Source organism: Pristiophorus japonicus, chromosome 7, assembly GCF_044704955.1.
Source record: "Pristiophorus japonicus isolate sPriJap1 chromosome 7, sPriJap1.hap1, whole genome shotgun sequence".
Lineage (NCBI taxonomy): Eukaryota > Metazoa > Chordata > Chondrichthyes > Pristiophoridae > Pristiophorus > Pristiophorus japonicus.
The window spans coordinates 164,517,770-164,589,858 of record NC_091983.1 but is presented as its reverse complement, the minus strand read 5'-3'; the positions used below and the strand labels follow the sequence as shown (position 1 = coordinate 164,589,858).

Here is a 72,089-nt window from a genome sequence, read left to right as displayed (position 1 = left end):
ATGAACAATTGTTGTCCTTCTAGCTCAGCAAAATCAATATGTAGCCTTTGCCACACCCTGGGAGGCCATTTCCATGGCTGTAGTGGTACTTATGGTGGTTGCTTGCTTACCGATTGACATGTCGTACAATGACTTATGATGTACTCTATATCTTTATCTAGACCTGGCCACCATAAATAACTGCGTACAAAACTCTTGGTCAAGCACATTCCCAGGTGCTGGTCATGGAGGTCTCTTAATAATTTGACCTGAATTTATTTGGCATAACCACTCTTGCATCCCACTTGATACAATCTTTATCGACTGATAATTCATTCCTACGAATGAAGAATGGATGAATATCTTTGTCTGTTACCTGGTTTGACCATCCGTTTGCAAAATAATCATACACCTTTGATATAACTGGGTCACGTTTGGTTGCTCTACCAATCTCTTCAGCTGTGACTGGCAGTTCATTAATGTATGAAAAATAGAACACCTCTTCCCTATCGGGTGTAACTTGTGATGGGGAAGGCAATCTAGACATAGCATCAGCATTACTGTGATCAGCTGATCGTCTGTATTCAATATCATATGTATATGCTGTCAAAATCAAAGCCCATCTCTGCATTCGGGCTGCAGCCAATGTTGGAACTGGGGACTTTGGATGGAGGATTGCTGTCAGGGGCTTATGGTCTGTAACGATGGTAAACTTTCGACCATACAAGTATTTGTGGAACTGCTTGACCCCAAAAATGAATGCCAAAGCTTCCCTTTCGATTTGCGCATAATTACGCTCACTGGCACTGAGAGTGCGTGAAGCGAAAGCAATTGGTCTTTCCTCCTCATTACGTAATATATGAGAAATTACTGCCCCAACTCCATACGGAGAGGCATCACATGCTAGCTTGATCTCCTGAGATATGTCATAATGAACTAACATGGTGCTCTCTACTAAGTTGCTTTTACACTCCTTGAATGCTGTATCGCATTCTTTTGACCACTTTCAATGGACCTGTTTTTTCAATAGTTCATTCAGTGGATGTAATACTGTAGACAAATTTGGAAGGAACTTCCCATAATAGTTCAAAAGACCCAAAAATGATCGAAGTTCAGTGACATTCTTGGGAGTGGGTGCATTTCTGATTGCATCCAGTTTTTCCTTTTATGGATGTAAACCATCTTTGTCTACTCTGTACTCTAAGTACTCCACTGAGTTTTGAAATAACTCACACTTGCGAGAAGACACTCATACTTTGTGCTTCTCTAGTTATTTGAGGATTTAATTCAATATGTTGTTATGAATTTGCCTATTTGGTGCTGAAATTAGTATGTCATCGAAATAACATATTACCCTTTCAATATCTTGCAAAATCTGGTTCACTACCCCTTGGAATATGGCAGGGGCGGAAGACACTCCAAATGGTAGCCTATTAAATTGATATAGGCCTAGATGGGTACTTAGTCAAGCATGACTTGGACTCCTTATCTAGTTCAAGCTGTAAGAAAGCATTCATAAGATCCAATTTTGAGAAAATCTGACCCCCTGTCAGTGTTGTGAACAAATCTTCTATATTTGCCAATGTACTGGGGACATTACCTTCTAGAAGGGGATCAAGGGGTATGGCGAGAAAGCAGGAATGGGGTACTGAAGTTGCATGTTCAGCCATGAACTCATTGAATGGCGGTGCAGGCTAGAGGGGCCGAATGACCTACTCCTGCACCTATTTTCTATGTCTATGTCTATGTCTAGAACCTGGTTTACGGTTACTTTATAAATCTTACCTTACCATCGGACGTAGGTACAACAACAACGATGGGTGTAGCCCAGTTACATCGATCTATCTTAGAAATAATGGCCCCAAGTTCCACATGATTTGCGCCTGATTTTTAGGAGCAACTGGTGGAGAACGGACTATCTTAGAAATCGCAATTCTCCACATTTTTTTTTCTGCAGTTCTAGTCAGTTAGAACAGTTTCACTTTGGAACAGAATTTTTTCTTCAAAAGAGGGCGTGTCCGGCCACTGATGCCTGATTTCAAAGTTTCCACAGTGAAAACGTACTCCAAACTAACTTAGAATGGAGCAAATGAAGATTTTTGTAGAACTGAAAAAACCTTGTCTACACATTAAAAAATCAGGTGCAGGTTACAAATTAGGCGTCCAGAACGAGGTGGGGTGGGGAGGGGGGGAAGGGAAGTCATTAAATTCTATAATAAATCCTTATTTATACTTATACAAATATTATACAAATAAATCCAACCTGAATAAAAATTTATAAGCAAAGAAAAGATTAAATAAACCATGTTCCTACCTGTGTGAAAGTGTTTCAGGCAGGTTCAGTCAGCTCAGCGGTGTGGCGTCGTTCCCGCGAACGGGAGGCAGGGAGGAGGCAGCCGTTCCTGACGGCGGGCGGGGTGGGGGAGGGAGTGAGGGCCCGACCGACCGCAGCGGGGAGGGAGGCAGGGAGGAGGCAGCCATTCCAGATGGCAGGGGGGGAAGGAGGCAGTGAGAAGGCTGCAGGAAGCTTCAGAAGTTGAGGCAACCATTCCCGACGGCTTCTCACTGCTGCAAGAAGCCTCAGTGCTGATCATAGAAGGGCAATGTGCTTTTATTAAAAAATGTTAAAAAATTAAACAGCTACAAAGAACTACAAAAATGGCCGAGTGCCAATGTTTCCTTCACATTGCGCATGCGCGAATGCTCCAATGCGTACGCGCAGGGTTGCCGGCACGAAAAAAACTAATTAAAATGGTACCCGCCCCCTCCCACTTACAAAATCGGTGTGAGTGGTAGGCTCCGCCCCCTGGGCGCCGTGCCAAGCTGCCATGGAGCTGCAAGGCGCTCCAGAATCGCCCGTTTTTCTTGCGCCGTTTTCGGTGTGAAAAACGGGCGCCCAGCTCGGAGGGGCGCCCGTTTTGTAGTGTGTGGAAACTTGGGGCCGATGTGTTTTGAGTTCTTGCTCAACTTTCTCCTTGACTGCATATGGTACGGAACATGGCTTGCAGTAAACCAATCTAGTGTCCTTCTGTACCCTGACACTCGCCTTGAAGCCTTGAATTGGACTGCCAGTTTCGCAGAACACCTTCAGATAATTCTTGATAACATCATCCTTTGACTCAAATCTCGTTTCAACACAAAAAATCTCACTCCAATCCAGCTTCAGTGATTCCAACCAATTTCTTCCGAGTAAGGCAGGCTTGTCTCCTGCCACTACTATTAGAGGCAAGCTCTGAACTTGATCCTTGTATTTCACCGGTACGGTGATACGACCTACCACCGGAATGTTCTCTTCTGAGTAGCCTCGCAGCTCTATCTTGGCTTTCTCCAATGGGAAATCATGCAATTTGTCGAGGTATAGCGACTTCGGTACTACACTCACGGATGCACCAGTGTCGATTTCCATGGGTATCTTGAATCCCGCAACATCTATGTGGGTTATGATACTTTTCGAATCGCTGTTCGTTAACCTCGTGCTCCTAATGGCATTTAACTCTAGCATCTCCTCGTCCTGTTGTTCTTCCATTCTATGTAGTCTCTGGGGATTTCTACTCATAGCTTTGAAAGCTGGTTTACCCTTCAGTCGGCATGCCTTCGCAAGATGCCCAGTTTTCCTGCAGACAAAACACTCTGCCTTCATATATGGACAACTTTGAGCATCAATTGCTGTTTGCGGAAGAGAGTTCCAAACTAGTGTTTGAAGTGGCATTGATGGGCTCGATGATCACCTCCGCAGCACCAACAAGGTGTTACCTGCCTCGCATTAACGTTTGATGGCGGACTCTGGGTCATCTGAGGTCGTGCAGCTGTCGGCGTGTACATTCTGCTATATGCATTCCTGCCTGAAAACAACGTTAATTTGTGTACAGTATTTGCCGAAACCTCTTTATGCTGCGAAATTTGTTTGGTGTTATTGCTGGTGGACATAAATGACTGGGCTATCATCATGGCTTTGCTCAGGTTTGGTGTTTCAACAGTCAATAGTTTGCGAAGGATAACCTCATGGCCAATGCCAAGCACAAAAATGTCTCTTAGCATTTGCTCCAGGAATCCATTGAATTCACAATGTCCTGCAAGGCGCCTTAGTTCGGTAGCTCGTCACTTCGTGGTCTTCAGACCGTTGACGTGTGTAAAATCGATACCTTGCCATCAGAATGCTTTCCTTCGGATTTAGGTGCTCCCGGACCAGCGTACACCATTCTTCATATGATTTGGTTGTTAGTTTCACCGGAGCTAGAAGATTCTTCATGAGGCCAGAGGTTGTTGCCCGACAGACGTTGAGGAGGATTGCCCTTCGTTTGGCAGCGTTCTCGTCTCCTTCCAGCTCATTGGCCACGAAGTATTGGTCGAGTCGCTCCACAAAGGCCTCCCAATCGTTCGCTTCTGAGAATTTCTCCAGGATGCCAACAGTTCTCTGCATATTCGCATGATTGTTCGTTATCTCATCGCCAGTTGTTAAGCTCATAATAAAGTAATGTAACTGAGTACTGTAGACAATGAGTAAGTATGACCTTAGCTCCTTTATTCAAACTCCAGAGTGTTGCTACAGCATGGGTGGCTTGCTTATATACAATGCTCCCAAGGGATGTTGGGGTCCCTTGGGACTCCAACAGGTAAGCCCTCTGGTTGCGGCATGATACAGGTTGCCTAGGGTTGTATACATAACACTTTGTGTGTAGAAGTGTTTCTTAATTTCATTCCTGAAAGATTTTTAGACTATGCTGCTTAGTCCTTGACTCCCCAACTAACATGAATAGTTTTGCTCTATCTATCCTATCTGTTCCCTTTAATATCTTGAAAACGTCAATCAAATCATCCCTTAACCTTCTAAATTCCAATAAATGCAACCCTAATTTGTGTAAATTCTCCTGGTAATTTACCCCTTGAACTCTGAGTATCGTTCCGGTAAACCTACACTGCACTCCCTCCAAGGCCAATTTATCTTTCTTAAGGTGTGGTGCCCAGATCTGTCCACAGTACTCCAGCTGTGATCCAACCAGAGCTTTGTATAGCTGCAGCATAACTTCTACTTAGTGTCAGTGTGGCTCAGTGAGTAGCACACGCGCCCCTGAGTTAGAAGGAAGGTTGTGGGTTCATGTTCCACTCCAGGAACGTTGTCCCACTCCAGGAACTTGAGCACATAAATTTCAGCTGAGACTCCAGTGCTGAGGGAGCACTGCACTGTTGGATCATTCTTTCGGATGAGATATTAAACCGAGGCCCCATCTACCCTCTCAGATGGACGTAAATATCCCATGGCACTATTTCAAAGCAAGAACAGAGGAGTTATCCCTGGTGTCCTGGCCAATATTTATCCCTCAACAACAACAACTTTTATTTATATATGGCCTTTAATGCCTCAATCAACATCGCTAAATCAGATTATCTGGTCATTATCACATTGTTGTTTTTGGGAGCTTGCTGTGCGCAAATTGGCTGCAACGTTTCCCACACTCCAAAAGTACTTAATTGGCTTTGAGGTGTCTGGTGATCGTGAATGTCACTATATAATGCAAGTATTTCTTTCTTACCCCCTTGTATTCTAGTCCTCTAGATATAAAGGCCAGTATTCCAATGGCCTTTTTGATGATTTTCTGTACCTGTTCATGACATTTTAATGATCTATTTACTTGGATCCCCCAGTCTCTTTGGACCCCCACTGTTTTTAGCTTTTTGCCATTTAGAAAGTGCCCTGTTCTATCCTTTTTAGGTCCAAAGTGGATGACCTCACATTTGTCTACATTGAAATCCATTTGCCAAAGTTTTGCCTATTCACTTAATCTATCAATATTCCTTTGTAATTTTATGCTTTCATCTAAACTGCCTACAATGCCACCTATCTTTGTGTCATCGGCAGATTTGGATATATGGCTTTCTATGCCATCATCTAAGTCATTAATAAATATTGTAAATAGTTGTGGCCTCAACACAGATTCCTGCGGGACACCACTAGTAACCTCCTGCCAATTAGAGTACCTGCCCATTATCCCTACTCTCTGACTCCGACCAATACTGACCGATGTATCTGCGACAGGTAGATTGTAACGATTATGTCCCAACCTACTCTCTCACCGACCTTACCGCCCAGCTTGCCGAGGGAGGGCTAACCTTACCAGTCTCCTCCCCGTCCAACTCATCCCTCCAAGCAATGACCGTGTGTGTTCTGGCAGTAGTTCAGCCATCACGGATCTCAAAATCTCCTTGCAGAATGTCCGTTCACTTTCAAACAAGGCCCTTGTCATCCATGACCTTATCGTGGATGACTGCATTGACATCATGACACTAACAGAAACTTGGCTGAGGGATAATTACCTTTAATCGAAGCCTCCCCTCCCGGCTATACCTTCCACCACTTGCCCCGCCCAGACCGCTGTGGTGGCGGTATGGCTCTCCTCACTAAATCATACCTTGGTCTGTCCCTCTACTCCTCCGGCACTTTCTTATTTTTTGAACATCTCAGCTTATTCCAACAAGTGTGAGGAGCTCATGGGCTTCAATGCTGGCGATGTTGGCCTGAGCGAGAACACTGACTTTGATGCGTCTATCCTCCCAGTGGATTTGCAGGATCTTGTGGAGGCAGTGATGGTGGTACTTCTCAAGTGCTTTGAGATGTTTGCTGTATATAGTCCACACCTCTGAGCCATATAGGAGGGCGGGTATCACTACTGCCCTGTAGACCATAAGCTTGGTGCCAGATTTGAGGTCCTGGTCTTCAAACACTTTCTTCCTCAGCCGACCAAAGGCTGCACTGGCACACTGGAGGCGGTGTTGGACCTCGTCATTGATGTCTTCCCTTGCTGATAGTAGGCTCCCGAGGTATGGAAAATGATTCACGTTGTCCAAGTCCGTGCCGTGGATTTTGATGACCGGGGGGCAGTGCTATGTGGCGGGGTCAGGTTGGTGGTGGACCTTTGTCTTATGGATGTTTAGTGTAAGGCCCATGCTTTCATATGCCTCGGTGGAGGGATTGACAATGGCTTGGAGTTTGGCCTCTGAGCGTACACAGACACATCGTTCACGTACTGTTGTTCGATGACAGAGGATGGGACAACTTTGGATCTAGCCTGGAGGTGGTTAAGGTTGAACAGGTTTCCATTGGTTCTATAGTTTAGTTCCACTACAGCGGGGAGCTTGTTGAGAGTGAGATGAAGCATTGCAGCAAGGAAGATGAAGAAGAGCATTGGTGCGATATTGCAGCTCTACTTGACCCCGGTCCGGATGTGGATTGGGTCTGTGGTGGATCCGTTGGTCAGGCTCATGGATTGCATGTCATCGTGGAGTAGGTGGAGGATGCTGACAAACTTTCGGGGGCAGCCGGAACGCAGGAGGCCGCTTCATACTCCCTCGTGATTGACAGTGTCAAAGGCCTTTGTGAGGTCAAAGAAGGCCATGTACAAGGGTTGGTGCTGTTCCCTGCATTTCTTTTGTAGTTGTCACGCAGTGAAGACCATGTCCGTTGTAACCCTTAGTAGACGGAATCCGCATTACGACTCTGGAAGGAGCTCTTCAGCCACAGGGAGAAGACGATTGAGGAGGATTTTTGCAATGACTTTCCCAGTGGCCGACAGCAGGGAGATTCCTTTCGAGTTACCGCAGCCGGACTTGTCCTCTTTTTTGAAGATGATCACGATTACGGCATTTCTGAGATCACCTGGCATGCTCTGCTCCTTCCAGATAAGAGAGATGAGATCATGCATTCATGCCAATAGTGCTTCTCTGCCATACTTTAGTGCCTCGGCGGAGATTCCATCTGCTTCTGATGCCTTGTTGTTCTTGAGCTGACGGATGGCCTTTTCTACCTCGTGCCGGGCTGGGGTTGTGCTGAGATGGTGGTGGGTGGCATGCTGCAGGATGGAGTCGAGGACACTCGCGTCGAAGGCAGAGTCTCGGTTAAGGAGATCTTCAAAGTGCTCCTTCCAGTGGGCACTGACTGCCTCGGTGTCCTTAACTCAGTTTCCACATGTACGCTGACGACATCCAACTCTACCTCTGCACCACTTCTTTCGACCCCTGCTTGGTATCTAAATTGTCAGACTGCTTGTCCGACATCCAGTACTGAATGAGCAGAAATTTTCTCCAATTAAATATTGGGAAGACCGAAGCCATTATCTTTGGTCCCTGCCACAACTGCGTTCCCTAACCACTGACTCCATCTTTCTCCCTACATCAATCTGAGGGTGAACAAGACTGTTCGCAACCTAGGTGTCATTTTTGACCCTGAAATGAGTTTCCAGTCACATATCTGCTGCATAACTAAAACCGCCTTTTTCCACATTGCCCACCTCTGTCCCTGTCTCAGCTCTTCTGCTGCTGAAATCTTCATTCATGCCTTTCTTACCTGTAGACTTGACCACTCTAACTTACTCCTGGCTGGCCTTCCACAGACTACACTATGTAAACTTGAGGTCATCCAAAACTCAGCAGCCTGTGTACTAATTCGCACCAAGTCACGGTCACCCATCACCCCTGTGCTTTCTGACCTACATTGGCTCCCGGTTAAACAATGCCTTAATTTCAAAATTCTCATCCTTGTTTACAAATCACTCCATGGCCTTGCCCCTCCCTATCTCTGTAATCTTTTTCAGCCTCACAACCCCATAAGATATCTGTGCTCCTCAAATTCTGGCCTCTTGAACATCCCTCATTATAACTGCTCAACCATCGGTGGCCGTGCCTTCAGCTGTTTGGGCCCTAAGCTCTGGAACTCCCTTCCTAAACCCCTCTGCCTCTCTACCTGTCTTTCCTCCTTTAAGACACTCCTTAAAACCTACCTCTTTAAACAAGCTTTTGGTCATTTGCCGTAATTTCTTCTTTTGTGGCTCGGTGTCAGTAACACTGTTGTGAAGCGCCTTGGGGCGTTTTACTACGTTAAAGGCGCTCTATAAATAAAAGTTGTTATTATTATTTGCTGTTACATCAAGTAGGTTTTCCCTCATGTTGATTCTCTCGCCATTTGCTACAAGCCGAATCTGCTAACTCTGTCCTTCAGGATTTGGCCAGCTCGGTGCTACCGACATTGATGTCCCCCCACCCAGGGTATATTCCTGTGCCGAGTGGTAAATAAGGTTGGTGCGCTGCAGGCACAAATAGCCACAGGGAATATGATGTTGTGGTGATAACTAAGACCTGGCTCAAAAAAGGGCAGGATTGGATACTAAATATTCCTGGATATAAGGTGTTCAGGAAAGAAAGGGAAGGAAAGGAAGGAGGTGGGGTGGCAGCAATGACTAAGGAGAATATTACAATGCTGGAGAGAGAGGATGTCCTGGAGGGATCAAGGACAGAATCTATTTGGTTCGAGTTGAGAAACAATAGCGGTGCCATTACACTACTAGGTGTATTCTATAGGCCGTCAACAACTGGGAAGGATGGCGAGGAGCAAATTTGAAGGTAAATTACAGAGAGGTGCAAGAAATATAGAGTAGTGATAATGGGGGACTTCAACTATTCTAATATAGATTGGAATAGTAATGGTGTATCAGTACGTTTCCGGCCCAACGGAGAAGGAGGCTTTGCTGGATCTGGTTCTGAGGAATGAGATGAGTCAAGTAGAGCAAGTGTCAGTAGGGGAACATTTTGGGAACAGTGATCACAGTATCATAAGGTTTAGGTTAGCTATGGAAAAAGACAGGGAGCAAGCTTGAGTAAAAATACTTAATTGGCAGACAAAACTGTAATCGAACAATGGGCTGCCTTTAAAGAAGAGATGGTTCGGGTACAATCGAGGTACATTCCCATGAGGGGGAAAGGTAGGTCAACCAAAGCCAGAGCTCCTTGGATGATGAAAGAGATAGAGTGTAAGATGAAGCAGAAAAAGAGGGCTTATGACAGATGTCAGGTTGAGAATATAAGTGAGAACCAGGCTGAATATAGAGGGGAAGTGAAAAAGGAAATAAGAGGGCCAAGAGAGAGTATGAGAATAGATTGGCAGCTAACATAAAAGGGAATCCAAAGTCTTCTATAGGCATATAAATACTAACTGGGTAGTAATGGAAGGAGTGGGGCCGGTTAGGGACCAAAATGGAGACCTACACATGGAGGCAGGGGACATGGTTTAGGTACTAAATGAGTACTTTGCATCTGTCTTTACCAAGGAAGAAAATGCTGCCAAAGTCATAACGAAGGAGGAGGTAATTGAGATATTAGATGGGATAAAAATTGATAAGGAGGAGGTACTAGAAAGGCTGGTTGTACTTAAAGTAGATAAGTCACCAGGACCGGATGGGATGAATCCTCGGATGCTGAGGGAAGTAAATATGGAAATTGCGGAGGTACTGGCGGTAATCTTCCAATCCTCCTTGGATACGGGGCTGGTGCAAGAGGACTGGAGAATTGCAAATGTTATACCTTTGTTCAAAAAAGAGTGTAAGGATAAACTCAGCAACTACAGGCCAGTCAGTTTAACCTCGGTAGTGAGGAAGCTTTTAGAAACAATAATCGGGGAAAAAATTAATAGTCACTTGGTCAAGTATGGATTAATTAACGAAAGCTAGCACGATTTCTTGAAGGCAAATCACGTGTAACTTGATTGATTTTTTTTGATGAGGTAACAGAGAGGTTTGATGAGGGCAACGCGGTTGATGTGGTGTCCATGGATTTCCAAAAGGCATTTGATAAAGTGCCACATAATAGGCTTGCCAGCAAATTTGAAGCCCATGGAATAAAAGAGACAGTGGCAGCATGGACATGAAATTGGCTAAGTGACAGGAAACAGAGAGTAGTGGTGAACGATTGTTTTTTGGACTGGAGGAAGGTATACAGTGCCGTTCCCCAGGGGTCGGTCAGTACTAGCACTACTGCTTTTCTTGATATATCTAAATGACTTAGACAGGGCACAATTTCAAAATTTTCAGATGACACAAAACTTGGAAGTATAGTGAACAGTGAGGAGGAGAGCGATAGACTTCAGGAAGACATAGACAGGCTAGTGAAATGGGCGGATATGTGGCAGATGAAATTTAACACAGAAAAGTGCAAAGTGATACATTTTGGTCGGAAGTACGAGGAGAGGCAATATAAACTAAAGGGAAGAAAAGGGGATGCATGAACAGAGAGACCTGGGGGTATATATGCACAAATCATTGAAGGTGGCAGGGCAGGTTGAGAAAGCGGCTATAAAAAACCATACTGGATCCTGGGCTTCATAAATAAAGGCATAGAATACAAAAGCAAGGAAGTCATGATGAACCTTTATAAAACACTGGTTCGGCCTCAACTGGAGTATTGTGTCCAATTCTGGGCACCACACCTTAGGAAGGATGTCAAGGCCTTAGAGAGGGTGGAGAAAAGATTTACAAGAATGGTTCCAGAGATGAGGGACTTCAGTTGCGTGGATAGACAAGAGAAGCTGGGATTGTTCTCCTTGGAACAGAAAAGGTTGAGAGGAGATTTAATAGAAGTGTTCAAAATCATGAGGGGTCTAGACAGAGTAGATAGAGAGAAACTGTTCCCAAGAAGGGTCAAGAACCAGAGGATACAGATTTAAGGTGATTGTCTTTGTTTCTTTTGCCAATGTAAAAAAAAAACCTTTTAAAGGCAGTGAGTGGTTGGTGTTCTGGAATGCACTGCCTGAAAGGGTGGTGGAGGCAGACTCAATCTTATCTTTCAAAAGCGAATTGGATAAATATCTGAAGGGAAAAAAAATCAGGGCTATAGGGAAAGGGTGGCGAGTGGGACAAGCAGAGAGCCGGCATGGGCTCAATGGGCCGAATGGCCTTTTTCCGTGCTGTAACCATTCAGATTCTATAACAAAGGCATGCTCAGCCCAGTCGACCCTGCAAAGTCCTCCTCACAAACATCTGGGAACTTGTGCCAAAATTGGGAGAGCTGTCCCACAGACTAATCAAGCAACAGCCTGACAGAGTCATACTCACATAATCATACCATTCAGCCAACATCCCAGACTCCTCCACCACCATCCCTGGATATGCTCATTGAATCATAGAAATTTACAGCACAGAAGGAGGCCACTTTGGCCCATCATTTCTGTGCTGGCCAACAAGGAGCTACCCAGCCTAATCCCACTTTCCAGCTCTAGGTCCATAGCCCTGCCTCTGCCACCTTGTTTCTACCTCTATCAGGCAATGCCCCCACAACCCTCTGGGTGAAGAAATTTCCCTTCAAAATCCCTCTAAACCTTCTACCAGTTACTATAAATTTATGCCCTCTGGTTGTTGAATCTTCTGCTAAGGGAAATAGGTCCTTTCTATCCACTCTATCTAGGCCCCTCATAATTTTATACACCTCAGTGAGGTCTCCCCTCAGCCTTCTCTGTTCCAAATAAAATAAACACAGCCTATCCAATCTGTCCTGATAGCTAAGATTCTCCACTCCCAGCAACCTCGTATATCTCCTCTGTACCCTCTCCAATATAATCACATCCTTTCAGTAATGCGATGACCAGAACTGCATGCAGTACTCTAGCTTTGGTCTAACCAGTGTTTTATGCAGTTCAAGCATAAGCCCCCTGCTCTTATATTCTATGCCTTGGCTTAACCACCTTATCTACCTGGTTTGCTATCTTCAGGGATCTGTGGACATGCACTCCAAGATTCCTTTGTTCCTCTACACTTCTGAGTGTCTTACCATTTAATGTGTATTCCCTTTCCTTGTTAGCCCTCTCCAAATGCATTACCTCACACTTCTTCAGATTAAATTCCATTTGCCACTTCTGCCCACCTGACCAGTTGATTGATATCTTCCTGCAGTCTACAGCTTTCTTCATCATTATCAACCACACAGCTGATTTTTGTATCATCTACAAACTTCTTAATCATATCCACTACATTCAACTCTAGATCATTGATGTATACCACAAAAAGCAAGGGACCCAGTACTGAGCCCTGTGGAACCCCACTGGAAACACCCTGCCAGTCACAAAAACACCCATCAACCATTACCTTTTGCTTCCTGCCTTTGAGCCAATTTTGGATCCAACTTGCCACTTTGCCCTGGATCCCATGGGCTTTTACTTTCGTGACCAGTCTGCCATGTTGGACCTGATCAAAAGCTTTGCTGAAATCCATATACACAATATCAAATGCACTACCCTCATCGACCCTCCTTATTACCTCCTCTAAAAATTCAATCAAGTTAGTCAGTCATGATCTTCCCTTAACAAATCCATGTCTTTCTAAATGAAGATTTATCCTGTCCTTAAGAATTTTTTCCAAAAATTTTCCCACCACCGAGGTTAGGCTGAGTAGCCTGCATTATTCGGTCTATCCCTTTCTTCCTTCTTAAAGATGCCACATTAGCAATCCTCCAGTCCTCTGGTACCACACCCGAAACCAGGGGAAACGTTCTGTCCCACCATCAGGACTGACCCACCAGAGATGGAAGCACAGTGGTGTATCATCATAGGCAGCCCCTCAAATGAGGATGACTTGCTTCCATGAGTTCACAGGTGTTTCGATGAAGGACCCGATGCTCCAGTCCTGAACTTCAATTGAGGGGGTGGAAGATGCCTGTGCGTGAATTTTTTTAACGTGTGGTGACCGTTGCACGTCAGCCACTGCATGGGCTTGATAGAGCTAGGTCTTGGTCCAGTGGCAAGGATTAACCAAGATGACTGGAGACCTGCTCTATAGACAATAGGGAGTGGCCCTGGGAGTCCTCAAAATTGACTCTGAAATTTCATGCCATCATGGGTAAGGAAACCGCCTGCTGATTGCCATCTAACGCAACTGATGAATCAGGGCTCTTGCATGTTGAAAGAATCATAGAATCATAGAATCATTACAGCACAGAAGGAGGCCTTCTGGCTCATCGAGCCTGTGGCGACTCTCTGCAAGAGCACTTCAGCTAGTTTCCCCGTCCTTTCCCCGTAGCCCTGCAAAAAAATTGATTTCAGGTACTTATCCAATTCCCTTTTGAAAGCCACAATTGAATCTGTCTCCACCACCCATTCCAGATCCTAACCACTCGCTGCGTAAAAAAGATTTTCCTCATTTTGCCTTTGGTTCTTCTGCTAATCACCTTAAATCTGGTTGCAAACCGGTCCTGAAGCCCCAGGAATCTGAAGCACCATCTCTCCAGCCACACATTCATCTGCTCTATCCTTCTATTTCTATAATCACTAGCCCATGGCACCGGGAGTAATCCAGAGATTACTAGCTTTGAGGTCCTACTTTTGAATCTCCTTCCTAGCTCCCTCTTTCCGATATGGACCATGACGTCTGGCTGTTCACCCTCCCCCCACAAAGTTCTGTAGCCGCTCAGAGACATCCTTAACACTGGCAGCAGGGAGGCAACATACCATCCTGGAGTCATGTCTGCGGCTGCAGAAACGCCTGTCTGCTCCAGTAACTATAGAATCCCCTTCCACTATTGATCTTTCACTCTTCTTCCTCTCCTCCTGTACAGCTGAGCCACTCATGGTGCTATGGATGTGGCTCTGGCTGTACGTCCCAGAGGAAGCATCATCCTCACCATATTCAGAACAGAATAATGATTGGAGAGCAAGATGCACTCAGGAGTCTCCTGTCCTTCTTTAGATGGTATAATTCTTTATTAAGATGGAGAGTGACACAGTTAATTCAAAGACTCGGGTCCTGAACATAAGGAAAGGTAACTTCGATGGTATGAGACGTGAATTGGCTAGAATAGATTGGCAAATGATACTTAAAGGGTTGACGGCGGATAGGCAATGGCAAACATTTAAAGATCACATGGATGAACTTCAACAATTGTACATCCCTGTCTGGAGTAAAAATAAAACGGGGAAGGTGGCTCAACCGTGGCTAACAAGGCAAATTAAGGATAGTGTTAAATCCAAGGAGAAGTGTGAGGCATATAAATTGGCCAGAAAAAGCAGCAAACCTGAGGACTGGGAGAAATTTAGAATTCAGCAGAGGAGGACAAAGGGTTTAATTAGGAGGGGGAAAATAAAGTATGAGAGGAAGCTTGCTGGGAACATAAAAACTGACTGCAAAAGCTTCTATAAACATGTGAAGAGAAAAAGATTAGTGAAAACAAACGTAGGTCCCTTGCAGTCAGATTCAGGTGAATTTATAATGGGGAACAAAAAAATGGCAGACCAATTGAACCAATACTTTGGATCTGTCTTCACGAAGGAAGACACAAATAACCTTCCGGAAGTACTAGGGAACCAAGAGTCTCGTGAAAAGGAGGAACTGAAGGATATCCTTATTAGGCGGGAAATTGTGTTAGGGAAATTGATGGGATTGAAGGCCGATAAATCCCCGGGGCCTGATAGTCTGCATCCCAGAGTACTTAAGGAAGTGGCCCTAGAAATAGTGGATGCATTGGTGATCATTTTCCAACAGTCTATCGACTCTGGATCAGTTCCAATGGACTGGAGGGTAGCTAATGTAACACCACTTTTTAAAAAAGAAGGGAGAGAGAAAATGGGTAATAATAGACCGGTTAGCCTGACATCAGTAGTGGGGAAAATGTTGGAATCAATTATTAACGATGAAATAACAGCACATTTGGAAAGCAGTGACAGGATCGGTCCAATTCAAACTGGATTTATGAAAGGGAAATCATGCTTGACAAATCTTCTGGAATGTTTTGAGGATGTAACTAGTAGAGTGGACAAGGGAGAACCAGTGGATGTGGTGTATTTGGACTTTCAAAAGGCCTTTGACAAGGTCCCACACAAGAGATTGGTGTGCAAAATTAAAGCACATGGATTTGGGGGTAATATACTGACGTGGATAGAGAACTGGTTGGCAGGCAGGAGGCAAAGAGTCGGGATAAATGGGTCCTTTTCAGAATGGCAGGCAGTGACTAGTGGGGTGCTGCAGGGCTCAGTGCTGGGACCCCAGCTATTTACAATATACATTAAGGAATTGAATGTAATATCTCCAAGTTTTCAGATGACACGAAACTGGGTGGCGGTGTGAGCTGTGAGGAGGATGCTAAGAGGCTGCAGGGTGACTTGGACAGGTTATGTGAGTAGGCAAAAGCATGGCAGATGCAATATAATGTGGATAAATGTGAGGTTATCCACTTTGGTGGCAAAAACTTGAAGGCAGAATATTATCTGAATGGCAGCAGATTAGGAAAAGGGGAGGTGCAACGAGACCTGGGTGTCATGGTACATCAGTCATTGAAAGCTGGCATGCAGGTACAGCAGGCAGTGAAGAAGGCAAATGGTATGTTGGCCTTCATAGCTTGGGGTTTTGAGTATAGGAGCAGGGAGGTCTTAGTGGTACAGGGCCTTGTTGAGGTCTCACCTAGAATATTGTGTTCAGTTTTGGTCTGCTAATCTGAGGAAGGATGTTCTTGCTATTGAGGAAGTGCAGCGAAGGTTCACCAGGCTGATTCCCGGGATGGCTGGACTGACATATGAGGAGAGACTGGATCAACTGGGCCTGTATTCACTGGAGTTTAGAAGGATGAGAGGGGATCTCATAGAAATATATAAAATTCTGACGGGACTGGACAGGTTAGATGCAGGAAGAATATTCCCGATGCTGGGAAAGTCTAGAACCAGAGGACACAGTCTAAGGATAAGGGGTAAGCCATTTAGGACTGAGAAGAGGAGAAACTTCTTGACTCAGAGAGTTGTTAACCTGTGGAATTCCCTACCATAGAGAGTTGTTGATGTCAGTTCATTGGATATATTCAAGAGGGAGTTAGATATGGCCCTTACGGCTAAAGGGATCAAGGGGTATGGAGAGAAAGTAGGAAAGTGAATGATCTGTCATGATCTTATTGAATGGTGGTGCAGGCTCGAAGGGCCGAATGGCCTACTCCTGCACCTATTTTCTATGTTTCTGTGTTTCTATGTCGTACCTGCCTAGTTCTCCTCTTCTATCTGGTGGTCATCCATACCTTCTCTACCTGCACACTCTTAAGCTGCTGGGAGACCACCTCCTGAAATGTGCTATCCATGAAGCTCTTAGCCTCATGGATGCACTGCAGTAACTCAAGCTCCAAAACCAGGAGCTCCAGCTCTTCCAGCTGACAACACTTCCTGCACGTGTGGTTGTCCAGGACATGGGAAGCATCCTGAAGTTCCCACATGGCACAGGATGCACTCTCCACGGGACTGAGCTGCCCTGTCATGCCTCTATTTAATAGACTAAGAACTAACTTAGAAGAAAGTGGTGGGGTGGGCGAGGTTGGTGTGGGGGGGGATGGGGGCTGAGGGGGGTTGGTGGGGGCAGGGGGCGGTTGATGGAGGGATGGGGGGGGTTGTTGGGGTTGGTGAGAGAGGGGGGATGGGGGGGTTGGTGTGGGGGTGGGGTGGGTGTGTTGATGAGGGGAGTGGGAGGGGTGGGGGGAGATCAGCTTTCCGATCCGGGGGGAGGTTGTTGGATGGGGGGACATGTCCAATAGCCGGGGGACTTTGGTGGTGGAGTGGGTCCGATGGTAGGAAAGAAGGTAGCCTACAGGCAATGCTATAAAGGCACTTACCTTTTCACAAAGCAGTCCTCGCCTCCCTTGAGCTGATAGGTTAAACCTTTAAGACAAGTTAGATGTGAGGCTGCCAGACTCGTGATAATATTTAAGTGGCCAACCCATCTCTTGGGAGCAGGTTGGCTGCCTGCCCCCGTCCCGCCTCCGTTAAACTCAGAAGTAGGCGGGTTAGGGTTGGGCCTGAGATTTAAAATTGTTTTACATCTCACCCTACTCCAACCCATCCATTTTTGGGAGTTAAAATTACCTCCAGAGTATCTTTGGGGTTGAAGTACTGGTGATGGAAGATGGGAACCAAGTCAACCCTCTGTGAGTCAGGCAAGCCTGCAGTAATGCAGGGCAATGACCAGCTTCATTTATGGCACCTACAAGCGTATTCCTGTTGCTAGTGCTGGGATTCTTTGTATATGGTTCTAGATAATCCCGCAAGTTAATTGCTGGTATTTGCAAGGGGTCAGCAGGTGCGATCGGTGGCAGGTCAGGTGGGAAAGTGTTTTATTTTTGATAACAAGTCGGAAACCCACTGTCAACCCACCACATCGCACCTTTCCCAATGTCGCGTCTGTCAGCGCTGAGCAGACCCGACCGCCAGCGGCGGGGTACCGAATTAAATTACCTGACAAATTTTTAATAGCTTTTTTCACTTACCTTTTCTCTTTAACTTCATGACCACTGGATCCCCGCTGTGTCCGGACCAGGGCTGTCAAGCTGAGGCATAAGTTCAGTGGCCATTGCTCCAGCTGATTACGTGGCAGCATCAAATGTACAGTAAAAGCTCCCATCTGACTGATAGGCACTTTCCTCAGGCAGAAGCTTTTTCTCATTCCGTTTCCAGCACACATTCTGCAGGCTTTCCACTTTCCACTCTCCAACCACTCTCACCCCATTGGAAGAACTCTCTCATCATTGACAGAATGCTTCTGTCATCTCTGCTTCACCTGCCATCTATTGCATCAACATGGGTACCCTTTATACTGTCTCACCTTGGTCCTCAGAATCCGACCACGATCAGCCCTAACACCAGCAGCACCAACAGCACCAACCTTCTCTGCAATCACCTGTTGCTCCATAGGATACAGGGCATCAGTTCCTGAGCATATTGCTGCCCGGGAGGCCAGGGATGACCTCACCATGGCCAGATTTACATCAGTTGATGCTGTACACCTTGGCTGCCACATGATGTGCCAGGTTGGCAGCACCCCACACCACCACCATAAAGCATCCATACAATGTCCAAGCCATTCATTTCTTTCTCACCACCATTGCGGTGGGTACGATTATGTCTCATCATTCACTGCAACTCAGTAAGCCACTTTCAAAGGTGCACACAAATCTGTCGAAGAACGCAAAATGTTGAAAATAATGGTTTCTATGTTTGACACCACATTAACAGAAACTTTACGTGAACATTGTATAAAACATCCAAGTTGCTACCCTTGTGTGTTGTTAGTTGGTATGATTCCACAAGAAAGAAAGAAAGACCTGCATTTTTATAGCTCCTTTCACAACCACTGGATGTCTCAAAGTGATTTACAGATGATGAAGTACTTTTGGAGTGTAATCACTGTTGTAATGTGGCAGCCAATTTTGTGCACAGCAAGCTCCCACAAACAGCAATGTGATAATGACCAGATAATGTGTTTTTGTTATGTTGATTGAGGGATAAATATTGGTCAGGACATCGGGGATAACTCCCCTGCTCTTCTTCGAAATAGTGTCATGGAATCTTTCACATCAACCTCGGTTTAACGTTTCATCCAAAAGCCGGCAGCTCCAACAGTGCAGCACTCTCTCAGCACTGCATTGGAGCATCAGCCTAGATTTATGTACTCATAGAGTGACACTTGAACCCAAAACCTTCTGATTCAGAGGTGAGTGTGCTACCCACTGAGCCACAGCTGACACTAGAAGAGGGTAAGTGTGAGGGGTGGCTAGTGAGATGGGGATGTGATAAATTAGATAGCGAGAAAGGGATGGGTGGAAGTGCAAGGTACGTTGGTGCGAGTAAGAATGTGCAGGGGTAGGCTCGGGAAGGCAGAGTGATGGGGATATGATGAGAGGTGCAGCAGGATGGCTTTGTTTCGCGATCTAATGAAATCATTGGCAGGTTTGCGGCACTGCACCCAGGTCCTCCTGATGACATCCCTGCTTGTGACCTCTGTGCAATATGCAGCCAGGCTGTCTTGATCTCCTGCGGTTGTCTCTCGGCCCATGGAAAGGGCAAAGTGGGGAGTCATGGAAGAACCTGGGTGCAGCCCTACACCTCTGTGCAGTGATTGTCAGTGTTTGCAGCACTTCAATGCTGTAGAATACATACTTTTATTTCAAAATAAAATTGGACATGGTCGGAGCCGAGCAGGTCAGGAGCAGCGAGGCCCATAAAAGGGACCCAGCAGTCGGGAGAAGCAGCGGAGGTCGGAGCGGAGCAGGGCGGGAGCAGCGAGGCCCATAAAAGGGACCCAGTAGTCGGGAGAAGCAGCGGAGGTCGGAGCGGAGCAGGCCGGGAGCAACAAGGCCCATAAAAGGGACCCAGTAGTCAGGAGAAGCTAGCTGGTGCAGGGTCAAAAAGCAAAAAGCAAAATAGAAGTAAAAAGAAATTGAAGTGTGACATCACAGCTAAGCGGGTAAGTGATTGACTGGTTGATCGGTGAGAATTTTTCTTTTTCTTTTTCTTTTCTTATCTGTAGGAAACCTTTTGGCATTGTTGCCAAATTAAGTTCATCTAAGGGTTAAGTCATGGCAGGAGAGCCCAGAGCCATGTCATGCTCCTCCTGTGCTATGTGGTAAGTCAAGGACACGGCTACTATGTGTGCGGGAAGTGTGTCCAGCTGCAGTTACTGTCAGACCGCATTGCGGCACTGGAGCTGTGCATGGATTCACTCTGGAGCATCCGCGATGCTAAGGACGTCGTGGATAGCATGTTTAGTGAGTTGGTCACACCTCAGGTAAAAGTTACGCAGGCAGATAGTGAATGGATGACCATCAGGAAGAGCAGCGGAAGGAAGGAAGTGCAGGGGTCCCCTGCGGTCACCTACCTCCAAAACAGATATACCGTTTTGGATACTGTTGAGGGAGGTGGCTCATCAGGGGAAGGCAGCAGCAGCCAGATTCATGGCACCATGGGTGACTCTGCTGGACAGAAGGGCAGGAAAAAGAGTGGGAGAGCTATAGTGATAGGGGATTCTATTGTAAGGGGAATAGATAGGCATTTCTGCGGCCACAAATGTGATTCCAGGATGGTATGTTGCCTCGCTGGTATAAGGGTCAAGGATGTCTCGGAGCAGCTACAGGGCATTCTGGAGGAGGAGGGTGAACAGCCAGCTGTCGTGGTGCATATAGGTACCAACGATATAGGTAAAAAATGGATGAGATCCCACAAGCTGAATTTAGGAAGCTAGTAGTTAAATTAAAAAGAAGGACCTCAAAGGTAGTAATCTCACGATTGCTACAAGTGCCCTGTGCTAGTCAAAGTAGGAATAGCAGGATAGTTCAGATGATTACGTGGCTTGAGGAATGGTGCAAGGGGGAGGGATTCAAATTCCTGGGACATTGGAACTGGTTCTGGGGGAGGTGGGACCAGTACAAACCAGACGGTCTGCATCTGGGCAAGACCAGAACCGATGTCCTTGGCGGAATGTTTGCTAGTGCTGTTGGGGAGGGTTTAAACTAATATAGCAGGGGGATGGGAATCTATGCAGGGAGGCAGAGGGAAGTAAAAAGAGGGCAGAAGCAAACGGTAGGAAGGAGAAAAAGTAAGAGTGGAGGGCAGAGAAATCAAGGGCAAAAATCTAAAAGGGCCACATTACAACATAATTCTAAAAGGACAAAGAGTGTTAAAAAAAACAAGTCTGAAGGCTCTGAGTCTCAATGCGAGGAGCATTCGTAATAAGGTGGATGAATCAACTGCGCAGATAGCTGTTAATGGATTTGATGTAATTGGGATTACGGAGACATGGCTCCAGGTTATCCAAGACTGGGAACTCAACATCCAGGGGTATTCAATATACAGGAAGGATAGACAGAAAGGAAAAGGAGATGGTTAAAGAGGAGATTAATGCAATAGTAAGGAAGGACATTAGCTTGGATGATGTGGAATCTATATGGGTAGAGCAGCGAAAAATCAAAGGGCAGAAAACATTAGTGGGAGTTGTATACAGACCATCAAACAGTAGTAGTGAGGTTGGGGATGACATCAAACAGGAAATTAGGGATGCGTGCAATAAAGGTACAACAGCTATCATGGGTGACTTTAATCTACATATAGATTGGGCTAACCAAACTGGTAGCAATACAGTGGAGGAGGATTTCCTGGAGTGTATAAGGGATGGTTTTCTAGACCAACATGTCGAGGAACCAACGAGAGAGCAGGCCATCCTAGACTGGGTCTTGTGTAATGAGAGAGGACTAATTAGCAATCTTGTTGTGCGAGGCCCCTTGGGGAAGAGTGACCATAATATGGTAGAATTCTTCATTAAGATGAAGAGTGACACAGTTAATTCAGGGACTAGGGTCCTGAACTTAAAGAAAGTTTTGATGGTATGAAACGTGAATTGACTAGGATAGACTGCCGAACGATACTTAAAGGGTTGACGGTAGATAGGCAATGGCAGACATTTAAAGATCACATGGATGAACTACAACAATTGTACATCCCTGTCTGGCGTAAAAATAAAATGGAGAAGGTGGCTCAACCGTGCCTAACAAGGGAAATTAGGGATAGTGTTAAATCCAAGGAAGAGGCATATAAATTGGCCAGAAAAAGCAGCAAACCTGAGTACTGGGAGAAATTTAGAATTCAGCAGAGGAGGACAAAGGGTTTAATTAGGAGGGGGAAAATAGAGTATGAGAGTAAGTTGCAGGGAACATAAAAACTGACTGAAAAAGCTTCTATAGATATGTGAAGAGAAAAAGATTAGTGAAGACTAATGTAGGTCTCTTGCAGTCAGAATCAGGTGAATTCATAATGGGGAACAAGGAAATGGCAGACCAATTGAAAAAATACTTTGGTTCTGTCTTCACTAAGGAAGGCACGAATAACCTCCCGAAAATACTAGGGGACCGAGGGTCCAGCGAGAAGGAGAAACTGAGGGAACTGAGGGAAATCCTTATTCATCAGGAAATGGTGCTAGGGAAATTGATGGGATTGAAGGCCGATAAATCCTCAGGACCTGATAGTCTGCATCCCAGAGTACTTAAAGAAGCGGCCCTAGAAATAGTAGATGCATTGTTGGTCATTTTCCAACATTCCATGGACTGTAGATCAGTTCCTATGAATTGGAGGGTAGCTAATGTAACCCCACTTTTTAAAAAAGGAGGGAGAGAGAAAACAGAGAATTATAGACCGGTTAGCCTGACATCGGTAGTGCGAAAAATGTTGGAATCAATTATTAAAGATGTAATAGCAGCGCATTTGGAATGCAGTGACAGGATCGGTCCAAGTCAGCATGGATTTATGAAAGGGAAAGCATGCATGACAAATCTTCTAGAATTTTTTGAGGATGTAACTAGTAGAGTGGATAAGGGAGAACCAGTGGATGTGGTGTATTTAGACTTTCAAAAGGCTTTTGACAAGATCCCACACAAGAGATTAGTGTGCAAAATTAAGGCACATGGGATTGGGGGTAATGTATTGATGTGGATAGAGAATTGTTTGGCAGACAGGAAGCAAAGAGTGGGAATAAATGGGTCCTTTTCAGAATGGCAGGCAGTGACTAATGGGGTACCGCAAGGTTCAGTGCTGTGACCCCAGCTATTTACAATATATATTAATGATTTAGACGAAGGAATTGAATGTAATATCTCCAAGTTTGCAGATGACACTAAGCTGGGTGGTAGTGTGAGCAGTGAGAAGGATACAAAGAGGCTGCAGGGTGACTTGGACAGGTTAGGTGAGTGGGCAAATGCATGGCTGATGCAGTATAATGTGGATAAATGGAAGGTTATCCACTTTGGTGGCAAAAATAGGAAGGCAGATTATTATCTGAATGGTGACAGATTAGTAAAAGGGGAGGTGCAACGACACCTGGCTGTCACGGTACATCAGTCATTGAAAGTAGGCATGCAGGTACAGCAGGCAGTAACGAAAGCAAATGGCATGTTGGCCTTCATAGCGAGAGGATTTGAGTATAGGAGCAGGGAGATCTTGCTGCAGTTGTACAGGGCCTTGGTGAGACCACACCTTAAGTATTATGTGCAGTTTTGGTCTCTAATCTGAGGAAGGACATTCTTGCTATTGAGAGAGTGCAGCGAAGGTTTACCAGACTGATACCTGGGATGGCAGGACTGACATATGAAGAAAGACTGGATCGACTAGGCTTATATTCACTAGAATTTAGAAGAATGAGAGGGAATTTCGTAGAAGCATATAAAATTCTGACGGGTTTGGACAGGTTAGATGCAGGAAGAATGTTGCCAATTTTGGGGAAGTCCTGAAGCAAGGGTCACAATCTAAGGATAAGGGGTAAACCATCTAGGACTGAGATGAGGAGAAATGTTTTCACCCAGAGAATTGTGAACCTATGAAATTCTCTACCACAGAAAGTTGTTGAGTCCAATTCATTCGATATATTCAAAAGGGAGTTAGATGTGGCCCTGATGGCTAAAGGGGTCAGCGGGTATGGAGAGAAGGCAGGAGTGAGGTACTGAAGTTGCATGATCAGCCACGATCATATTGAATGGTAGTGCAGGCTCGAAGGGCCGAATGGCCTGCTCCTGCACCTATTTTCTATGTTTCTATGTTTCTATGTCCCTTTAGGAAATCAGCTGATGACACATCATCAAATGACATCACCAGACTCGCTTCTTCTAATTGGGTGGGAAGCGTGCTGGGCGGGCTAAACAGGCACTATTAATGTAAAGTAATTTTCCAATGCGAGATAGAGCCAACAGCAGGGTTGGGACCCGCCACCGACGTTGTCCGCCATGGACCCACCGAAGTGAGCAAAATCTCGGCCATTGTTCTAATGGGCAGGCAGGTCCTGGCAGGACAGGCAGGAATTGGTGCACTACAGTGATAAACCATATTGTTTTAGAAGGTTAAACTCCAGCAGTATCCTACACCCTTATAGGTGACTCTAAGTTTTTGACCCTTGCCAACCTGCGCCTGAGCTCTCTGGACTCTGGTAAATGAAATGTGCCCCTACCAGAGAGTATGTGCACTCCTTATCAGACATGTAGAAACTCTACTCATGTGGGTAGTTTGCTTTGGAGTCTTTTAAGCATGGTGATGGGTATTTGTGCATGGCAACACCTTAAAAAAAATCATGCGCCAATAAATATCATTAACCAATATTTGTAGACTGTGCATGTGAAGAAGTTAGAATCAATAACATATTTGAATTAAAGCAAAATTTGTAGAAAATCAGTGTAACATCACTTCCAAATAATTAGTTACATTGTTTTGGTGTACAAATTACAAAGTGCTGTCAACAAAAGGATTTTCGAAGCCACGTGTGTGGTATTGCATATCAGTGGCCCAGATGGAGTGCTCACCATCTTTCCGTTTCCGAAGTTGTCCTGGGATCAATCTCTTTACATGTTCAGTTGTACAGCAAGTTGCAGTTGTGTTGTACCTGGAAGATTGTTCACATTTCATGCTGGTTAGAATTCAACTTAGTATTTGACTTTTCAACCACAAATCTATTTCTTTAGTTATATTAGTAAGTATTCTGGGCTGCAAGCTAAGTCAAAAAGTTTAAAAAAAATGTTCTTAAAATTAAATCAGACTGAAAGTATGTCATCATGAACCCATTCTCAGCTGACAATGGGCATAGACAAACCGACGTGTACTAGAGAAATACGTTGTTGAATGCGATTGCAATTTTTCTAATGAGTATACAGCTTGTTAAAATTCTCTATTCAATCACTTGTCATTTGGCTGTGAAAACCATGCACAAAGTTTCATTTCAGATGCCATGAGGATAGAAATACAACAATCTGAGGTCATTCTATTCAATCAGTCAAGGAGTGGCACTGGTGGCAGCTAGTTGATGTTTCAGGTCAGTTGACTTCCCACCTGAGAAATTGTGTACTGGTAGAGTGAACAAATAATATGTCGCTGGTGGGACAAATTGTTCACCATAATGGTTACTAACACTAATCTTCAAGATGCTAGAGTTACATCTGGGGGACCTGCCTTCTCTAGAATTTTGATTTAAGTTCTTTTTCTTTCCACTATTTGAGACGTATTTATGATCTTTCTCAGAAATGTGAGTAATGAGACGCCAATAAACTTGGCTACAAATAACACTGCAAGCCAGTGCTCTAAATTAGTAGGATGGTCCTAGCTGGACGAACAGTAGGAAGCTTACCAGCACACTGTACTGGTAAGCTGTGATGTATTAGCTGGTTAAACTCTGTCAATGCCCCTGCACACTTTTGAGGACCCTTAAGCCTTGGGTCTGCCAAGCTGAACCTCTGGACATAGATATTTGAGATGCCGTTATGGAGAGGGGGTGTGCACTCTGTATCAGGCAAGCAGAAATTCTAGATGCGGATTTCCCAGTGGCTTGGTGCAAAAGTTCAAACACAGAGCTGGGCTTCCATGTGTTCAGACCTGGCTGACCAAAGCACACAAAAAAAGACATTACCTGACTTCATTTATAAGCAAGCCGGCAGCATCTGCAAGTATACAAATTGCACACAATTGTACTTCTGTCACTACCACCAACTTGAAGTCTATTGCTATACATTCTAACTCTGTGTAACATCAAGTCCTGGATGAGCCATAGGCTTGGAATTTCTTCAGAGCTGCTGCTGTCGTGACTTTGCCCAAACTGTGCATAAACAGGGCTTCCACCACACTTCTGGTAAAGTTACGGCAGCTGAATGGAAATAGTTCTGAGAAAATTCCCAGCATAACGCCCATTGGCACAAAGCTCGGAAAACCAAAACCATCCTTTGTTGGCTCCCAGGACGTGTTTGTGATAGAGAGGATACGGTGTTGATTATGCCCTCTAATCCTCGGCTCCTCAACCACCGGAAACAGTTTCTCTCTACTCTATCTGTTCACCTTAATATATTGAAGCCGTCAATCAGATCACCCCTTAACCTTCGAAGTTCTAGGAAATATAACCATAATTAGTACCTTGAGGATTGATTTCTCATACCCGTTCTTTGTGGTGTCCTTGCCCTTACCCTTCAGAAACTTTAGATATTCCAAAATTTCACTGCTTATGTCCTCTTCTATACAAAATCCCATATAATCATCACTCTCATTCTTACTGAGCTCCATTAGTTCCCTGTGCCCATCAAATTAATTTTCATAGAATCATAGAAATTTACAGCACAGAAGGAGGACATTCGCCCCATTGTGTCCGTGCTATCCAGCCTAATCCCACTTTCCAGCTCTTGGTCCGCAGCCTCATAGCTTACGGCACTTCAAGTGCATATCCAAGTACATTTTAAATGTTATGAGGGTTTCTGCCTCTACCACTCTTTCAGGCAGTGAGTTCCAGACCCCCACTGGATGAAAAGGTTTCTCCTCAAATCTTCTCTAAACCTCCTACCACTTACTTTAAATCTATGCTCCCCTGGTTATTGACCCCTCTGCTAAGGGGAATAGGTCCTTCCTATCTATTCTATCTAGGCCCCTCATAATTTTATATACCTCAATAAGGTCTCCCCCTCAGCCTCCCCTGTTCCAAAGAAAACAGACCCAGCCAATTCAATCTTTCCTCATAACTAAAATTCTCCAGTCCAGGCAACATCCTCATAAATCTCCTCTGTACCCTCTCTAGTGCAATCACATCTTTCCTGTAATGTGGTGACCAGAACTGCATTCAGTACTCTAGCTGTGGCCTAACTAGTATTTTATACAGTTCAAGCATAACCTCCCTGCTCTTGTATTCTATGCCTCGGCTAATAAAGATAAGTATCCCATATGCCTTCTTAACCACCTTATCTATCTGTCCTGAAATCTTCATCCTCATCTTCATAACCCTCCACAGCCTTGTTCTACCCTGTGTGATTTCCCCAACTATTCCTGCATTTCTGATTCAGAATTATATCATGTTACATGCTCGTTCTGTTTTTTAAAATTTATTCATCATGCGATGTGGTGTCGCCGGCAAGGCCAGCATTCATTGCCCATCCCTAATTGCCCTTGGTGGCATTTGGGGACCAGGAGCTATTGCCGGTCAACAAGGACAGTGGTGATAGCTGAGTGAAACTTGGTGCAAGATAGGAGTTAGCAGAGTTTTCGATGAGATGAAGGTTATGGAGGGATAGGAAGCCGGCCAATGGAGCATTTGAATAGTCAAGTCTGGACAGAGGTATGAATGCGAGTCTTTAATGCCAATTTTTCCTCTCATCTCTTTCTATCCTGAAGACATCAACGTTTTTGGGGGATAAGGTTTCATAAGTAATGGACACCAGCAGGGATCAAGAGACAGTGATCAGGAATAAGAAACCTGGCTAAATTTTATTCTCTGTAACCTAAGGGAACAGAGGCCAGTTGTATCACACATGCTCCGGCTGATATCAAATATCTAAGCACAGATGAAGATCAAATCTAGGACCTAAATAAAAATGTCCAGCTTCTCCAATGGCCCACGAAAGTGGTTCACATTAGTGGACCACCTTATAATGGAACAAACGACTTACGCAGCACTCTCTTCACATAGTGACTGTTGCTAATAGGTCTTGAAGAGAAAGCTCCGGTAAAGAAAATCAAAAGTAACTTAGTAATAGACCTAGCTATTTTTTTATTTGTCTCTTTTTTATCCTTCCATTTACAAGTAAACTGGGACTTGCATAAGTAAAATCTAATCGTTGATTAGCTGGTTTTCAGAGATGAAGTTTTAGGTAAGGAAAAAACCGAACATCGCAGTTTGACTTTGTTGCATCATTTCAGTAGCCAGGACAAACTATGAGGCCTTTTTCATGACAACATTCAATGTCCTGAAGTGGCTAGAACAGCCAATAATATTAAGTCAGCGGTGGCAAATGGAGCTAAAAACTGCCAAAATGAGTTATCTCACCGGTAGTACCCAAAAGGCCTAATTTGACACAAAATACAAGATTCAATTTTTAGCCTGCTACAAAAGGCTGGCCAGTGTTGAATTTAGTTGGCTGGCATGATACACTTACCAAACCGAGCACTGGATTTTACATCAACTTACCCTTGGCTTAGCTGTTCAGATATCTCCTCTAGTGACTGACCTTTTGTCTCAGGTACAACGAAAATGACAAAAATCAGTCCGGCAAAACTCAGAATTGCATATATTAGAAGTACCCACATCAGGCCAATTGATTCTGGAACCAGCAAATAATAATACATGTCAAACACTTAAAAAAAAAATGACAATAGATTTATGATATATATACTCAACAAATTTGTTACAGAAACAAAGTCAAAATCACCACACAAAGGTTACAGTTATAATGTGAATGCACCCTTAGGTCATCAATTCATTGCATGTTTCAGCCAGTTTTGAGATCTAATTTTATAACTGCAGAAAAATTTGGACAGAGAGGATCATGTGTATTTTGAAAAATATTTCATTAATGTCTACTACTAATGATTTTTTCATAGCTAGGAACATACAAATATGAGTAGGCCATTCAGCCCCTCGAGTCTGTTCCACCATCCAATTAGATCATGGCTGATCTGTACCTCAACTCCATTTACCTGCCAATGTATCCCTTGATGCCCTTACGCAACAAAAATCTATTGATCTCCTCCTTGAACATTTCAATTGATTCAGCATCCACAGCCTTTTGAGGGAGTTAAGTTCAATCTTAATGAATATATATTACATGCTCATTGAATGGTTGAGTAACTCGGACTCAGATTCCTATCGACTGCAACTGAGCTGATATAGATGTGACCTTTTTAAATGCAGAGGTTAGGAATCTGGGTTTAATAGTGCCTTATCATGGTTAAATACCTCGAAGCACTCCAAATAATGAATTACTTTTTGAAGTGCAAAGACAAATATTCTCCAGCGAGAAGCCAATAGTCTCCAGTCACCGAATTTTCATAAAATAACTAATCGTATGAAGTAGTTGGAGATATTTCAATGTGATAAGAATTTGCCTTGCCTTCCCAGCTCCTTTTATTTGGGTTAAATCCAGCAGATCATGATCTCTGCTCATCACAAAGATTCACTCTGAGCTCCGCCCAGGCCTCGGGGTCACTTAAATGCATGATGTGAAAAAGAAAAAAATAAATATTTGGCTTTGTAGAGCACCTTTCATGACCTCAGGACATTCCAAAGCATTTTACAGTCAATGAAGTACTTTTGAAGTTTAGTCACTCTTGGAGTGTAGAAAATGTGGCAGCCAATTTGCGCACAGCAAGAACCCATAACGTTGGCTCCACAGCCTCCAAAGTGTCCTGCCAAAGTGTGGGCAGAGTTTTGCTGCTGTAAGCTTTGGTAGCCTGCCACAACATAGGGGTGCAGGCAGCTCTGAACTGCTGGTAAAATAATAATGAAAAAAATAAAGTTTTGCTCATTCCTCCTTGGGCCTTTGTAAGACAACACTTTGAGGATTGAATTTAAATGTTCTTTCTAAACACACACCCAGATGTAGGCAGAAGCATTCTGTGTCATCAGGTCTGGGCACTGGGAAATGGAGGGAAGGCGCAAAGAGATGATGGAGTGCGTCTCCGAATAATGTTCCATCATCACCCGTTCCAGAACCACTTTTGAGAGGCATTAGCAGAAAATCTCAATGCAAGTATTATTGTAGGAAACTCTAGTCTAAGTCCCAGCTTATCTAACATTTGTAATTGGCTTTACACTTGGAAGAAAAAATGTTTTGGCTGTCTCAGCCAAGATCTGATTTGGTAACAGGAGCTGGATGGGAAAATTGTAAGTTCCATGCCACAGGTCTTGAGATTTGGCACTGGCATGTAAATGGAGTAAGGGTGATTTATCATAGTACACTGTGTTCTGGATCTGTAAAACAGCAAAATATTAATCTGTTACTATGAACCATGAATGCTCAAAATATTTGCATGCTACTTTTTCCGTGACATTAGACATTAATTGCTACCCGTTTGACAAATATTAAAAATAGTCACTCAGCCACCAAGCTGAATATTTAGTAGGATTTACATAGTCAGAAGAATTAGTTAAGTGGGAGATTAAGCTTGTGGTAGAAACCTGGATTTTGCGAAGAATGGATTAAAATAAAAAAACATTCAATTATTTTAGTGACTACATTATGCAACAGATTGAAGTTAATTTACAAGAGCAATTTTGGATCAATAATTATTAATATATATTTCATTTGTTTGAGACAGAAAATTAGATTTGAAACTTATGTTACAGTTAGCTAAGACAGAACATTGGAAACAATTTACAATGTTTTACGGCTTAGTTAGAATTTCCACTACATGTGCAGTTTACTCCCAAATAGTTACAAACAAATACAAATCTCACCTGAAGTGCTATTTAGGAAAGGTTCAAAAGGCATTTCAACACATTGCCAGACTTTGCCAAGGCTGAATGGACACACAGCTAAGAAGTGACATGCAAAAAAATAATGGAAGGGCAAGCCAATCTGCAGGCAAGTGTTATGTGGATGGTAGTCCTGTTTGCCATTAGAACATATAAGAATTTGGAGCAGGAGTAGACCATGTGTCCCCTCGAGCTTGCTCCGCCATTTAATAAGATCATGGCTGATCCCCATAGATCGGCATTGCCGTATGTCTGGTCGGAAGTAGAGACAGGTTTGAGGCCTCAGCTGACCAGTACTTTCATTGGCCTTGCCAGCCTTATGCTGCATATTAGCTGCAGATAGCACAGCTCTGCATTTGGCTTTTTGCTGACCTGGACCCTGTGAAAACAATTGCCACACTCATTGCCAGGTAGATGTGACAATGTTTGTAGATACCTGGTTTGTGACATCTGGGTGGGTGTGGGCAATCAGGCTATGTTGTATGTTGATCACTCTGGTATACTATCTTTCATGCAATGGCATTACGTTCTATGATTGGGGTGCGTTTGACGAACCATCCAACATTACAATTAGCCAGACATTGATATTGTATTTGTGCCATCAGATTTGCTGCCACAGCCTATCTTAGAAACTGGAGCCTCTTCAGCTGAAGCAAGGGATTTGCACCACTGTCTGTGGTTGCAGGAGTGAGGGTATCAACAGATGGGCACAGAGCACAAAGCTTGACCTGCCTGGCAGTCCTCCATTGGCGATTCTTTTCGTCCTCCATAAAGCTGAAATAGGGGTAAATCAGACTGAGAAACCCACTGACTATAATCATGGAGCTGGAAAGCACTGAAATAAGCAGCAGAGTAATTGCCACAAACTTCTCTCAAACCTAAGTGGCAGCAGCAAAAAAAAAAAGAAAAAAATGAAAAGAAATAGTGTAGAAGTGGCCTTAAATTGTTTTCTTAAATTAATGTTCTTATTATGCCTTTTAAATGAACTTGGGTATGCAGCCTAGCAGGACTGAACGGCCATAGTTCATTGATGTAAGTATGACTGAGTGTCTTGCACGTCCAAACATCGGACAATTGCGTGCTAGACGTTCTACCCTAATTTTAATATTTAAATGAGGCTCTCGCCTTTGTCAGGCGACTGCTTACTGCCCTAATTCTCCCTGCACATGAAAGTGGCAGAGATCCTGCAAAATGGATCTTCAGCAATTTTTCCACTTGGGTTTAACTGATATCTTTAGTTTTCTCTTGCTCTTGTTCGTTTTAGTTGTACTTGCAAGCAAGCTGCCTGGGGTTCCCCAGCAGGTGTCCGCAGCTCACTGGTCTCCTTTAAATAAGATCCAAGGCCCAATATCAGGTGCACCTCAGGCCTATCCATTCAGGTGCAGGATATTTCTAGGCCATGTTCAGGAGGTATCTGCTCACAGAAATACCCTGATGCACATTGTGATATTTTCAGGGGCACACAGAAACGCACACACCTCCTTAAGATGGCAGAACATACTGGAACTCACCAGTCAGGTGACCTGTTCCCTTTATTATAAACAGCACTGGCTGCAGTGTCACAGGAGTCCAGAGGTGGAGCAATATATATTATACTTCTCCCTCTTTAATGAAGAAGTAATTATAACAAAATAATCATCATACATAATTTGCATGGTTAGACATAACAAAAGATATGGAGTTATTTTGCCATATTTACAAATCAAGCTGAACCACTTGTTTTCCGTTTCGAAGAGGATATCTTTGCTCTTGATCAGAACCTTCCAAACATAGTATCGAATTTAAACTCATTCGAGGCTGATCCTGAGGAAAGTTTTCCTCCAAGTGATGCCCTTGATTTCCATTTGAACTCTTCTCTTTCATTCTACCTCTATCAAAGTAACTGCATGCAAAGCTCTTGGTCAAGCACATTCCCAGGTGCTGGTCTTTGAGGTCTCGTAATAATTTGGACCTGAATTTATTTGGTATAACCACTCTTGCACCTCACATTATACAATCTTTATTGACTGATAATTCATTCCTACGAATGAAGAATAGATGAATATCTTTGTCTGTCACTTGGTTTGGCCAGCCATTTGCAATATAATCATACACCTTTGACATCACTGGGTCACGTTTGGTTGCTCTACCAATCTCTTCAGTTGTGACCTGCAATTCATTAAATTATGAAAAATAGAACACTTCTTCCCTATCGGGTGTAACTTGTGACGGGGAAGGCAATCTAGACATAGCATCAGCATTATTGTGATCAGCTGATCGTCTGTATTCAATATCATATGTATATGCTGACAAAATCAAAGCCCATCTCCGCATTCGGACTGCAGCTAATGTTGGAACTGGGGACTTTGGATGGAGGATTGCTGTCAGGGGCTTAGGGTCTGTAACAATGGTAAACTTATGACCATACAAGTATTTGTGGAACTTCTTGACCCCAAAAATTAATGCTAAAGCTTCCCTTTCGATTCACGCATAATTACGCTCACTGGCACTGAGAATGCGTGAAGCAAAAGCAATTGGTCTCTCCTCCCCACTACGTAACACATGAGAGATCACTGCCCCAACTCCATACAGAGGGGCATCACATGCTAGCTTGATCTCCTTAGATACGTCATTGTGAACTAATATGGTGCATTCCACCGATTTGCTTTTACACTGCTTGAATGTTGTATCGCATTCTTCTGACCACTTTTAATGGACCTGTTTTTTCAATTAGTTCATTCAGTGGATGTAATACTGTAGCCAAATTTGGTAGGAACTTTCCATAATAGTTCAAAAGACCCAAAAATGATCGAAGTTCAGTGACATTCTTGGGAGTGGGTGCATTTCTGATTACATCCAGCTTTCCTTTGGTTGGATGTAAACCATCTTTGTCTACTCTGTACTCTGTACTCTAAGTTATTATGAATATGCCTATTTGGTGCTGAAATTAGTTTGTCATCTAAATAACATACTACCCCTTCAATACCTTGCAAAATCTGGTTCATCACCCCTTGGAATATGGCAGGGGCAGAAGACACTCCAAATGGTAGCCTATTAAATTGATATAGGCCTAGATGAGTATTTATAGTCAAGCATGACTTGGACTCCTCATCTAGTTGAAGCTGTAAGTAAGCATTCGTAAGATCCAACTTTGAGAAGATCTGACCACCTGTCAATGTTATGAACAAATCTTCTACATTTGGCAATGTATTGGGGACATTACCCTTTAGAACCTGGTTTATGGTTACTTTATAATCACCACACAATCTTACCTTACCATCGGACTTAGGTACAACAACAATGGGTGTAGCCCAATTACATTGATCTATCTTAGAGATAATATTCTCAGTCTCTAGTCTTTTGAGTTCTTGCTCAACTTTCTCCTTGAATGCATATGGTATGGAACGTAGCTTGCGTTAAATCGATCTAGTGTCCTTCTGTACCCTGACACTCGCCTTGAAGCCTTGGATTGGACTGCCTGTTTCGCAGAACACCTTCAGATAATTCTTGATGACATCATCCTTTGTCGCAAATCTCGTTTCAACACGAAAAATCTCACTCCAATCCAGCTTCAGTGATCCCAACCAATTTCTTCTTAGTAAGGCAGGCTTGTCTCCTGTCACCACTAATAGAGGCAAGCTCTGAACTTGATCCTTGTATTTCACTGGTATGGTGATATGACCTACCACAGGAATGTTCTCACCCGAGTAGCCTCACAGCCCTATCTTGGATTTCTCCAATGGGAAATCACGCAATTTGTTGAGGTATAGCGACTCCGGTACTACACTCACAGATGCACCAATGTCAATTTCTTTGGGTATCTTGTTTCCTGCAACATCTATGTGGATTATGATACTTTTCAAATCGCTATTAGTTAACCTCGTGCTCCTGATGATGTTTAACTCTAAAATCTCCTCGTCCTGTTGTTTTTCTTCCATGCTATGTAGTCTCTGGGGATTTCCACTCATAACTTTGAAAGCTGGTTTACCCTTCGGTTGGCATGCCTCCGCAAGATGCCCAGTTTCCCTGCAGATGAAACACTCTGCATTCATATATGTACAACTTTGAGCAATGTGTTGTCCCAGGCACTGATAGCAGGACTTCAACGCTCTGTGAACAAATGCCAGTTTCTGAGACTTTGGGGCAAAACTGCCTTTTACTTTTAACCTGCAGGCGATTCACCTTGGTTGTCTGACGACTGAAAATGGTATGAAATTCTCGGGAATATTGGTTGGCCATGTCCATTGGCATAGCTGTCTGACACGCTAAATCAAAAGTCAATTTAGGCGTTGTCAATAACTTTCTTCTGATCACATCATTTTTCATCCCACAAACAAAGCGTTGCTCGGTCCTGAAAGTTTCCGAAATTACAGTGAATAGATATCTTTTTTAATGCTACAATGTACTCACTGATATTTTCTTCAGTTAACTGATCTCGTATTCCGAAACGATAACTTTCAGCAATTTCCAGGGGCTCAGGGCTGTAGTGCTGTTCTATCCTGCTTAAGAGTTGTGTCCTTTGGCTTGACAGGCACAAGCAAATTTCTCAGGGTTTCTACACCTCGGGCCTTGCTTCAGTTAAGAAAATCGCCCATTGTCTTTCCAACACCGCCCGGTTATGGTTTTCATTATTGGGGACTTTGATAATATTATTTGCGGTGAAAAACATTTCTAGCCGCTTCACATATGCTCCAAAACTTTCATGGTCGTGTTGAAACTCCCCCAAACAGCCAATTATTCCCATAGGCGCAGCCATCTAGACTCTGGCAGTTCAAACAAGTGTACTTGTAATTTACCTCAGGTTTGTAGCTGTTAATCAAAACAGAGAAGCTCTCAAAGTCTCTCCGTCGATTGGCTGGATCCTCCACCAACAAAAATGTCAGAATTTTTCCCCAATAAAACCATCTTCATCACAATTGTGGTATTTTCAGGGGCTCACAGAAACACACACACACAGCCTTAAGATGGCAGAACATACCGGAACTCACCAGTCAGGTGACCTATTCCCTTTATTATAAACAGCACTGCCTGCTGTGTCACAGGAGTCCACAGGTGGAGCTATATATATTACACACATTATAAGCTGAATTATTTGAGGTACAGTTGTGTAGTGGTAACGTTACTATAGTGTATGGAGAAAGAGTGACTGAACACTGTGAGCTCAAAATAAAGTGTGACCGTAGTCTTTTATTGCGGGTCTCCAGAGTGCCCCTCCAAATTGTGAAGCCTCCTTAAATACTTGTGCTCCCAGGGGATTATGGGATCCCTTGGGACTCCAGGGGATGAGCCCTCTGGTGGCTGTACATAGTAAATACAAGTTTACATATATAACAACACTCCCCCCGCAAAGTCAATAGTGTAACTATTTACAACGTGTGTCAATCTGGGGCCCTTCTTGCCCTAGTTGATTGGCTCCGTGTGAAAGCTGGTGTTTTTGAATCATTTGTTGGGCCCTCGCTGGGCTGCTGTGCAGCTGGCCTTGCTGGGCTGCCTGGTATGTTGGGTTCTGCTTCGTGGTCAACCGTGGTGCCGGTTGCCACTGGTGTGTATGTTGGGGGATCAAAAATGGTAGGGTCCAAGGTGGGTGCTCAGGATAGTCTGTGAATCTGAGTTTGATTTGGTCCAAGTGTTTCCGGTGAATGAGTCCATTTGAAAGTTTGACCTGAAACACCCTGCTCCCCTCTTTGGCCACGACAGTGCCGGGAAGCCACTTGGGACCTTTACCATAATTTAACACAAATACAGGATCATTGATTTCAATCGCGAGTGACACATTTGCGCTATCATGGTATGCGCTTTGTTGAAGCCGCCTGCTCTCTACCTGTTCATGTAGATCAGGGTGAACCTTGTCTTAAGTGATCTTTTCAATGGCAGTTCATGAAAAGGTGGGATCCCAGTGGGTGAGTGGGGTCTCGTGCGGTAGCTAAGCAGGACTTGGGATTATGCAAGTTTGCAGTGAGCCTTCAGTTACCCTCTTCAAGCCTTGCTTGATGATTTGCACTGCTCTCTCTGCCTGACCATTGGACACTGGTTTAAACGGGGCAGATGTGACATGTTTGATCCTGTTACAGGTCATGAATTCTTTGAACTCAGCACTGGTAAAACATGGCCCATTGTCGCTTACCAGGACATCGGGTAGGCCGTGTGTGGCAAACATGGCCCGCAGGCTTTCAGTAGTGGCAGCGGACGTGTCAGCCGACATTATGTCACATTCAATCCACTTGGAGTACGCGTCGACAACCACAAGGAACATTTTACCCAAGAACGGGCCTGCATAGTCGACGTGTACCCTAGACCAAGACCATAAACTTAGCGGCGCCTCCCTGGGTGCATTGCTTATCTGCGAGCATGTATTACATCTGTGAATGCAGGACTTTAAGTCCGCGTCGATACCGGGCCACCACACGTGGGATCTGGCTATCGCTTTCATCATTATGATGCCTGAGTGCGTACTGTGGAGGTCATTGATGAAGGTGTCTCTGCCCTTCTTGGGGACCATTACTTGATTGCTCCACAGAAGGTAGTCTGCCTATACAGACATTGCATCTTTGCACCACTGGAACGGCTTTATCTCTTTCTGCATTTCCACTGGGACACTGGACCAGCTCCCGTGAAGCACACAGCTTTTGACTAGAGATAATAAGGGGTCCTGGCTTGTCCAGGTTTTGATCTGCTGGGCAGTGACGGGTGATTGCTCACTCTCAAATGCTTCCATAACCATGGCTAGATCTGTGGGCTGCGCCATTTCCACCCCCGTGGTGGGCAATGGCAGCCTACTGAGAGCGTCGGCGCAGTTTTCTGTGTCTGGCCTGTGGCGGATAGTTGTATGCGGACAATGTGAGCGCCCATCTCTGGATGCGGGCCGATGGGTTGGTATTTATCCCTTTACTCTCGGAGAACAGTGATATAAGTGGCTTATGGTCAGTTTCCAATTCGAATTTTAGCCCAAACAGGTATTGATGCATTTTCTTTACCCCATAGAAACACGCTAACGCTTCTTTCTCAATCATGCTGTAGGCTCTCTCAGCCTTAGACAGACTTCTGGATGCATAAACAACCAGTTGTAGTTTCCCGAAATCATTAGCTTGTTGCAATACACACCCAACGCCATATGACGACGCATCACATGCTAGTACCAAACGCTTACATGGATCTTACAACATAAGCAATTTGTTTGAGCATAACAATTTTCTTGCTTTTACAAAAGCATTTTCTTGGCTTTTGCCCCAAACCCATTCATCCCCTTTTTGTAGTAAGACATGCAGTGGTTCTAACAGTATGCTGAGACCCGGTAAGATGTTACCAAAGTAGTTCATGAGTCCAAGAAACGACCGCAGCTCCGTCCCGTTCTGTGGCCTCAGTGCATTCTCGATTGCCTCCATTTTCGTGTTGGTGGGCCTGATGCCGTCCGCCGCAATCCTCCTTCCCAAGAACTCCACATCAGGCGCCAGGAAAATGCACTTCGAGCATTTTAACCTGAGCCCCACATGGTTGAGTCGACTAAGAACCTCCTCCAGGTTCTGCAGATGCTAGATTGTGTTCCGACCTGTGACTAAGATGTCGTTCTGGAAGACCACAGTGTGCAGGATCAACTTCAGTAAGCTTTACATGTTTCTCTGAAATATCGCCACCACCAATCAGATTCCAAACAGGCATCTGTTATAAACAAAAAGACCTTTGTGCCTGTTGATGCAGGTGAGGGCCTTCGATGATTCCTCCAGTTCCTGCGTCATGTAGGCTGAAGTCAGATCCAGCATCGTGAACGTCTTTCCTCCCGCCAATGTCGCAAAGAGGTCATTGGCCTTTGGTAGTGGGTATTGGTTCTGCAGGGAGAAACGATTGATAGTTACTTTGTAATCGCCACAGATTCTGATGGTGCCAACTCCCTTGAGGACTGGGACAATAGGACTGGCCCACTCATTGAACTCTCTCGGGAAAATGATGCCCTCCCTTTGCAACCGGTCTAGCTTGATCTCTACCCTTTCTCTCATCATGTATGGTACTGCTCACGCCTTGTGATGGATGGGTCGCATCCCCGGAATTAGGTGGATCTGCACTTTTGCTCCTTGGAATTTCCCGATGCCTAGTTCGAATAGCGAAGGAAATTTGTTTAAGACCTGGGCACACGAAGTGTCGTCAGTGGGCAATAGCGCTCGGACGTCGTCCCAGTTCCAGCATATCTTTCCCAGCCAGCTCCTGCTGAGCAGCGTGTGACAATCGCTCGGTACCACGCAGAGTGGTAGTTTGTGCACCACTCCATCGTATGAGACCTTTACGGTAGCACTGCCGATTACAGGAATCAGTTGTTTCGTGTAAGTTCTTAGTCTCGTGCGAACTGGAGTTAAGACTGCCCTTGAGGCCTTGTTGCATCACAACATTTTGAAAGTCTTTTTGTCCATGATGGACTGGCTCGCACCCATGTCCAGCTCCACTGACACTGGGAGTCCATTTAGTTCAACATTCAGCATTATCGGGGGACAATTCGTGGTGAATGTGTGCATCCCATGTACCTCTGCCTCCTTGATCTGAGGCTCTGGTTCATCGTGATCCTCCGTGGATCTGTCCTCCTCTGCAACATGGTGGTTTGCAGGTTTAACAGGCTTAACAGCTCGCCTGCACACTCGTTGGAGGTGTCACATTGTTCCACAGCTCTTGCAAATGTACTCTTTTTGAATCGGCATGAATGGAAACGATGATCACCCCCGCAGCGCCAACAAGGTGTTAATGGCCTTGCATTCATCACCCTTGATGGTGGACTCTGAGTCATCTGCGGATGTGTAGCTGCAGGTATGTGTGACCTGCCCTGTACGTTACGATTCGAAAACAACATCACTTTGTTCACAGTACTTGTAGCAGCATTTGTGTGCTGAGAGATTTGCTTAGTATTGTCACTGGTGGCAATGAACGCCTGGGCTATCGCTATGGCCTTACTCAAGGTTGTGGTCTGTACAGTCAAAAGTTTGCGAAGTATGGTTTCGTGGCCAATGCCAAGTACGAAAAAGTCTCTGAGCATGTGCTCCAAATGTCCTTCAAATTCGCAATGTCCTGCAAGGCGTCTTAGCTCGGCGACATAACTCGCCACTTCCTGGCCTTCAGACCTTCTGTAGGTATAGAACCGGGACCTCGCCATCAGAATGCTTTCCTTCGGGTTCAAATGCTCTCGGACCATTATGCACAAATCAGTGTATGATTTCTCCGTGGGTTTCACTGGAGTGAGCAGAATCTACGTTGGTGCCCCACAGACGATGAGGAGGACCTCCCTTCGTTTGGCAGCGCTCTCTTCCCCATCTAGCTCGTTGGCCACGAAGTATTGGTCGAGTCGCTCCACAAAAGTTTCCCAATCATCTCCCTCTGAGAATTTCTCCAGGATGCCCACTGTTCTCTGCATCTTTGGCTTCGCTATCTGTATCTCGTTGCCAGTTGTAACGTATGGACAAAGAGTCAGACTGAACACTGTGAGCTCAAATTGTGACCTTGGTCTTTTATTGCAGGTCTCCAGAGTGCCTCGCCAACCTATGAGGCCTCCTTAAATACCTGTGCTCTCTAGGGATTATGGGATCCCCTAAGACTCAGGGGGATGAGCCCTCTGGTGGCTGTACAGAGTAAATACAAGTTTACATATATAACAGTTACTGGTCCAATAATCCAGGCAATGTGAGTTCAAATCCTTCCATGGCATTTTGGGTATTTGAAGTGTGCCATGTAGCCTTGGCACCATGAAAGACTGTACAACACAGCAATTGATGCATACAGTGGTGGAAATAGTACCGTCCAGAGGGTGTGGGAGTTCCTGTTTTAGATTTATTCCACACTTGATTGGATCCACAGAAAATGTGGTTAACACTGAAGAGTACACGTACCTTCTTTCTGATATCAGCAAACTTATTCTTTATTTTCAGCCATGTGGACTCAGCTTGTGATCTCCTTTGATGCAGCTTGCATCTGTGCTTTTACTGGAAGGTGGTCTTCAGCTCCAAATAGCCTTGCCCTTTCTTTGTGCATCTCCTGCCGCAGGACCTCCACCTCTTGAGCAGAAAAGGGAGTAATGTCGCCACTGTGCCATCGGGTTCCATTACTGTCCTTTTCAGTCCCTCCATCTCAATTCATCATGCTTTCCTCTAAGTTCACTAGCCTCCTATCCTCCTTTAATCTCTCCCTCCATGTAAACCCTCCAACCTATATTCACAGCAACCTCCTTGACTTTGCCATCTCTCGTGGCCTCGCTACTCCCATTGTGTCAGTCGCAGATAAGGCCATCTCTGACCACTTCCTCGTATCGCTCTCTACCCACATCCCCCTTCCAACCCCCTCCCCCAAACCTATCTCCTTCTGCGTCCGCCCCTGGAAAAAACTCTCTCCTGACTCTCTTACAACTGCATTTATGAACTCCTAACTGTCCAGCCTTTGGCCCTCCATTCACCATGACATTTCTGCAGCTACCAATCTGCTCAGTCACATCCTCACCACCACCTTTGATGCTCTAGTCCCTGTTAAAAGAATTACTCTCTCTCACCCTGGCCATTCCCCCTGGTACAACCCTGATCTTCACACCCTTAAGTCAAGGGTCGCAGACTTGAACGGATATAATGGACAACTGGTTTAGCCATTCACCGCCAGATCTGGCTGGACCATATAACGCACTATGGGGTCCTGATTTTGTCTGCTAAAATCATTCACTATTCCAAAATCTTTCTGGAATGTAAAGATAAACCCTGGCTTCTATTCTCCACTGCAAACCACCTTTTTAAACCGTTCTCCCCAGTCTCCACCCTCACCTCCGACAATGTGTAGATCACATGGACTTCTTTGTCTCTAAGATTGAGACCATCTGTTTGCAGTCTCTGCCTCTTCCCTTCCTTCCCCTAGTTCACTGGGCCAAATTTCTTCTAAGGATCCCCACTGCCCTAGCCCTGACCTCACATCATTCTCCAGCTTCTTTCCGATTTCCCCTCATGAACTTTCCCAGCTCATCCTGTCCATGAGCCCCACTTCCTGCTCCCTTGACCCTACTCCCATCAAACTACTGACCACCCAACTTCTTATTCTGGCTCCCATGTTAGTTAACATTGTTAATTGTTCTCTCTCCTCAGGTACTGTCTCCATCTCCCTCAAATCTGCCGTCATCAGCCCTCTCCTCAAAAAAAAAAACCCTCGATCCCTCCATCCTTGCAAACTACTGCTCCATCTCCAAACTCCCTTTCCCCTTCAAAGTCCTTGAATGTGTTGTCGCCTCCCACATCTGTGCCCATCATTCCCCCAATTCCATGTTTGAATCCCTCCAATCCAGTTTCCACACCTGTCACAGTACCGAAACAGCTCTCATCAAAGTCACAAATGACATCCGTTGTGACTGTGACAAAGGCAAACTATCCCTCCTTGTCCTTCTTGACTTGTTTGCAGCCTTTGACACGGTTGACCATTCTATCCTTCTCCAATGCCTCTCCACCGTCGTCCAGCTGGGTGGAACTGCACTTGTCTGGTTCCCAGAGAATCACCTGCAACACATTTTCTTCCCCCTCTTCCCCCCCTACCGCCACCCCGCCGCATAATTACCTCTGGTATCCCCCAAGGATCTATCCTCGGTTCCCTCCTATTTCTCATCTACATGTTGCCCCTTGGCGACATCATCCGAAAACTCAATGTCAGTGTCCACATGTACGCTGATGACACCCAGCTTTACCTCAATACCACTTCTCTCGATCCCTCCACGGTCCCTAAATTATCAGACTGCTTATTTGACATATAGTTCTGGATGAACAGAAATGTTCTCCAATTGAATATTAGGAAGACCAAAGCCATTGTCTTTGGTCCCCGCCATAAACTTCGTTCCCTAGCCACTGACTCCATCCCTCTTCCCAACTTCTGTTTGAGGCTGCACCAGACTGTTCGCAACTTTGGTGCCATATTTGACCCTGAAATGAACTTCTGACCACATATCCACAGCATAACCTATTTTCACCTCCGTAACATTGCCTGTCTCCGCCCTTGCCTCAGCTCATCCACTGCTGAAGCCCTCATCCATGCCTTTGTTACCTCTAGATTTGACAATTCCAACACACTCTTGGCTGGCCTCCCACATTCTACCCTATGTAAACTAGAAGTGATCCAAAACTCAGCTGCCTGTGTCCTAACTCGTACCAAGTCCCACTCACCCAAAACCCCTGTGCTCGCTGACCTACATTGGCTTCCGGTTAAGCAACGCCTCGATTTCAAAATTCTCATCCTTATTTTCAAATCTCTCCATGGCCTCGCCCCTCCCTATCTCTGTAATCTCCTCCAGCCCCACAACCCCCCGAGATGTCTGTGCTCCACTAATTCTGCCCTCATGAGAATCCCTGATTATAATCGCTCAACCATTGGTGGTCGTGCCTTCTGTTGCCTCGGCCCCAAGCTCTGGAACTCCCTGCCTAAACCTCTCCAACTCCCTATCTCTCTTTCCTCCTTCAAGATGGTCCTTAAAACCTACCTCTTTGACCAAGCTTTTGGTCACAATCATAGAATCATAGAAATTTAAAGCACGGCCCATCATGTCCGCGACAGTTGACCAAGAGCTATCTAGCCTAAACCCACTTTCCAGCTCTTGGTCCATAGCCCTGTAGGTTACGGCACTTTAAGTGCATATCCAAGTAGCTTTTAAATGTGGTGAGGGTTTTTGCCTCTACCAGCCTTTCAGGCAGTGAGTTCCAGATCCTCACCACCCTCTAGGTGAAGAAATTTCCCCTCATATCTCCTCTAAACCTCCACAATTTCTTTAAATCTATGCTCCCTGGTTGTTGACCCCTCTGCCAAGGAAAACTGGTCCTTCCTATCCACTCTATTCAGGTGCCTCATAATTTTATACACCTCAATAAGGTCTCCTCTTAGACGCCTCTGTTCCAAGGTAAACAGATCCAGCATCTCCAATCTTTCCTCATAGCCAAAATTCTCCAGTCCAGGCAATGTAAATCTCCTCTGCATCCTTTCCAGTGCAATCACATCTTTCCTGTAATGTGGTGACCAGAAATGCACACAGTACTCCAGCTGCGGCCTAACCTGTGTTTTATACTTCAAGCATAACCTTCTTTTTTTTTTTATCGTAGCCAATCTTTCCAATTCTTTGTTAGATCACAAACGCCAGAGGTCACCTTGCACACATCAAGGATCACCCTGCGCTAATGCTCTTAGCCAAAAGGCCTAGGGCCCAAGCACTGTTCCTGGAAGTACTGCAATACCAGGTTCGTGCCATGGAGGTGGATGGGTCAGCAACCCCACACACCTCCGTGGAGGTGGATGGGTCAAGCCACCCCACCCACCTCCTATTTCCAAAAAGCATAGGAGAACCACCTTCCTGATCCAGGGAGAACCAAGTTGGGGTCATGGTTACTCCCCTGTCAGGTCAGTTACGCATGATCTTAGCCAAAAGGAACCTTCTTGCTCTTGTATTCCATGCCTCGACTAATAAAGGCAAGTATTCCATATGCCTTTTTAACCACCTTATCTATCTGGCCTGCTACCTTCAGGGATTTGTGGACCTGCACTCCAAGGTTCCTTTGTTCCTCTACACTTTTTAGTGTCATACCATTTAATGTGTATTCCCTTGCCTTGTTAGACCTCCCCAGATGCATTACCTCACACTTATCCGGATTGAATTCCATTTGCCAATGTTCTACCCACATGAACAGTACATTGATATCTTCCTGCAATCCACAGCTTTCTTCTTCATTATCAACCACACAGCCTATTTTTGTGTCATCTGCAAACTTCTTAATCATATTCCCAACAATTAAGTCCAAGTCATTGATATATACCACAAAAAGCAGGGGACCCAGCACTGAGCCCTGTGGAACCCCACTGGATACAGCCTTCCAGTCACAAAAGCACCCATGAACCATTACCCTTTGCTTCCTGCCTCCAAGCCAATTTTGGATTCAATTTTCAACTTTGTCCTGGATCCCATGAGCTATTACTTTCATGACCAGTCTGCCATGTGGGACTTTGCTAAAATCCTTATACACCACATCATGCGCACTGCCCTCATCGACCCTCCTAGTTACCTCCTCGAAAAAGTCAATCAGGTTATTCCTTAACAAATCCATGCTGACTGCCCATGGTTAATCCATGTCTTTCCAAATGAAGATTTATCCCATCACTCAGGATTTTTTCCAATAAATTTCCCACCACCAAGGTTAGGCTGACTGGCCTGTAATTACTCGGTCTATCCCTTTCTCCCTTTTTAAACAAAGTACAACATTAGCAGCCCTCCAGTCCTCTGGCACCACAACTGTAGCCAGAGAGGATTGGAAAATGATGGTCAGAGCCTCTGCTATTTCATCTTTTGCTTCTCTTAACAGCCTGGGATACATTTCATCCGGGCCTGGGACTTTATCCACTTTCAAAGCTGCTAAACCCCTTAATACTTCCTCTGTCACTATGTTTATCTCGTCTAATATTTCACACTCCTCCTCCCTAATTGCAAAGTATTCATCGCCCCTCTCTTGTGAAAACAGATGCAAAGTATTCATTAAGAATTTTATCCACATCTTCTACCTCCACACACAGATTTTGTTTATGGTTTCTAATAGGCCCCACTCTTTCTCTAGTTACCCTCTTGCTCATAATGTATTTATAAAACATCTTTGGGCTTTCCCTGATTTTTGCTTGCCAACATTCTTTCATTCTCTCTCTTTGCTTTCCTGACATCTTTTTTTGATTGCACCCCTACACTTTTTATCCTCCTCTAGAGTTTCTGCAGTATTGAGTTCTCAGTATCTGTCATAAGCTTCCCTTTTTTTTCTTATCTGATCCTGTGTGTTCCTTGACATCCAGGGGCTCTAGATTTGTTAACACCACTTCTTTTTTAAGGGAACATACTTGCTCTGTACCCTCAGGATCTCCTCCTTGAATGCCTCCCAGTGCTCTGACACTGGTTTACTATCAAATAGCCGTTTTCAGTCCACTTTGGACAAATCCCATCTCAGCTCAGCAAAATTGGCTTTACCTCAGTTGAGAACATTTATTCCTGGACCACCTTTGTCCTTTTCCATAACTACCCTAAATCTTACTGAATTATGATCACTAGCACTAAATGCTCTCCCACTGATATCCCTTCCACCTGCCCCTCTTAATTCCCCAAAACCAAGTCCAGAATTGCCCCCTCCCTTGTTGGGCTTGTTACATACTAGCTAAAGAAGTTCTCCTGAATGCATTCGAGGAATTCCACACCCTCTACCATTTACACTACTTTTTTCCATTTAATATTAGGGCAGTTGAAATTCCCCACTATTGCAGCTCTATAGTTTTTGCAATTCACAGCAATTTGCCCACATATTTGTTCTTTTATCTCCCTCTGACTGTGCTCATTTCTACTTATGCGGCTTGCTGTCAAATTTTTTGTCTTATGATACTCCTGTGAAGTGCCTTGGGATGTTTCACTATGTTAAAGGCGCTATATAAATACAAGTTGTTGTTGTTGTCACAACTTGCCCTTTCATGGCTAGCTGCAATCCTTTCACAGTTTAACGAGGATGGTTTAACGAGGTTAATGAGGAAAGTTTAACAAGTGTGAAACTTTAAGGATGGATTTTCTCATCCCTAGCCAAGTATTCTGCAGGCCAAGCTCTCTGGGAATTCTTTTCCTTTGCTTGTGGGCTATTCAAATTAGGGAGGGGGTGGTGAGGGGACTTTTTGTCAGACTGGGGAAATGGGGGCTGATTTGCAAAATAACTCAAATAAAGTTCAAGTTTCAAACTGTGACCACAGTTACTCTCAATACATAAATTCCAGGATTCATCTCATAATTACTTTTTCCAAAAACCTTACCTGTTATGGACAAAAATGTTGAAGCAATGAGCAGATTCAAGGCCCAGTTCAAGCTTGCTATGAAAGCCACGGCCCTGCCTTTTATCCCTAGTGGAAAAATTTCACTCAGCAGTACCCAAGCCACTGTAATCAGAGACAGAGAAGAAAATAAAGTTAGAGTTCGTACTACCGAACTTAAATACTGCTTATAGACAATCTTTTTACAATGCATAAATATAGTTGCACATCATTTTGAACACAAATCAAACTATAGGAGAAAATCACATACAGTTTATCACCATTTCAATTAGATTCAAATTATATTACATATATTTAACCAACTAAATCTATACGCTGAAGTATACAGTTTATAAAGTTTACCACCGACGGCATGATCTGTGCAGGACTCATTTCTACATAGAGTTGTTTACCTGGTCCAAAACTTATAGAATAGGCAGCCACATATACAAGCAGGCAACAAAGAGACAGCCACTTCAATGAAAGGGAGACATGTTCAGTCCTATGTCCATCCTTCTCAGGGCTTCCCATGAATGGAGATGAGGATTCATTTTGCAGTATTGTAATTCCCATATTGCTTTGGTCTGCTATTGTAAAGTTTGTAGGTTCTGATGAATGAAAGTGTATATTCAAAAGAGAGTCTGTGGCAGTTGTTGAATTATATCCAGACATTGTAGATGTGGCATTATCTTGCCAGTGATTAGTGTGATTGGGGTAATTGCAGACATCCATGAACTGCATTGGGATTTTACGGATAACCATTGCCATTATAATCAATGTTACAATCATAACAGTACTTCCAATGTAGAGAAATATTTTACGTCCTACTTGGTCAATGAGGAACATTGTAAGAACTGTACCAAGCGTTTTCACCACCCCTATGGAAATTGAAGCTAATGTTGCTGTTGAAACACTTTCAAAGCCAACAGATTTTAAGATAGTGGATGCATAAATTAAAATATTTGGTTGACCTGTAGCTTGTAGAAAAAAGGCAAAACCAAATCCTATTCCGAGTCGTACTTTCATGTTGTTCTTTGACCTAAACAGATCTAAAAAGGTATAATTGCATTCATTGTTCAAGGAAGATTTGATGCTTGTTAGCTCATCATCAACATTAGAATATGATCTAATCTTCTTCAGGATGAGACTTGCCTTTTCATCATATCCTTTCTTAACCATAAACCGAGGACTTGGTGGAAGGAAGAACATGCCAATGATTTGAAGCACAGCTAGTGGGAGAACAATCGCAAACATGTACCGCCACCCATTTGAAATGCTGGAAAAAGCATAATTTAAAGTATATGCCAACAGAACACCAAAAACAATCATGAATTCAGTCAGAGCTACCAGCAAACCTCTTCTGTCTGGTGGTGCAATCTCCGATAGATAAATACATGCTGCAATTACACCTGAAGTTGTAGCGATTCCCACGATGATGCGGCCTCCAACAAGCATTGGGTAGGAGGTAGACGCTGACATAATGGCATTGCCCACTATAAAACAGGCAGAAGTTAAAATGATTCCTATGCGCCTTTCCCATTGATCTATGATGTATCCACCAGCAAGGGAACCTACTATGCCTCCAATTAAGATTGCACTTACAACTACTTCTTGTTTCACACAGGTAAGCTGGAACTCAACGTTCAGCTGTAGAAGAGCTCCAGAAACATTTGCAAGCACATAGCCAAAGATAAGTCCACTTCCAGAAGCAATTACAGATGCAGCAATGAGAATAAGGCTAAAAGATCCTGGAAAAAAAAGTAAAATAATTGATGAGACTTAAAGTGATTAAAACTGTGGCGGTTAAACTAAATCATGAGAAGTCATTTAATGCCCCGAGGAGCTTCTGCAGCTACACCTTTACATTTTATATCAAAACCAAAACTATACAAGTTCAAACTGGTTATCAGTGACAGACTCTCCTGGTTGGGGAACTGATTTACAGATGCCACTGCAGGGGACTCAGTCCGTTGCACACAACAGTTCAAATGGAGAATCCAGTTTATTTCTGCATGCTATGGGAAATCTGAGATATCTTCAAGTCTTTGTGTTGCCTGCAATAACCAGGGTGGAATTACTGAGATGTCTGTTATTCTTACGGATGCACCTGGTTATGCTATGTAATTTACATGCTGCTTTGTAAAATGTGGGACTGTAGCAGTTGTAGGGGCAGATTATGTTGTTGTTGCACCTGGGCATATTGGATCATCTGCGGCAGTGCACATGCAAAATTGGACAAGAAGAATTGCATGCACATAATGGAACTCACCCAATCTTTTGTCGATGGCATTTGCTTCAAAACAAACTTACACAGGAGCCAGTATGGCAGTCATAATACAGAAATACTTCCAATACGCAATTCCATAATTGAGCCATTTCCCTTGGTGTCAATTTGGCCCCATTTATACTACAAGGCAGATTAGGCAATAATGGACAAATTGCATATCTATAAATAAAATTGCATTTGCCATGGGAAGATTTGTACATACCAGCAACAGCAAAAGTGAATTAATAATCTATTTGGGTGAGCTGAAAGTTCAGCCAGTCTGCAAACAAAATTAAAATGGTGGAGGATCGTAAGTGCTGCCAGCGAGTGCAATTTATCTTTGCCGCCACTATCAACTTTTTGCCGTTAGAATTCCCTAGTGAAACTACCTCCCAGGAAAGGTTCAGTGCTTCCCGGGGTGCTTACTAATTTAGACTACAGGATTGCTTTCTATAGAGCACTTACTATCATAGGCAACTCTTTAAGATAAAAGAGACTAAGGCCCCAAACTTGGTGGACTCACCGCCCGCTGCCGCCGACATTCAAGGCATAATTCATTTTTTTGCCGCCGGGCGGTCTTTGCAGGAATCTCCCTGTCAAAATACCGTCAGGTATCTCAGCGGTCCTTTGGGCGGCACTTGGGTGGGCCTCAGCTTTGACTAAGTTCGGGCCCATAGATTTTCCAGGGACTAAGCCTACCCAGAAATTTCCCATTGAGACAATAACACCCCCTATAATAGATAAAGCACACTCTAAATAGTATTCCTAATATAATTACATGTTTTATAACTGTCATTTATACAGTTGAAAATAAATATTTTTGACTTTCTATAGCAGTCATTAATTGATTTGGGTCGATTGTCAAAAACATCACTTCCCAGATGAGTGTGCATGTTACAGAGGTCCATTTTACAACAACAATTTGCATTTATGGAGCAGCTTTAACGTAGAAAAATATTCCGATATTTCATAAATAGACAAACAGAAAACAGAAACCAAGCTAGGAAGGGAGCGATTAGAAGAGGTTTTGAATGGTGGATCTTGAGGAGGTTTTAATAGATGGAAAAAGAGGCTGAAAGATTTGGAGAAGAAGTTCCGATAAGTAAGACTGAGGTAGTTGAAAGTTCTTCTACCAACAGCAGGGCTGAGGTCATGGCAGAGGCTTGCAATCTTTAGTGGTGCAAGTAAGCAGTCTTGGTGATGTATACGATGTGGAGTTTACAGCTCAGATCAGGGTCAAACAAGATTACAAGTGGTCTGAGTGGTGATGAGAGCGTGGGCAAGAAACAGGGTGGAATCAGTCGCAAGGAATGGAGTTTGTGGCACGTGCTGTACACAATGGCTTTAGTCTTCCCAATGTTGAGCCAGATAAAATTGTGACCAATCCAAGACTTGATAATGGACAAAAAGACTGATAGCATGGAAGCAGTCAAGTGGTCAAAAGAAGTGACGTCGATGTAGAGCTAGCTATCATTCGTGCATATGTTAAAGCAGGCCATATGCTAGCGAAGAGAAGACATTGCTGGAGATTCATTAGCCGTAGTCAGATGGGTAGGAATGGAACCATGCGAGTCCAGTCCCAAAGATTTGGACAATGGAGCAGAGGTGTTGGAGGAGAATAGCATGGTCAATTGTATCAAATGTTGCAGAAAGGTTGAGGAGGATAAGAAAGGATAATGCACCAGGGTCACAGTCACATAAGATGTATTTCATAATTTTGGTTAGAGCCATTTCAATGCTGTGTAAAGGGTGGAAGCTGAACTGGAATGATCTGAACAAGACGTTTTAGGTAAGGTGGACTTGAAGCTGGGAGTATATTCCACATTAAAGAACTTGAAAGAAGAAATGGAAGTTGGAGAGGTGGACATAGTTGGAGAGGATAGATGAGTCAAAGCTTTTTGAAGAGGGGCATATTGTAGTGGTTTTGAAGGAAAGAGGGGGCAGTGCTGGATGAAAGGGAACTATGAACTTTGAAGCAATGGGGAGGGGTGTATGAGAGATCGAGGGCCTGGGATAGAGCAAGTTGGAGACTCTGGATGTTGGACAGAAGGAAGAAAAGGAGTAGTAGAAACAGGTGCCCAGTTTATCTCAGTCTTCGAGATGAAGAAATCTGTGAACTCCTCACATTTGGCATTTGAGATGAGTTATAGGAAATAAAGAGGTGGTTGGGCTTGGAACAATGGAGTGTGGAGTTTTCTTTGCATTCCAGGATGATCATTGAGTAAAATATGGTTTTAGCCAAGGGAAACAAAATATGGTGGAGCCTGACATGGTCAAGCCTGATCTGACAATTGATGACTAAGCCAGTTGTGCAGCAGGTATGGTACATTCGAGTTTACACCCCTCTGACCAGAGACTGAAAATGAGTGCTATACTAAAACGGGCAACAAGGCAGCGTGATAGATTTGCAAGGAACAAAAGCACCGAGGGCAGAGGTGAGAGCGCGATTAAATAGATCCATAGTGGCAGAGGTGACCTGATGGGTGAAAGGTCAAAGGTGAGAGAGTTTGGAATTTGAGAAGGAGCGAGGGAAAATAGTTTTTTTCAAGAGCAGATTGTGGGAATAGTGGTATTAGAGGAGGGTAGGGGATGTGGATAGTAAGCGAGAGGGGGTAATGGTCAGAGATTGCCCTGTCAGTGATCAAGATACCGGGTGCAGTGATGAGATCAGGCAGATATGGATGGGGGAGTTCATATATAGGGGAGATTGAAGGGAGGTGGGAGGACAGTGAAGTCAGAAGGGAGTGAGCTAGCACATTGAAATAAGTAACCCTGCAGCTTTGAGGAATGCACCAGCACTCAACCCTTCTACCTTTTTTAGCTGTAGGATGGTTCAGGCTAACATATGAAAAATCACGTTGCATCTCAGTTGACTTGGATTCATGTTCCTGTTCAAATTCGGCCACAGTGTTCATTGTTGCGGCTTGCTGTACAAAAAAAAACAGAATACAATGTATTCTTCATTACTTGTTTGCACATAGATAGCTAATGACATTGCTGTATGTCAAATCAGCCCTGACTGACCACTCTGCCATCTCCATTCCATTAAACACATTTGTTTGCTGCTGCAAAGTGTGGTAAATGAATTAGTTAAAACATTGGCGCATAAAGTACAAACATCATGAGAAAAGCACTACTTGTGTGGGATCTTTCTTTTCTGGGTGCCTCTACTTGGTGCCACCCCTGTGGCTTCAGCAGAGGTGGAGGCAGCCTCCTCATCGTCGTGCTGCACCTGCTTAGAAGCCTTTCGGTGTCGTTCTCTGGATTTGGGAGCTTGTGAGGGCCCTGCCAAAGTCTGCTCCTCCTGCGACTGTGCAGGGGCAGACATAGTCATCACTATCCAGGAAGCATCTGGGGCTCTGGCCAAGGGGTTGGCATAGGGGTGGAAGTTGGAGCGCTTGAAGGGGGGCCCCCAGTTCCATGTGCCCTCCCACTATCATTCCTCTCATAGGCCACCTGCACTTCACTGCTAGCAAGGAGCTGGAGAGCACCCACAGAGAACAGAAGCTCCCTATGTCCTCTCACTCCCTCTACAAGATGATGGAGGCAGTCATCACTGAAGTGTGGAGCTGATTTTTGTCTTGCTGCTGACATAACTCACACCTGCACTAACTCACAGCAGACTAACCAGTGGGAAATGAATTGTCAGCAAGTGGGGCCATGGCCCCTTTAAGTAAATCAGCAAGAATCGCGTCATCCGGTGACGTCAGCAGACTCACTTCCATTAATTGCAGCGGGAAAAGTGCAGGGCAGGCCTAACAAGGCCCCTAATGGTAAAATATCATTTTGGGATTGCCGCAGAAGCGGGGTCAGCACCCGCCACCACCGTCTCTCGCCTTCACCTCACTAAGGTAGCGAAATCCCGGCCCTTGGCCTCTAATTATAAAGCCAAGGATTCCATGTGCTTTTTTAACAGCCTTCTCAACGTCCTGTCACTTTCATAGATTTGTGTACATACATCCTGAGATCTCTCTGTTCCTGCACCCCTTTAAAATTGTGCTAATTAATTTATATTGCCTCTCCTCATCAATGTTCCCTCTTATTTTGGGGGGGGGGGTGCGCAGTCCCTTTAAGGGGCTGATGGGCCCATTCAGAATATCGTGCTTGCACAGTTTTTCATATTGGTAAGCCAATGAACCAACTGCGCTGGAGGTCCCGAGAGCTGGGCGGCCATGCAGCTTAAAGGGAATATTGATCCTCATTCTGCTTACCAAAATCTTACCAAAATTTTCATATCATCTGCAAACTTTGAAATTATGTCCTGTATACCTAAGTAGGTTCACGGGATGGCATGACTGACATATGAGGAGAGACTGGATCGACTGGGCCTGTATTCACTGGAGTTTAGAAGAATGAGAGGGGATCGCATAGAAGCATATAAAATTCTGACGGGACTGAACAGGTTAGATGCAGGAAGAATGTTCCTGATGTTGGGGGAGTCCAGAACCAGGGGTCACAGTCTAAGGATAAGGGGCAGGCCATTTAGGACTGAGATGAGGAGAAACTTCTTCACTCAGGGAGTTGTTAACCGGTGGAATTCTCATCCGCAGAGAGTTGCTGATGCCAGTTCGTTAGATATATTCAAGAGGGAGTTAGATATGGCCCTTATGGCTAAAGGGATCAAGGGGTATGGAGAGAAAGCAGGAATGGGGTACTGAGGTGAATGATCAGCCATGATCTTATTGAATGGCGGTGCGTGCTCGAAGGGCCGAATGGCCTACTCCTGCACCTATTTTCTATGTTTCTATGACTCAAGCACAGCATAAAAATATGAAATGCACCTGACTGTCACTGTAGAGTGTCAGCCACAAATTAAAATTCCATTTTTCAATTCAATAAACATAAAGCAGATTGTGTAAATACAATGAATTTTGTTTATTTGGATTTCAACAAAGTGTCAAGTAGGAGATTGGTCCACAAAGTTGGAAGGACGGCACAGGTAGAGTGCTTCTGAAATGGATCGGATTTTTTGGAAACAAAGGAAGCAAAGGTTGGTTGTGCATGGAACTGGATCAGCCTGGAAGTAACTTGTGGGATGCCTCAAAGATCAATGCAAGGATTATTATGTTTATGTGTTCCAATGGATATATAAATGATGTCTTCTCTTAGGCAGAACTAACTCTCCAAGTTTGTAGATGATATCAAAATGGAAGAGACTACAAATAATCAAAAATAAATGAAGAAGGGTCTGGATAGAATGGAGAAAGGAAAGGAAAGGGAACGAAATGGAAGGGAAGGAAGAGAAAGGGAAAGGGAAAGGAAGGATTGATGGATTGATGGATTGAATGATTGATTGATCGATTTGGGGATGCTGGTAAACAGATTGCTGAAGCCAGCAGCGCAATGTGCAGTAGCAGTACATTGAGCAAATAGGATCTTCATAGAATCATAGAAAGTTACAGCACAGGACGAGGCCATTTCGGCCCATCGTGACCACACCGGCTGACCAAGAGCTATCCAGCCTAATCCCATTTTCCAGCTCTTGGACCATAGCCCTGTAGATTATGGCACTTTAAGTACACATCCAAGTATCTTTTAAATGTGGTGAGGGTTTCTGCCTCTACCACCCTTTCAGGCAGTGAGTTCCAGACCCCATCTCCCTTTGGGTGAAGATATTTCCCCTCATATCTCCTCTAAACCTCCCCCAAATTACTTTAAATCTACATCCATTGGTTTTTGACCCCTCTGCCAAGGAAAACAGGTTCTTCTTATCCACTCTATCCAGGCCCCTCATAATTTTATACACCTCAATCAGATTTTCCCTTAGCCTCTTCTGTCCCAAAGAAAACAGACCCAGCATCTCCAATCTTTCCTCATAGCCAAAATTCTCCAGTCCAGGCCATATTCTTGTAAATCTCCTCTGCACCCTTTCCAGTGCAATTACATCTTTCCTGTAATGTGGTGACCAGAACTGCATGCAGTACTCCAGCTTGCGGCCTAACCAGTGTTTTATGCAGTTCAAGCATAACTTCCTTGCTCTTGTATTCCATGCTTCGACTAATAAAGGCAAATATTTCATATGCCTTCTTAACCACCTTATCTACCTGGCCTGTTACGTTCAGGGATCTGTGGACCTGCACTCCAAGATACCTTTGTCCTCTAAGTTTTCAGTGTTGTACCATTTAATGTGTATTCCTTGCCTTGTTAGACCTCCCCAACTGCATTACCTCACATTTATCCGGATTGAATTCCATTTGCCACTGTTCTGTAAATTGACATCTTCCTGCAGTCTGCAGCTTTCTTCTTCATTATCAACCACACAGCCAATTTTACTGTCATCTACAAACTTCTTAATCATACCCCAACATTTAAGTCCAAGTCATTGATATATATCACAAAAAGCAAGGAACACAGCACTGAGCCCTGCAGAACCCTACAGACTTCCAGTCACAAAAATACCCATCAACCATTACCCTTTGCTTCCTGCCTCCGAGCCAATTTTGGATCCAACTTGCCACTTTGCCCTGGATCCCATGGGCTATTACCTTCATGACCAGTCTGCCATGTGGGACCTTATCAAAAGTTTTGCTAAAATCCATATACACTACATCATACGCACTACCCTCATCGACCCTCCTGGTTACCTCCTCGAAAAATTCAATCAAGTTAGTCAGACACGACCTTCCCTTAACAAATCCATGCTGACTGTCCTTGATTAATCCATGTCTTTCCAAATGAAGATTTATCCTGTCCCTCAGAATTTTTTCCAATATTTTCCCACCACCAAGGTTAAGCTGACTGACCTGTAATTACTCGGTCTATCCCTTTCTCCCTTTTTAAACGAAGGTACAACATTAGCAGTCCTCCAGTCCTCTGGCACCACAACTGTAGCCAGAGAGGATTGGAAAATGATGGTCCGAGCCTCTACTATTTCCTCTTTTGCTTCTCATAACAGCCTGGATATCTTTCAACTGGGCCTGGGGATTTATCCACTTTCAAAGCTGTTAAGCCCCTTAATCCTTCCTCTCTCACTATGTTTATTTCATCTAATATTTCACACTCCTCATCCCTCATTGCAAAGTCTGCATCACCCCGCTCTTTTGTGAAAACAGATGCAAAGTATTCATTAAGAATATTCATCTTGGGCTGTATAGTCAGAGAAATAGAGCAGGAAGTGATTCTGAGTTTGTGCAGAACGTTTGTCTGGCAACACGTGAAGAACTGTGTACTACCTAATTACTATATTGAGAAAGACATCCAGGCATTGGAGAGGGTGCAATGAAGAGCAACTAAAGTGTTAATTGGGATTAGGAACCTGATTTATGAAAAGAGAGGGGTGAGAATGGTTACACTGGAGAAGAGAAGATTCAGGGGTGATCTTTTTGAAGTATTCAAGATCCTAAAGGATAGCGACATGATAAACATCAATGGGCTAAAAATTCGTGGCCGCCACAAGAGTTGCCGGTGTCACTGAGGCCTCAGGTTAACGGCCGCTTGAAAATAGACGAAGCAATTTGTGCTGGGGACTAAAGATTTTTAACCCAGTGCTAAATTTCAGTGTAATGCCTTCCTAGTGGCATTAATACAGACATTGGAGGTGAAGTTGGCATCCAGAAGTGGTGTTCCATCTCCCAACTGCCTCTGCTAGGCATTGTGGGGAATTAAAAAGGCAATGCATTAAAGGAGCAATGCTTTCTGTACTAATAAAAATTAAAATGGTGCAAAAATGCAATTTCCAGCCCTTGCTGCCTTTTAAAATAAAAGTTACATTAACAAGAAGACTCAAATGGGAGTTTTCAACTCTTATCGCTGAAATCCCTTCCGAACCTGAAAAAAATTGGAAAAGTGCTTCAGCGCTAACAAAAATGGCTCAGCAAGCCAGGGAACGGTTACCCAGAGTCTCACATGCAGCACTCCAGCTTTGTGCCGGTGGTCAACAGTACAAGAGAGGTCTTCTATCCACAGGTGCCAGGAGGCCCTCCAGGAAGAAGGATTTGGGACCACATCACCGAGGCTGTCACTGCCAGCAATGTCGCCCCCACCATTTGGCTCCAGTGCCCAAAGAAGCTTCATGACTTCAGTCCATCAGTCAAGGTCAGTGAATGCATCTTCAAATTCCGTCTCCACCAAAGGACCCCAGGAGGTCTCATGGCTTCAGGTCAAGCATGGGCAAGGAAAATCTCCTGCTGATTACCACCTACCACCTTCCCTCAGCTGATGGATCAGTACTCCTCCATATTGAACACCACTTGGAAGAAGCACTGAGGGTAGCAAGGGCACAGCATGTACTCTATGTGGTGGACTTCAATGTCCATCACCAAGACTGGGTCAGTAGCACCATCACTGACCGAGCTTGCCGAGTCCAGAAGGACATATTTGCCAGACTGGGCCTGCGACAGGTGGTGAGAGATCCAACATGAAAGAAAAACCTACTTGACCTCGTCTTCACCAATCTACCTGTTGCAGATGCATCTGTCCATGACAGCATTGATAGCAGTGACCACCGCATAGTCATTGTGGAAATGAAGTCCACAATGAGGACACCCTCCAACATGTTGTGTGGTAATATCACTGTGCTAAATGGGATAGATTCAGAACAGATCTAGCAGCTCAAAACTGGGCAACCATGAGGTGCTGTGGGCCATCAGCAGCAGCAGAATTGTATTCCACCACAATCTAACCTCATGGCCTGGCATATCCCTCACTCTACCATTACCATCAAGCCAGGGGACCAAACCTTGTTCAATGAGGAGTGTAGAAGAGCATGCCAGGAGAAGCACCAGGTGTACTTAAAAATGAGGTGTCAACCTGGGGAAGCTGCAACAGAGGACTACATGCATGCTATAGACAATGCTGAGCGATTCCACAATCAATGGATCAGATCAAAGCTCCACAGTCCTGTCACATCCAGTCATAAATGGTGGTAGGTCATTAAACAACAGGAGGAGGAGGCTCCATGAATATCCCCATCCTCAATGATGGCAAAGCCCAACATATGAGTGCAAAAGACAAGGCTGAAGCATTTGCAACCATCTTCAACCAGAAGTGCCAAGTGGATGATCCATATCGGCCTCCTCCTGAGGTCCCCACCATCACAGAAACCAATTCAGCCAATTCGATTCACTCCATGTGATATCAAGAAACAGCTGAGCACACTAGATACAGCATCCCGGCTGTCGTGCTGAAGACTTGTGCTCCAGAACTAGCCGTTCCTCTAGCAAATCTGTTCCAGTACAGCTACAACACTGACATCTATCTAACAATGTGGAAAGCTGCCCAGGTATGTCCTGTCCACAAAAAGCAGGACAAATCCAATCCAGCCAATTACCGCCCCATCAGTCTATCTCAATGATCAGCAAAATGATGGAAGGTGTCATTGACAGTGCTATGAAACAGTACTTGCTCACCAATAACCTGCTCACCGATGGCCAGTTTGGGTTCTGCCAGGACCACTCAGCTCCAGACCTCATTATAGCCTTGGTCCAAACATGGACAAAGAGCTGAATTCCAGAGGACAAAGTAGCCCGCTTGATTGGCACCCCATCGGCACCCCATCTACCACCTTAAACATTAACTCCCAATTGAATCAGCCATGATCTTATTAAATGGCGGAGCAGGCTTGAGGGGCCAAATGGCCTACTCCTGCTTATATTTCTTATGTTTCTTATGTTCTCCCTCCACCACTGGTGCACCTTAGCTGCAGTGTGCACCATCTACAAGATGCACTGCAGCAACACGCTAAGGCATCTTTGGCAGCACCTCCCAACCTGTGATCTCTACCACCTAAAAGTACAAGGGTAGCAGGAACATGGGAGCACCACCACTTCTGAGTTCCCCTCCAAGTCACACACCATTCTGACTTGGAAGTATATCATCATTCCTTCATCGTTGCTGGGTCAAAATCCTGGAACTTCCTCCCTAACAGCATTATGGGAGTACCTTCATCACATGGACTGCAGCGGTTCAAGAAGGCGGCTCACAACCACCTTCTCAAGGGCAATTAGGGATGGGCAATAAATGCTGGTCTTGCCAACGACGCTCACATCCCATGAACGATTAAAAAAAAAACTGCACCACTACCCTCACACACTGCTCAATGCACGACTCCCCCACCACCCCCAATCACTTACCTACCAACAATCTGTACCAATCACCAGGCACACCTCCCATTCCTAGCTTCACCTGACTCCCTTTGGAGGAGACAGTGCAGGTCATTCTTGGCAGAGCCATGGCTGAACCCTTGGCAGAAAGGCTACAAGATGCTGGTATTATTCTCCTTCTGGCATGCACCTCTTGCTTTCCCATCCTCCCTTTACCACAACTCCACCCTTGTGCCTTCCTAATTTCACATATCTAAGAAATGCTGCCTTCTGAGCCAATGGTTGACCAAGAGAGGGAGAGGAGAGTGAAGAAGAAGAAGAAGAAGAAACACCATCACTCGATTTAACACTCCCAGCCACCAGCCACTCATGGTTGACCAACAAGACCATTTGCAGCCTTCCACCAGCCATGCTACAGCCAATGGGGTAGCACTGGATGATATCAGTAGGATAGGCAAATGTAAAACTAGCATGCAGTAGAGTGACAGAGGCACTGTCAGCACCTCTTAAAGGGACACACACATCTTTCAGGTAAGTTTGCATTTAAGGTTTTGGGCTTTTTTTTGGTGATTTTATTGAAGTAGTGGCATGCTGCCATATATGTTAAAAAAAATTTAAGTGTGTAGGGAGTGTAGGGAGAATGGATAAGGGTGATGAGTTGATTTTTTGATGTCATATTTGATGGATAGATGTAAAAAGTTGGATTGGAAAGTTTGCTTTATGATGGCATTTATTTCAGCATCCTGGCTAAGAGGATGCTGTGATGGTCAGTAACAGAGGGAAGGTAAGGTGTGGGACAAATGTTGAAAGGGGAATTAAGGTTGTGGTCACTGGGACCGTAGATGGAGATTCCATCCCGGATATCCCGGCTAGGAAGGGGCTGTCTGGGTTGCCTCTTCCTTTCTGCTTCCTCCTCTTCTGTGCCTTTCTCTTCTGTGCCTTCCTATTCCCTCTGCGAGCCGATGCTGTAAATGTGAAATGACAGCATAAAATGCTGGAAATACTGAGCAGGTCAGGCAGCATCTTGACCCGAAACGTTAACTCTGTTTCTCTCCACGGATGTTTCCTGACCTGCTGAGTATTCCCACAACATTCTGTCTTCTCAGTGTCTTTTTTTTTACTATCTGAGGCCCTGCAAGCATCCAGCATCACTCCCTACACACTTAAAACACTTTTACCATATATTGCAGCAAGCCACTTCTTCAATAAATTCACAAAAACACAGTCCAAAAGCTTAAATGCAAACTTACCTGAAAGATGTGTGTATCCCTTTAAGAGGTGCTTACAACACCTCTCACTCTGCTGCACACTAGTTTTACATGGCGAGCTTAGGGCCCAGCACTGAAATCAGCGCAAAGGTCCAAGGTCGCCGTAGTGATGTTAAGTCGGCGTTGCACATCGCCTGACGTCACCTCTCCCTCATTTCAATTTGCAAGCGATGGATGTTACTGGCAGCAATGCCAGGTCAGTAACCAAAGGACAAGGATCTAAGGTAATTGGTAAAAGAACCAGAGGCGACATGAGGAAACATTTTTCTCCACAGCGAGTAGTTGTGGTCTGCCTGAACGGGTGGTGGATGCAGATTCAATAGTAACATTCTAAAGAGAATTGGATAAATACGTGAGGGAAAAGATTTACAGGGCTATTGGGAAAAAGCAGGAGAGTGGGATTAATTGGATAACTCTACCAATGAGCCGGCACTGGCACGATGGACCGAATGGCCACCTTCTGTGCTGTACCATTCTACAATTCTATGATTCTAACAACAACTTGATTTATATAGTTCCTTCAAGCATAGAAAAATGTCCCAAGATGCTTTCACAGAGGCACACTCAGAAGAAAATGGGTGCCGAGCCAAAAATAGAGATATTAAGAGGGGTGAACAAATGCTTTTGAGGAATGTCTTAAAGGTGGAGAGGGAGAGGGAGATAGAGGGGAAAGGATGTGTGAATCCCATAGGATGGGAGATAGCTAAATCCACAGGGACAGTGCAGGTGAGAGACCAAGTCTGAGTTATCGGTGTAGGGAGGTGAACACATCAATTCGGGAGCAGCTATAGGAGCTTGAGAAACCGATCCAACCATGTCCAGCAAAGGCTGATGGAGACCTGCTGAAGGACAAATGGATCAGTCAGCGAGTGGTCACAGGAAGCAAGTGGATAGCAACAAAGCAGAGATCTTGCAGCATGAGAGCAGAATCCAGAGTAGGATGGGAGCTACAACATTACAACAATGACTACACATCTAAAGTACTTCAATGGCTGTAAAGCACGTTGAGACATCCGGTGGTCATGAAAGACGCTATATAAATCCAAGTCTTTCTTTCTTTTTTTCTCTCACAAATCTGAGCTAGCCCAGAGTAGTGTGAGAAGTCCCAGGGGTGGAGTAGAAAACTGACCCCGCAGGCAGTCCAGCACAGAGTACAGTCTCAGTCTCCTGTGCCCGGAGATCATGACGTCATCACCGCACATGTCGCCCTGTTAGCGCCCCGGACCTGAAATTCACTTTCGCCCCCTGCAGCAGCGCCAGGCATCTGCAGGAGTCGTGGATCAGGTGGCCAGCCACTACGAGGGCAATGATTAAAGGTGAGATGGTCAAGGTAAGTTAAAAAAAAAACCCTACCTTTGCTGCTGGCATTTCCTTCCGTTTTCTTCGCAGCGCCGTGCCTGCGATCGTTTAGCCTGGCACTCTGTTTGATTGCGCGGGTCCACTGCTCCCTTGGTGTTCCAGGTAGGTGTTTTTTTAACTTGCAGTGATGGCCCTTCCATTTAAGGGAGGGAAGGGCCCTTTGTCCACGGCAATGCTGCATGGCGCAGTGTGCAGCGCTGCTGAAGTGTGCGCCCCATTAGCGCTCCAAGAAGGCAGTGGAGTGCTTGATTCAACACTCCACTTGCTTCCTGGTGCGCTAAAGCCAATTTTTTGAGAGCGGGGAAACAATTCCTGCCTCTCAAACGTTATCACCCCCAAACAGGATGATAATCAATTTCTCCCTCTTTTTGCCTTCTGGATAGGACGGAGAAAGAGCAAAAATAAAACAAAGGTCCCCAAATTAGTAAACTTAGGGAATGAAGATCATTAGATTATAGGCCAATCAACGCCAGATTGCTAAACGTCCCGAGGCTTCTTATGTTCATTTGTTGAGTTCTCCACCTCCCTACCGTCCGCCCCCACACCCTCACTTCAATTTTCCCCCTCTCTTCTGAAGGCCTCATTCTGGTTTGCAGTTCCATTGGCATTGATCACCACTGACACCTCACCCAAATGGGCTGGTTCCTGATTCAGTGGGGAGCAGATTTTCCCGATCTCCTGCCATAAGGAGATTGATAGAACCACCAGGGTGGTTGAAAATGGCTTGGTGCCAAGACTGGAAGGAGATGGAAATTGGTTAAGTAAGTCCAATAGATGGACCCAACAGCAGGGTGAGCTGCATAGGCTGGCTGACCTTATCTCATTCCTCAAATAACTTTCTCTAGTTATAAATCTTTTCAAGTCATTGACTTACATCATTTGTAAATTTACACAGGATAATAACTTCCATTAATGAGGTTATAGTTATTTTTAATTAAGTTCCATTACACAGTGGGATAGTGACTTAGCAGATTTGCTGAAAGATGTAGGTCAGAATGTTCCCATATCCAGATGACTGATGGGCCTTGGAAAAAAATGAGGGTAATGCATGCTATTTGCCCCTCTGCCCTAATTATCACGAGTGGACAGAAAGTTGGGGGCAAATCATTTTCGATTTTCTGCTAGCCCTCCTGCCACAGGACCTCCGGGAATTTCACTAATCAATTAAAATCAGGTGACTAGCATTGTTACCAGGCTTATTTCACATATTGGTACCTGGTAGGAATAATCGCAGGTAACCTAATACACTTCAGTACTGTAAACTTCTTGTGTAATGCTCTAAATTCATTGGCAATGAACTTCCACAAAGATTCTCCTGATCTCCTGACATAAGGAAATTGATAGAACCACCAGGGTGGTTGAAAATGACTCTTCACACCGTTTCTTTGGGAGAACCACCACATAATTTCCATGCCATTATTTCAAATTATTCCTCCAACTAACAGTCATTAGTGACAGACCGACAACCTTCAGTAACCACCAAAGTTATAGAACTCAAAATGCTCTCTCCAGAAATAAGTTTTTATGCGTTAAATAAAAAACATAAGATATAGGAGCAGGAGTAGGCCATTTGGCCCCTCAAGCCTACTCCGCCATTCAATAAGATCATGGCTGCTCTGATCATGGACTCAGCTTCACTTCCCTGCCCGGTCCCCATAACCCTTTACTCCCTCATCGCTCAAATATCTGTCTATCTCCGCCTTAAATATATTCAATGACCCAGCCTCCACAGCTCTTTGGGGCAGAGAATTCCATAGATTTACAACCTTCTGAAAGAAGAAATTTCTCCTCATCTCAGTTTTAAATGGGCGGTCCCTTATTCAAAGACTATGGGCTAGAACCTCCACTGTTGTGCTTAGCGCCCAAAAATGGACGTTATTTCCGGCATGGGCGTTAAAAAAGGGTTTTCAGATCGCTGGCTTCTCACCCATTCTCAAAACACCTAGTTTACATTTTTCAAAATGGGCGTTACCGCGAGCGATATCAAATGGGCGGTAGCGTTAAAATTTTTTGACCATCTGCCATAAAGTTTGACCGTCCTTAGCAACGGCATGGCAATGCTCGATTCCCGTGATTCAGGAGTTCAAGGGTCACCATGACATGCGCAGAAGAGGAGACAGAGTGAGAGGGAGCTCAGAGGGACTGAAAGCGTGGCTGGGTGTGGCGTGGCTGCTTTGGGAGGAAGGAGGGACACTTTAGAGCTTCACAGCAAATAGGCAAACAAAAATTAGCTGTTACCAGCCACATATTTGACCGAATTTGCTCTATAATGGAGAGAGAGGAGGAGGCATCACAGCACGCTGTGGAGACTGATGCTGGAGAGAGCAGTGAGGTGTGAGAGGAGCATATTGGAGGCTGCAAAAGAGCCAGGAGGTTCTCGGACGAGGCAAATGCCTCCCTCCTGCAGGAGGTTGAGTTACGCTGGGGTGATTTGACATAGGGAGGGCGTGGGAAGCCCATTCCAAAGGCCGACAAGACGATATGGACCAAGATAGCAGAGGTGGTCTCGTCGGCGACCAATGCTGCAAATGATGGGATCCGCAAGAGTAAGTATTACATTGATTTACATGTACTTATATATTTATATAATTTGATTTGTAACAGTCATGAGTGACGATAAGCAGGTGTGAGATTTTACTGGGAATGTGTTACTCAAAGTATTGTGTATGGAGAAAGAGTCAGACTGAACACTGTGAGCTCAAAGTAAAGTGTGACCTTAGTCTTTTATTGCAGGGCTCCAGAGTGCCTCTCCAACCTATGAAGCCTTCTTAAATACCTGTGCTCCCAAGGGATTATGGGAGCACAGATATTTAAGGGAGGTCTTACTGCAGTTGTACAAGGCCTTGGTGAGGCCTCACCTGGAATATTGTGTTCAGTTTTGGTCTCCTAATCTGAGGAAGGATGTTCTTGCTATTGAGGGAGTGCAGCGAAGGTTCACCAGACTGATTCCAGGGATGGCTGGACTGACATATGAGCAGAGACTGGATCAACTGGGCCTTTATACACTGGATGGATGAGAGGGGATCTCACAGAAACGTATAAGATTCTGACGGGACGGGACAGGTTAGATGCGGGAAGAATGCTCTCAATGTTGGGGAAGTCCAGAACCAGGGGACACAGTCTTAGGATAAGGGGTAGGTCATTTATGACTGAGATGAGGAGAAACTTCTTCACTCAGAGAGTTGTTAACCTATGGAATTCCCTGCCGCAGAGAGTCGTTGATGCCAGTTCATTGGATATATTCAAGAGGGAGTTAGATGTGGCCCTTACGGCTAAAGGAATCAAGGGGTATGGAGAGAAAGCAGGAATAGGGTACTAAGGTGCATGATCAGTCATGATCATATTGAATGGTGGTGCAGGCTCGAAGGGCTGAATGGCCTACTCCTGCACCTATTTGCTATGTTTCTATGTTTCTATCCCTTGGGACTCAAGGGGATGAGCCCTCTGGTGGCTGTACAGAGTAAATACAAGTTTACATATATAACAACACCCTTCTCCCCTCAAAGTCAATAGAGTAACTATTTACAATGTGCGTCTATCTGGGGCACTGCTTGCCCTGGTTGATCGGCTTGGTGTGAAAGCTGGTGTTGTTGAATCATTTGTTGGGCCCTTGCTGGGCTGCTGTGCAGCTGACCTTGCTGGGTTGCCTGGTGTGTTGGGCCCTGCTGGGCTGCTGTTGATGATGGGTTCTGCTTCGTGGTCAACCGTGGTGCCAGTTGCCACTGGTGTGTGTGTTGGGGATCAAAAAAGGTAGGGTCCAAGGTGGGTTGCTCAAGATAGTCCGCGAAACTGAGTTTGATTTGGTCCAAGTGTTTCCGGTGAATGAATCCACTTGAAAGTTTGACCCGAAACACCCTGCGCCCCTCTTTGGCCATGACAGTGCCGGGAAGTCACTTGGGACCTTGTCCATAATTTAATACAAGTACAGCATCATTGATTTCAATCTCGCATAACACATTTGCGCTATCATGGTATGCACTTTGTTGAAGCCGCCTGCTCTCTACCTGTTTATGCAGATCAGGGTGAACTAATGAGAGCCTTGTCTTAAGTGATCTTTTCATGAGCAGTTCAGCAGGTGGGATCCCAGTGAGTGAGTGAGGTCTCGTGTGGTAGTTAAGCAGGACTCGGGTTAGGCGAGCCTGCAGTGAGCCTTCAGTTACCTTCTTCAAGCCTTGCTTGATGGTTTGCACTGCTATCTCTGCCTGACCATTGGATGCTGGTTTAAATGGGGCAGATATGACATGTTTGATCCCGTTATGGGTCATGAATTCTTTGAACTCAGCACTGGTAAAACAAGGCCCGTTGTCGCTCACCAGGACATCGGGTAGGCCATGTTTGGCAAACATGGCCCGCAGGCTTTCAGTAGTGGCAGCGGACATCCAGCCGACATTATCTCACATGCAATCCACTTGTCGTATGCATCTACAACCACAAAAAACATTTTACCCAAGAACGGGCCGGCATAGTCGATGTGTACCCTAGACCATGGTTTGGAGGGCCAAGACCATAAACTTAGCGGTGCCTCCCTAGGTGCATTGCTTAACTGCGAGCATGTATTACATATGTGAACACAGGACTCTAAGTCCACATCGATACCGGGCCACCACACGTGGGATCTGGCTATCGCTTTCATCATTATGATGCCTGGATGGGTACTGTGGAGGTCACTGATGAAGGTGTCTCTGCCCTTCTTGGGGACCACTACTCGATTGCCCCACAGAAGGCAGTCTGCCTGTATAGACATTTCATCTTTGCGCTGCTAAAATAGCTTTATCTCTTCCTGCATTTCCACTGGGACACTGGATCAGCTCTCGTGAAGCACACAGCTTTTGACTAGAGATAATAAGGGGTCCTGGCTTGTCCAAGTTTTGATCTGCCGGGCAGTGATGGCTGATTGCTCTCTCTCAAATGTTTCCATAACTATGGCTAGATCTGTTAGCTGCGCCATTTCCACCCCTGTGGTGGGCAGTGGTAGCCTACTGAGAGCATCGGCGCAGTTTTCTGTGCCTGGCCTGTGGCGGATGGCATAGTTGTATGGGGACAACGTGAGCGCCCATCTCTGGATGCGGGCCGATGCGTTGGTATTTATCCCTTTACTCTCGGAGAACAGTGATATAAGTGGCTTATGGTCAGTTTCCAATTCGAATTTTAGCCCTGTGATATATTCACAGAGCACAAACACACACAGCTTCCAATGTGGCAGGCAGCTCTCTCGGAAGCCTCCGGAATCTGCCTGGTTCTGTTTATTATTAACTATGCAGTTGCAGTACACAATACGTCCACATCCACAGTGTGGAGCTACAAACATTACAAGCTTACAGACATTAAACTTCTCCCTCCTTAATGAAGAAGTTATTATAATAAACATCATACATGACTTTCATGTTTATACATAACACAGGATATAAACTTATTTTTTTTCCATATTTACAAATTTAACTTTACCACTTGTTTTCTGTTTCGAAGATGATACCTTCGCTCTCGAACAGAACCTTCCAAACATGGTGTCGAATCTAAACTCATTCGAGGCTCATCGTGAGGAACGTTCTCCTCCACGGAATTTCCTTGATTTTCATTTGAATTCAGTCTAACTTCAGGCTCTTTGTTTTCCTGACTCGAACTTAGACTTTCATTCTGATTCTCTCCTGGATTTGTTTCCAGTACATTGGATTTAGGATTTGCTACTGGTGTATCAAAACTATCTGATGAGTCAGAAATAATTGAATCATTCCCACCTTTAACTCCTTCCATGTTTGTAGGTAAAATATGATCAATATGAGAAAACCTAACCTGTCCATTATCAAACATCTTTACCAAATATCTGCGAGGACCACATATCTTCACCAGTCTTCCTGGTAACCACTTTAACCATTTATGGTGATGGTTCTTCACTCTCACCTTCTGATTTACTTTCACACTTCTCTCTTTTACTCAACCTCTATCATGATTCTCTTTTTGTCTTAATTGTGTCTCTTCTACGGACTGTGCCAAATTTGGTTTTAACAGCGAGAATCTGGTTCGTGGCTGTCGTTTGAGAAACAACTCTGCTGGTGTTCTACTAGTAGTTGTATGAGGAGTATTTCGATATGTAACCAAAAAATTAGCCAATTTGTGATCCAATGACAACTGTCATTTCCTTGGATTTGGATCTAACATTTGTTTTATGAGGGCACATTTTACAATTTGTACAGTGCGCTCTGCTGCACCATTCGAAGCAGGATGGTACGGTGGAATCTTGGTATGTTTCACACCATGAATTGTGAATTGTGCAAATTCTTCGGAATGAAATTGTGGTCCATTGTCCAAAACAATTTTTTCAGGGAGGCCAAATGAAGAAAATAATTTTCGTAAAATGTCCAATCTTTTACTTCTTGTTATTTTCCACATTGGAAACACCTCAACCCACTTCGAATGGCTATCAATCACAATGAACAATTGATGTCCTTCTAACTCAGCAAAATCAATATGTAGCCTTTGCCACACCCTGGGAGGCCATTTCCATGGCTGTAATGGTACTGGTGGTGGTTGCTTGCTTACCGATTGACATGTCATATACACTGACTCACGATGTACTCTATATCTTTATCAAGACCTGGCCACCATAAATAACTGCGTGCAAAACTCTTGGTCAAGCACATTCCCAGGTGCTGGTCATGGAGGTCTCCTAATAATTTGGACCTGAATTTATTTGGTATAACCACTCTTACACCCCACATGATACAATCTTTATCGACTGATAATTCGTTCCTACGAATGAAGAATGGATGTGTATTTTTGTCTGTTACCTGGTTTGGCCATCCATTTGCAATATACTCATACACCTTTGACATCACTGGGTCATGTTTGGTTGCTCTACCAATCTCTTCAGCTGTGACTGGCAGTTGATCAATGTATGAAAAATAAAACACTTCTTCCCTATTGGGTGTAACGTGATGGGGAAGGCAATCTAGACATAGCATCAGCATTACTGTGATCAGCTGATTGTCTGTATTCAATATCATATGTATATGCTGACAAAATCAAAGCCCATCTCTGTATTCAGGCTGCAGCTAATGTTGGAACTGAGGACTTTGGATGGAGGATTGCTGTTCGGGACTTATGGTCCATAACGATGGTAAACTTACAATCATGCAAGTATTTGTGAAACTTCTTGACCCCAAAAATTTATGCCAAAGCTTCCCTTTCAATTTGCGCACAATTACTCTCACTGGCACTGAGAGTGCGTGAAGCAAAAACAATTGGTCTCTTCCCCACAACATGATACATGAGAGATCACTGCCCCTACTCCAGATGGAGAGGCATCACATGCTAGCTTAATCTCCTGAGATATGTCATAGTGAACTAACATGGTGCTCTCTACCAATTTGCATTCTTTTGACCACTTCCAATGGACCTGTTTTTTCAAAAGTTCATTCAGTGGATTTAATACTGTAGCCAAATTTGGTAGGAACTTCCCATAATCTTTCAAAAGACCCAAGAATGAACGAAGTTCAGTGACATTCCTGGGAGTGGGTGCATTTCTGATTGCATCCAGTTTTTCCTTGGTCGGATGTAAACCATCTTTGTCTATTCTGTACCCTAAGTACTCCACTGAGTTTTTAAATAACTCATACTTACGAGCAGACACTCGTACTCTGTGCTTCTCTAGCCATTTGAGGACTTCATTCAAGATGTTATTATGAATTTGCCTATTTGGTGCTGAAATTAGTTTATCATCCAAATAACATACTAGCCCTTCAATACCTTGCAAAATCTAGTTCATCACCCCTTGGAATATGGCAGGGGCGGAAGACACTCCAAACAGTAGCCTATTAAATTGATATAGGCCTAGATGAGTATTTATAGTCAAACATGACTTGGACTCCTCATCTAGTTCAAGCTGTAAGTAGGCATTCGTAAGATCCAGTTTTGAGAAGATCTGACTACCTGTCAGTGATGTGAACAAATCTTCTATATTCAGCAATGTATTGGGGACATTACCCTCTAGAACCTGGTTTACGGTTACTTTATAATCACCACACTCTTACCTTACCATCAGACTTAGGTACAACAACAATGGGTGTAGCCCAATTACATCGATATATCTTACAAATAATGTTCTCAGTCTCTAATCTTTTGAGTTCTTGCTCAACTTTCTCCTTGAGTGCATATGGTACAGAACGTGGCTTGTAGTAAACCGATCTAGCGTCCTTCTGTACCCTGACACTCGCCTTGAAGCCTTGGATCGGACTGCCTGTTTCGCAGAACACCTTCGGATACTTCTTGATAACCTCATCCGTTGATGAAAATCTCACTTCCACACAGAAAATCTTACTCCAATCCAGCTTCAGTGAGCTCAACCAATTTCTTCCTAGCAAAGCAGACTTGTCTCCTTTCACTACTATTAGAGGCAAGTTCTGAAATTGATCTTTATATTTCACTGGTACGGTGATACGACCTACCACAGGAATTTTCTCTCCTGAGTAGCCTCGCAACTCTATCTTGGATTTCTCCAGTTGGAAATCACGCAATTTGTCGAGGTACAGCGACTCCGGTATGTAGGGGAGGACGAAAACCCCCTCATTTTACCCAGAAGGAAAAGGGCTGTGGGATCAGTCTGTGCTGTGAATTGAAACTGATGGAAGGAAAACTTTGGGACACAAATGGAGACCCCCCCCCAGTGTTTGGACTCATAGGAAAGGGAATTTAATTTGGAACTATCTACCAGAAAGTTTGAAATCCTAAAGTGCACATGGAAGAAACTACGAACTTTAATCGAATTTAGGATTTTTTAAAAGGTCTGCAAGAAAAGGGGTGGAGTCAATATCAAAAGGGCCAGTTTGGACATTGGAACTAATCAAATTGTCTGGGAACTGTATACCCTCGAAACTTGCCCCTTGAAAACATTAGCATTTAAACAATGCCACATACATATTCCAACACCTTTTTCATCAGGCATAGAAATATCTGGCTCAGGCCAGACTAGCACAATGGCCACAGGAGGCCAATGCAATCAACACCCACTCAAACCTTGAGTAGGTTAAGATCAGTGGGAAAAAAAAACTAAAAACCTCAAACTGCTGCATATTTCAAAATCAAAAGTCCACCAATGAGAAAAATCGATTTCAGCAGGAGAGGCGGACTGGATAATCTGGCTATAAAAAAGGGGTTTCTGACGTAGTGAAAAAAGGAGTGATGATTTTCCCTGCCCTCGTGATTCAACAGCCACAACCACAAGCCTCTCGACACTGAAGGAAAACCAGTGTCCGAAGACACCGAAGATAGAAGAAACAAACCACCAGACTGCGGAAGGCACAGTAGTGAGTATAACCTCCGGTCCCCAGAACTCCCAACTCAGTTAGGCCAGGAAAGGTGGGAGGTTGGGCATTGTACTGCTAAACTGGTGTAAAGATTTTCGTTGGGTCCGTTTTAGTGGGATTTAGGGGGATTGTTTTGTTGGTGTATTGCTGTTTGTTGAGTTACACCTTGTCAAATAAATTGGAAGCCTAAAGTTCCTCTTGGAATCACCTTGTCTCAGTTCTATTGTATTACATCTCCTGATCGTGAGTCTTATGTCAGAACCGTGTAAGGGAAGCTAGGAGCGCCTCGAAAATGCTCAACTGTGTGTCACAGGCTAGGGAAGAAGGGGTTAGGAGTGTTTGACACTCACAGGTGCCTCACAGGCTAGGCATAAGCTGTGGGGACGCATGAGTCTCAAAACCCCCTTCATAAGCTGTGGACACAGTCTCTCCAGGGGTGCTCTTGCAGCACTCAGGGTACCTCACAGACCAGGCATAAGCTGTGAGGGCAGAAGCCCAGAGAGAGACACCCAAGGCACAACAACAACCCTGTGAAAACCCCTTACAGGTACTACACTCACGGATGCACCCGTGTCAATTTCCATTGGTATCTTGAATCCCGCAACATCTATGTGGATCTTGACGCTTTCCAAATCGCTGTCCATTAACCTCGTGCTCCTGATGACATGTAACTCTAACATCTTCTCGTCCTGTTGTTGTTCTTCCATGCTATGTAGTCTCTTGGATTTCTACTCATAGCTTTGAATGCTGGACTCATAACTTTGTTAGCTGGTTTACCCTTCAGTCGGCATGCCTTCGCAAGATGCCCAGTCTTTCTGCAGAAGAAACACTCTGCCTTCACATATGGACAACTTTGAGCAATGTGTTGTCCCAGGCACCTATAGCACGACTTCGACGCTCTGTTAGAATTTCCAGTTTCTGAGACTTTGGCCCCCCACCATCTTTTACTTTGAACCTGCAGGTGATTTACCTCGGTTGACTGATGACCGTAATTATTATTTAATTCTCTGGAATATTGTTCGGCCATGCCCATCAACCTCGCTGTCTGACAAGCAATCTCAAAAGTCAAGTCATCCGTCGACAATAACTTCCTTCTGATCGCATCATTTTTCACCTCACAAACAAAACGATCCCATAATACTCGGTTTTGAAAGTTTCCAAAATTACAGTGAATCGATAGCTTTTTTAATGCTACGATGTAGTCAGTGATACTTTCATCAGCCTTTCGGTTTCGAATCCCAAAATGATAGCTTTCAGCAATTTCTAATGGTTTGGGGTTATAGTGCTGCTCCAGCTTCGTTAAAACC

At 44.5% G+C, this 72,089-nt stretch overlaps 1 protein-coding gene across 1 annotated transcript; it reads right to left on the bottom strand.

Moving 5' to 3' along the window:
- Nucleotides 1-24,781: 24,781 nt before the first annotated feature.
- On the bottom strand, nt 24,782-52,144 carry slc2a12 (solute carrier family 2 member 12). Its single transcript, XM_070884237.1, has 6 exons — nt 51,998-52,144; nt 51,629-51,743; nt 46,964-48,298; nt 46,554-46,676; nt 28,491-28,623; nt 24,782-24,941 (listed from the first exon to the last, which is right to left on the bottom strand). Exons 1-6 carry the CDS (start codon nt 52,142-52,144, stop codon nt 24,782-24,784), a joined length of 2,013 nt encoding a protein of 670 aa, XP_070740338.1.
- Nucleotides 52,145-72,089: the final 19,945 nt, after the last annotated feature.

Coding starts and splice junctions, on each gene's coding strand:
- slc2a12 (XM_070884237.1), bottom strand. CDS start 52,144: ATGTCTGCCCCTGCACAGTCGCAGGAGGAGCAGACTTTGGCAGGGCCC. Junction 51,744..51,997: donor CCTCTGCTGAAGCCACAGGG/GTGGCACCAAGT, acceptor TTTTTTGTACAG/CAAGCCGCAACAATGAACAC. Junction 28,624..46,553: donor AACATTTTTGTCCATAACAG/GTAAGGTTTTTG, acceptor TGCTGGTTCCAG/AATCAATTGGCCTGATGTGG.